At 35.6% G+C, this 72,089-nt stretch overlaps 1 protein-coding gene across 1 annotated transcript; it reads left to right on the top strand.

Annotated features, from left to right (window-relative positions):
• Positions 1–13,341: 13,341 nt before the first annotated feature.
• ABCA5 (ATP binding cassette subfamily A member 5) lies at positions 13,342–71,687 on the top strand (the record flags this gene model as incomplete). The annotated part of the gene is made up of 38 exons (XM_080714254.1): positions 13,342–13,443; positions 14,480–14,684; positions 17,794–17,955; positions 18,845–18,933; positions 22,368–22,597; positions 24,080–24,221; positions 25,155–25,343; positions 26,703–26,850; positions 27,450–27,618; positions 28,864–28,922; positions 36,274–36,384; positions 37,803–37,978; positions 38,536–38,655; positions 40,098–40,236; positions 41,755–41,845; positions 41,980–42,119; positions 44,134–44,253; positions 46,069–46,270; positions 48,578–48,747; positions 51,688–51,815; positions 52,214–52,351; positions 54,301–54,414; positions 56,929–57,099; positions 58,023–58,136; positions 58,527–58,661; positions 60,257–60,331; positions 60,816–60,907; positions 64,325–64,451; positions 64,897–65,014; positions 65,119–65,210; positions 66,022–66,197; positions 66,583–66,658; positions 66,778–66,872; positions 67,614–67,733; positions 68,846–68,995; positions 69,435–69,514; positions 70,948–71,003; positions 71,580–71,687. 38 exons carry the CDS (start codon positions 13,342–13,344, stop codon positions 71,685–71,687), a joined length of 4,929 nt encoding a protein of 1,642 aa, XP_080570380.1.
• Between the last annotated feature and the right edge of the window lie 402 nt (positions 71,688–72,089).

The raw sequence follows: 72,089 nt of genomic DNA, 5'->3' as shown, positions 1-72,089 counted from the left end.
AAAAACAACAGCAATAATAATATAGCAATAAGTGTCAAACTAAAATTACTACCAGAAGTCATTCCTGAATTATTATTATTATTTTTGATGGTACTGGGGTTCCTGGAAGCCCTTCTACCTCTGGGCTACACTCCCAGCCCTATTTTTTTAAATATATTTTTATTTGGAAACAGGGTCTCTTAAGCCGCTGGCTTCGAACCTGCGCGATCCTCCTGTCTCCGCCTCCCAAGTGCAGGGATTACAAGCTTGTGCCACCACGTCTGGTATTCCTGAATTCTTGATGGACAAGAAACTCAGAAAGTATGTCTGGATTAATGGTAGAAATAACGGGTAGAATTTGGGAGTTTGAGCAGGGTAAGGCTACTAGTGAGAAGCACCACTGGAGAGCTGGGAGAGTTCAGTACCATTTCTACCAAGTTTAGCTTCGACCTACATTCATTTACTTGCTCAAATACCCTATGCCAAGGAGAATGCATTTTCTTTCCTGAATCTGTTTTAGATAAACAAATGTTTACCCAATGTTTATAACGTTTGAGATATTTTAGAAAGAGACAACATATATCATTTAGAGTCTGCATTTCTTACCTTCTTTGGTTTTCTGGCATAGCTCCTTGGACACTTCAGTTCCCTTTCCTCTGTTCCCAAAGCCAGATCTTTTAATCACTATGTATTCGGATGAACATGTTGGGTAAGATAAATAAAATAATCGTGACTACATTTAAAACTTAGTGAAATAAATGTCGGTGCGACTTGGGTTATATTTGAGGCAGAAAAAAGGAGACATCATATATGTATGTGTATATATATGTGTATATATATATATATGAATGTATACATATGCATATATACATATGTATGTATGTACTGTACACGGACTCACAGAATTTTTTAAAGTTTTAAAAAATTGGGGTGCATTCATTTCGAGTCACCCCTCCATGCCACTCTGGAATGGGGCTGTATTTCTATTTTCTGTATTTCTATCTTTTTAATAAACTTCTGTAAATCTTCCAAAAAAAAAAAAAATGAACAGCTGTGCAAGGAAACACGGACAGGAATATCCATGATGCTCGTATTCTGAACTCCCTCCTTCCCACCCCGCAATAACTTTCGGCAAACACTTTAGGTCACTTTGAATAATGAGACTCAAAAACACCAAACTGTAGTTTCAGCAAATACGAATGTGCTGTGCAGCCTCCCAGGGATGCCCTGTCTCAGGCCGTTTAGAAACACTGAAAACCTGCCACATTCCTCGACTTGCACGAGGTCACTTCAGGTACTGAAAGCATCCTCACTAAGTGGACTGGGAGAAAGAAGAAGGCTGGCGCGGGGAGGCGGGAGTGATGCTGGAGGATGCTGCGGCTAGAGGGACCAGAGGATGGATGCCAGAGACTCCAGAACACAGTCCCGAAAGGATCCTCGAAAAGTCAAGGAGAAGGCAACAAAAGGTTGCTCCACCCAGAAGCGACCAGGGAGGCCGAGGAGGCGCGGGCGGAGGGCCAAGGTCACCGGTGAGGTGATGGCAGAAGCCACCGGATCCCTGGCCAAGCGCGCGTCTGCCAGAGAATGAGTCAGGAGGCACCGCTCGCCGCGCTCGCGCGCTCCCGTGCCCGCGGCGGCGCGCCCGCTCGCCCCGCCCCCAGGGACGTCCCCCTCCGGCGTGCGCCGGCCCCGCCCCTCGCGTCCCGGGAGCGCGCCCGTCGGCCCCGCCCCGCCCTCAGGTGCGTCGGTCCGCCGGCGGGGCGCCGTGCGTGCGCGCGCGCGCTGCTCGCTCCGGGCGCGCGGGGCCGAGCGGCGGGGGTGACGGGACGCGGGCGCGCGCGCTCTCCCTCCCTCTCTCAGTCCCTCGCACAGACGCTCGCATCTCGGAGCTCCGCCGCTCGGACCGTCCGCCCTGAGCGAGCGCCGGAGCTTGACAGCTCTGCGGTTGCGGCCGGGAGGTGAGGAGGCCGGGCGGGCGGGCGGGGAGCCCGGGGTCGCGGGCGCGGTGCAGCGGGCGGCCGGGGGCCGCGGGCCTCGCACCGCGGCGGGGGCGGCGCGGGCTGCGGCCTCGGGGACCCGGGGACCACCGCGTCCCCATCGCCCAGGAGCTCGGGCGCGGAGGGGATGATGCGCGGAGGGGATGATGCGCGGAGGGCGCGGGGCGAGGGGCGAGGGGCGGGCCGCCCACCCCGGGACCACCAGCGACCCGCGCCCGGCCGGCCCGCGTTTTGACCCCGCCGAGAGGTGGCTGGAGGCCGGAGGCTCGGCTGGAGGTCTCCGGAGGCGGGGTTTCTTCCCCGGCTGCCCCCGATGCTGGGATTTCCATTTTAAAATAAACAAGCCTGGGAAAGAAAAAATAATAAATAAATAAATAAATAAATAAATAAATAAATAAATAAATGAAACACGACCACGTTTACTTTCTGCTGAGGACGTTCGTTCCAGGAGGAGAAAAGGAGTATTTTGTTGGTCTTCAGCTGTGAATCAGGCTCACGGTTACCTCTTTGAATTCTTTTTCAGAGACGGTCTGCCTCTGAACTATACCTCCAACCTGTATTTTATTTATTTTATGAAAGGATCTTAGGGGCTTTGCCCGGTTGTGGTGGCTGGCCTCGAACCTGTGATCCTCCTGTCTCAGCCTCTGAAGTATACTCTAGTTTAATTTTGACAATAACTCTGTGAGATTGGAGGTGTTATTTTGGTTGGGCAAATGTGGGAGATGGGTCTCAGAGAGGTTAAGTGACTTATTAAGTTCTCACCTAGTCAATAAAATAGAGCTGAGATTCCAACTTGGGGATGCCTGGTGCTTTATCCAGTAATTTATTTGCCCAGCGAGCAATAATAATGTATTTTTAAGAACAACTCCATAGGAGAGATTATTACAAGGACATATATAGTTATGGGGGTATTTGTGTTAAAATCAGATCAAAGGGGCATTAATCTTTGAATGTGTGATGTTTACATGCAGTTACAGGTGTAAAACTTCAAAGGGGCTTTAGTGTAGGGGAATCTCATATTCAGGATTAGACCAAATTTATTAATAAATTGTGTGTTTATTTATATTTCCTGGATACAATTCTTTGTGCCAAGATCAATAAAATTTATAATCTCTGTCCTTGAGTTTGAGAGAGTCATTATATAAAAGAACTTTGTAATATTCTAAAGCATAATCTTTAGTGGGTGAATTAATTGGATTAAAAATAGTTTTAAGCACAAGCTTTTAGGAACCTACCATCTGTAAGAAAAGTTATTAGATAACTTGTCATATGGGAGTCATTGCATTGTTACTTTCTCCTCGAGTGAGAATCACTAATAAAATTTTATGTTGAGCAGTACTGACCCATTGTACCACCTTCAGTAAAATTTAAAACATTAGGGAAGTAATTACAGTTTATCTCCCGTTGAAAGACTTATTTTTGTAATTTGAGAAGCCAGTAATGTGGTTAGTTAGGTAGGAATTTCTTTCAAGTCATATGCCAGATAGGTTCTTAACTTCTTAAAATAAAAAAAATTAAAAATATACCAAATCGCATTTAAGCGTTTGTGGTTCAGAGTTCTAAGGAAAAGCCTTCAGTTTAAGCTGAAATGGTACGTTATTGAAATGTACAGCATTCCTGCAGGCACAGAAGTAGTTAGGTGGATGGAAGCCGTAGTGAGATTTTGAAAATGGCTTTTGCTTGCTTGGGTGTTTTTAATGAAGTAGGAATCAAGGTCAGGATCGGAGGATGATGCCGTGAAGAGATATTTAAGAGGTTTGAGGTGAGCCCGGCAAATGGACTAGTGAAATGTGATTCTTAGATTAAACAATTATCCTGAGATGTAAAAGTGCAATCGAGCAAATAGAGGGTGTTATTAGCGGTGCACAAGTTAATAGTGTCTGTTTCTGTATCCTTCATATTTTACAATCCATTTCCAGCGTCTGTCTTTCCAGTATCATCTGGGGCATACACCCGTACCCTCTCCGATTTCATTTCTTCTTATGACTCTGCCATATTGCAGGTATCTCTCTTCTTTACATAAGTCCTCCTGGGAGTCTAGTTTTTTCCATGGCTATCTCTCTGCTTGGCGGTTTTGTTTTCTTCTTTTTGAAACTCTTTCTCCCAGCTGCAGTTATAAAATCATACCTGATTTTATCTATTGTGAAGTCAGTGATAATGTCATACTTCTTTGCCCCATAATGTTTGGTGCATGAATCTTTCAGTAGATGAACATGTTTTTTCCCTTTTTCCTTCTGCCTCTTTTACCTTATAACAATAATTAACTTTTTCTGTAAAGAGTAGGATAGTAAATGCTTTAGCTCTTGCAAACCATATGGTGTTTGTCCCAACAACATAGCTCTGTATGTAACAAAGAAACAGTAAATAAAAGAATGAGCAGTCAAGAAAAAATAAGTAAAAGAAGAAAGAAAAGAAAAAGCAGTAAATAAAAGAATGAGCATAGCTGTATACCAATAATGCTCTATTTATAGACACTGAAATTCCAATTTCTTATGATGTTTACCTGTCACAGGTGCTATTCTTTGACACCCCCCACCCCCGCCCCAGCCATTTCAAAACACTGTTAACTGAAGGGCAGTGAGTTAGCCCCTACCTCTTCTTCCATCTTGGTTTGCAGACCCTGGATCTGTAAGAACTGCAAGGAAACCTTGACACAGCATTTGCAGTGAGATAATACTGGTTATAATATTTCCATTGGTGACAGAGAAGCAGATATACATAAGGTAGTCTTTTTAATGAAGGATTTCACGGACAAGTTCAAGATTAAAACATAGAAACAAATAATGGTGACAAGATATGGTTACTGAAATTATAGTTATATGTATTGTGTATAGAGGTAGAACAAAGGAGTGGTAATCATCTTGCCGGGTGGACCAGTAGTGACCACAGATAATCATCTTTTACAGGTAGGGAACATGTTCTGAGCTAAGAGCCTTTCCGATAATCTTTCAAGGATGCTAAGAAGGTGACTGACCACATCTGTTACAAGGATGGCTCTGAACATCAGGATGATGCAATTTCTTTCTTTTATAGGATATAATCTTAATTTATTTCTCCCAGAAGTAAACATGTTGTAAATTAGGTCTGTATATGCAAGAATAAAATTCCAGAGTTATTTTACCTGCTATACAACAAAATTATTTATTCTGTAGATATTTAGTGCCTTTTCTGGGCTGTGTTGTGAATTGTTTTACCCACTGAAAGTATTTTATATAATGGTAACATTAGGTAAGTGATGGATTTTTCTTTTTAATGGACTTTTTTTTTCTTTCAGAAAAGTACTGCTCTTAACCAAAGCAATGATATAAATGTCTTCTTAGATTAAAAAACATAAACTGTGTTTTATAGTTAATCAAGTTTCTTGTTATTTCATTTTCAATTTCCCTAATTTCTTTTTAATTGCTTTGTTCTTTTTCCATGAATACATTTTTTCTACTTTTTCTTTGCAGATATTAGTTATAATAATCTTTTTTTTTTTTTTTTTTTTTTTTTTGCGGGTCTGGAGATGGGCCCAGGGGCATTTGACCTCCGAGCTACACTCCCTGCCCTATTTTTTTATTTTTATTTTTGGTGGTACTGGGGTTCCTGGAAACCCTTCTACCTCTGGGTTACACTCCCAGACCTATTTTTATACTTTTTATTTGGAAACAGGGTCTCTTAAGCCAGTGCGGCTGGCTTCGAACCTGTGTGATCCTCCTTTCTCTGCCTCCCAAGCCCGGGGATTACAGGCATGCGCCACCATGCCCGGCTATACTAATCTTATATACACTAGTGATCAAAAAATATAATTCCTTGCCATTCACCAGGCACTATTTTCAGTTTTATGTCTGTTTATTCTTCTTGTCATTTTCACAACCCAGAGAAATGGGTACTGTTATTATATTTTACAGATGACAGAACTTATGCACAAAAGTGTTAAGTGATTTGCCCAAGATTTCACAGCTGTTAAGTGGCAGATACAGGATTCATGGTTAGTCAGTTTGGCTCCATAAGCCACATCTGTTAACTACTGCAGTATCATTAGTTCCTCGGTTTGTTATTTTGGTACCTCTGCTGTATTGGTTGCCTCTATTGCTTTTGATGGTAAGAAGTAGAATCTGATTCTAGCCCGCTTGGTGAAAATGAAAATACAAGGGGAAGAAAATAAGGCATTTTACATACCCCAAGGAAGAACAATCCAGTTTTGAGCACAATAACTGTTCTCCAGTAGGAGAACGTTTAGTAGCAGGACATATGTATTTTCTAAATTATTGTCATCATCTAACTCATTTTCCATACTTCCAGTCTCTTGAGTTTCTTGGTTAAAAATCCCAAGCTGGGTGTGATGGTGCAGACTTGTAATTCTGGTGTTTGGGAGGCTGAGGCAAGAGATCTCAGGTTTGAGACTACCTTTAGCAACTTAATGAGCCCCTCTTAGTGGGACCCTGTTTAAAATAAAAAAGCATAGGGTGTATCTCAGAGGTAAAATGCCTCTGGGTTCAATTCCCAGTAATATATATATATATATATATATATATATATATATATATATATATTTCATACTTCTTGGAAAGAATTTAACCAGTCTAGTTCAAGAGTAGTGGAGAAGATTGCATTGGTGGTGATGGTTTGTGTGTGTGTGTCAGGGTGGTGGCTAGGAATGGAATGGGGCTCTCTTAAAAAGCTCTGAGTAGGGTTGGAGTGAGTGGGTAGGTTTACAAACATCAGATAAGGTCATTAAAGACTCAACCTTGAGTTCTGAAAGCAATTCCCAAGAAAGTAAAAGTAATAAGAATCCATTAGCTATTCTATGAAGGATCTGTTATCTAAAAATGAACAATTAAACTTTCAATACTCAATTTGAATTAATAATTTATTAGTATCTATTAGATCAATGTCTTTTGGCAGGCAACTTGAGAATGTTTGTGCTACAGTGGTTAGTGTTTTTGTGTGTGTTTTGTAGCATATCATCTTCGAATGAGTGTGGTTTTTTAATTTTTTTTTCTGCCTAGAGATAACTATCAGTTGACTCTTGACTGCTTTGTTTTTTAATTTCTTCATGTAATTTTTTTTTTTTTTGGTGGTACTGGGGTTCCTGGAAGCCCTTCTACCTCCGCGCTACGCTCCCAGACCTACTTTTACATTTTTATTTGGAAACAGGGTCTCTCCTAAGCCAACGCATGTGGCTGGCTTCAAACCTGCACGATCCTCCTGTCTCTGCCTCCCAAGCATGGGGATTACAAGTGTGCGCCAGCACACCCAACCTTCATGTAATTGTTTATGATATATCTAATTGTTTATTTTTTTCATTACTACATACGTAATACATATTAATGAGAAAAGAGAATAAAGCATAAAGAGCTGGGGCAGTGGCAAATGCCTGTAATCCCATTTACTTGTGAGGCAGTGGCTGAAGAATCGCCAACTTCCAGACCTCCTTGGGCAAATTAGCAAGACCCTAATTCAAAAAGTCCCAGGGTGTAACTTAGTGGTAGAACAACCCTGGATTTGGTGCTCAGCACCACAAAAACAAACTAAAAGAAAAAGTGTGTGTGTAAAAGGGAGATAAAAATTGCAATCCAATTGCTAATAAAAACAACAACAACAACAACAACAAACACCAGCAGGGTGTGTTGGTGTATGCTTGTAATCCCAGTACTGGGGAGGCTGAGACAGGAGGAATGTGGGTTCACCGCCAGCCTCAGCTACTTAGTGAGGCCCTCTGCAACTTAGTGAGACCCTGTTTCAAAATAAAGAATAAAAACCAGGGCTGGGGGATGTAGCTCGGAGGTAGAATGCCCCTGGGTTCCATGCCCAGTACCGCAGCATTTCTAACTTTCTGGTCCATCTTCTATGTATATAAAAAAGATGCCCATTTAAACCAAACTTTAGCACCAGGCTCTGTACCAGCAGGACATGGGAGGCCATGATGACAAAAAAGAAAAAATGCTCTGGACTTGAAGAGGTGAGAGGGGAGAAGGCAGGAGAGCCAGACTCCCGGAGGGATACTCAGCTCTTCCTTTTGTTACAGGCTCACAGAGTTGAGATTGGGTCATTAAATCAGTAAGTGTCTGTGGATGAGGTGCAGACCATCGGGTTAGGAATGCGTTAGAAGGTAAGTCCCTAGCTGGCATTTGCAGGTATGGCAGAGGCTGCTGCCTTCAGCTCCCTCCACAAGGTGGTCTTCCATCCTTAAGCAAAGCAAGCAAAAGGTATACGGTGCAGTGAAGCAGGAGGAACGAGCTTAGGTAGCAGAGGGGCACCTGGGCACCATCTTCCTTCCCTCCAGAAAGGTAGTCTTCTGCCAAAGCAAACAAAAAGCTCTAAGTCCTTAAGATAGTATTTTTTAGACTTGGAACAGTTTCCCACGTTCAGTTCTATATTTTCTTTTTTTGGAGGGGGAATAAAACTGCCTATAAAAAGTTGCTTGCGTTTTTATTTTATTTAATCTAGGTGGAAACAGTCAGCAAGCTGGGAACAGATTGTCTGTGCTTAGGAGAGGAGTCATATGAGTGGCCTCATTAGATAGGTTTATACAAAACAAGGCAGTGACAATTGTTCTGAAAGATTTAACAGGACTTTTTGTTTTTTCTGAGTCTCAGGCTGCCCGTTTAGTATCTCTTGGTATGCTTGGCTACAAGCGTGAACACATTTCTTTTTTTTTTTTTTTTTTAAAGAACATTTTTGTTTATTTGTTTAAATACTGTAAAAAGTTGTGGGACCCTTAGGGAAGACTATCTAATAAAAAAATTTTTTTATAACAATTTTTTTATTGAACATAAATAGTATACATTTACACTATATTTGGTGCCCTCTCCCCCCCGCCCCCATTTTCCCTTCCCCCCTCCCACCAATGGTTGTCCAGGTTAACCATGTCTTATTCATAATTTTATACATGTTCAGGTGTAGACCCTCATTAATTAGTTTGGATGGTAAGATAGGAGAGGAGGAAGGCCGGTCTTGATTAACACATTTCAATAGGTACCATGGAGATTGTACTTGCTTCTCTTTTGAGTGAACCTGATGAAACCTCTTTGAAAAATTGGAATATTGCAGCAGAGGTCTATGAGAAGAAAGAGTTTCAAGGGCCTTTTTTTTTTTTTTAAATGTGGCACAAGGGATTGAGCCAAGGGGCATTCTACTTCTGAGTTCTATCCTCAGCCTAATTTTCTATTCTTTAATTTAAAACAGGTCTCACTAAGTTGCAAATGGCCTCACTAAGTAGCTGAGGCTGGCCGTGCACCTGAGATTCTCCTGTCTCAGCCTCCCAAGTACTGGGATTACAAGTGTGTGCTACCATGCCTGGCTTTCCAAGGGCCTTTCAGAGAGAGTGAACATACCTTAGAAGAGGGATACTACTGAGAACTATGATAGGTACAGTGATTTAGAGCATAAAGTTTTTATTTTTAAAAAATCCATTGTCCTTACCCATTCAGCAGTTTTTCCCTGTGTTCTTGTCTCACCTAGCTTCTAGCTTTTGGCAGCCACCAACTTGCATTCTGTGTCTCTGGATTTATCTATTCTGGAAATTTCATATAAATGAAATCATAATATTTGACCTTTTACATCAGGCCTCTTTCACTTAGCATAAAAAATATTTTGGAAGTTCATCTATATTGTATCATCTGTAAGTAATTTATTCCTTTTAATGGCCAAACAATATTTAATCATGTACATATGCCACAATTTGTTTTTATTTATCTGTTGATAGTACATGTTCACGCGTGGTCATAGTAGCACCGTACATATTAGCCAAAGCTAGACACAACCCAAATACTAATTTTCAGTTCATTTGGGTATATTCCTAGGAGTAAAATTGTGGGGTCACATGATTATTCTGTGTTTAATTTTTTGAGGAATAGTCAAGCTTTTTTTCCCCCTCAGTGTATGAGTATCCCAGTTTCCTTACAGAATTTCTTAAGGGACATGTACTCTCATTCCGATCATTATATTCTCCTGTAGGAAAGCATCACCATTTTTTACTACTTTCAAGATTTTTCATTGTCTTTAATTTTGAGCAGTTTGATTATGATGTGTATTTATACAGATTTCCTTCAATTTATCCTTTTTGGGATTCACCAAGCTTATTGAAACCTATAGATTAGATATTTCTTGCCAAATTTGAGAATATTCCAGCCATTTACTCTTTATTTACTCTCTCTCTGTGTGTGTGTGTGTGTGTGTGTGTGTGTGTGTGTGTGTGTGTGTGTGGTACTGGGGATGGAACCCAGGGACATTCTACTTCTGAATGACACCTCCTGCCCTATTTTTTATTCTTTCTCTTGAAACAGGGTCTCCCTGAGTTGCAGAGGGCCTCACTAAGTAGCTGAGGCTGGCCACGAATCCTGATCCTCCTGTCTCAGCCTCCCAAATGCTGGGATTACAAGCGAGTACCACCATGCCTGGCTTACTTTTTTTTTTTTTTTTTCCAGAATTAGCACTATTCTTTCCATTGGTAACTCTGATAATACTAAAGCTAGACCTTCTGTTGTCACATAGTTCTCTGAAGGCTTGTTCATTTTCAAAATAGTTTTTTCTCCCTGATGTTTTGATTGGATGCTTTTTGTTGTGGTTCTGGAGATTCAGCCTAGGCCGAGGCGAGCACTCTACCACTGAGCTATATCCCTAATCCTTCTTTTTGTTTAATTTTACTCTGAGACAAGTCTGCCTATGCTGGCCTCCAATCTAATTTTTTTCCTTTCTTTTCTTTCTTTCTTTCTTTCTTTCTTTCTTTCTTTCTTTCTTTCTTTCTTTCTTTCTTTCTTTCTTTTTTTCTTTCTTTCTTTCTTCTTTTGTGTTACTAGGAATTGAGCCCAGAATATTCTGCCTCTGAGATATAACCCAGTCCTATTTATTTATTTATTTTATCTGGTACTGGGAATTGAACACAGGGGCATTCTGCCTCCAGACTATACGCCCAATTATTTTTTATTTTGAAATAGGGTCTTGCTAAGTTACTGAGCGTACCACTAAGTTGCTGAAGCTAGCCTCACACCTGTGATCTTCCTGTTTAAGCCTCCCAAGTACTGGAATTACAGGTAAGTGCCACTAGGCGGCCCGGCTCTATTTTTCATTTTGAAATGGGGTTTCTTTAAGATAACCTTGCTCTAGCCATGAACCTGTCTGTGATCCTCCTGTCTCAGCCTCCCAAGTAGCTGGGATTACAAGTGTGTACCACTGAGTCCCACTGGCTTCCATCTTTTGATCATTCTGCCTCAGTTTCTTGAGTAGCTGGGACAATGGGTATTTGCCATTGTGCCTGGCTTTAGATTTGATATTTTCTATTGATCAGTTTTCAGGTTCACTGACTCTTAATCTTTTATTGTCTCCATTCTGCTTTTGAGCCTGTTTCTTGAGGTTTTTTTTTTCTTTTCTAGAATTTTCATTTGGTTCTATTTTGTTTTCTTTCTTTCCTGAGATTTTCTATTTTTCATTATTTTTCAAGAGTGCCTGCCATTGTTTGGTGAAGCACTTTTTATACATAGCTGCCTTAAAGTTTTTATCAGATGGTTCTTAAATCTGTTATTTTGACATTGGCATCTGTTGACTTTTTTTTTTTTTTTCAGTGAGTAGCTATTTTCTACATGCGTCATTTGCCAAGTAATTTTGATTAGTTTGAGGCTTTGGGCTTTGCTTTAACCCTGTTGTCACATGCAGGGTGGGTTCTTATGCTGTCTATCAGAAGAATAAGATGCAGGCACACCTGGGCTGGGAACAGGGTTCGGGAGCACCGGGGAGATAGCATGTGGGAGACAGAAACCCCAAGACTCACTCACACAAAGGGCAAAGGCAGACTGCCTTGCTGCCAACTCTGGTGCAGGGTCCTGGTCTCTTGTCATCTCATGTACAGGAGACGTCATAGTTGTGCCTGTGCTCTTTATCATGCTTCTTCATATGTGACGCGTGTCTCATTACCATCTTATATCTCAGGGTGTGCTTTTTACTGTGCTAATGAAAGTAAAGGTTACTGTGTGTTATTTAAGCGAGGATTCTGTGCAAGCATTTGTCCCTTACCACTTGGCGGTGTTCCTGCTCACCTGGAAGAGCCTCTTAATATGATTTCAGAACAGAGCAGACTATTGGTCTGTCTCAGCAGGTTTGGTTTTACTGACCTTGTCTGGCTGCGGCTTTTTAGTATTCCTGCTGACCGCATAATCTCTAAAGTCTGAGCTGACTCCCCAACCTCCTGTCTCCTGGTGTATTATCCTAATTTTGTGGCCTCAGAGACTGCTCTACTTTATTTAATTCCGAATATTCTGGTAGGTCTTTTTATTGCTTAAGACTGACAGCTAGCTTGCCTGTCTTATCTCCCCTGAGAGATTTGCCTTCCTTAATCTGAAGGGAGCCCTGTTTTGCACAGGGAAGGAGGAGTTTGCTAGACTGTCACACTATGGAGAATGTGGGTAATTTATTTTGGTAGCTGTCAACCTGGTTAAGTTTAGGTCACAAGCTTCTGCCCACATATATTGAGCTGTGGTGGTTATGCTAGTTTGGTTTTCGAAAGCTTTTGCAGTGTGGTTTGGATCTGTCCTGTGTGTGCCTCCCAGTGACCGGCTTGGGCAGTGGCCTGCTCTCCTTCCAGTCTTCCTTAACATGGATGGGACGAGATCCATGTATGCCCAGCTTGGGAGCTAATCTAGGAGGTGCTAAACAGCTTTCTCAGGCACTTTCCTCAGCCCCTCCTTTTATTTGACTTGCCCACTACTTCCTGTATTTCTCCAGTCACACCTGCCACGTCCTGGGCCTCGTGGCAGGTGGTAGAGAAGAAAAGAATGGAAATTGATCCAATCGTCTTGGAATCCCAGTTCGAATGAATGGAGAAGAAAGTTTCCCTGCCTCAGAATTTGGCCATGTTAGACCTTCATTACTGGAGTCTGCTATTGCCACCATGAGATTTCTTGGGGAATGGGGACACAGGAGAAGGCAGAAAAAAAGACCCTAGTGTTTGCACCTCCACCTTGAGCATTAAGACTGACGGTCCTTTCCTCAGCTAGAGGTTGTCTTCTGTAGCTCTCTTCTCTCTCTCTCCTTTCTGTGGCTGACATCATACTTCTCATATGTTCAATGTAAGGAATGGCTGACATACTTCTCATATGTTCAGTTTAGGGACTACTGCAGGAGAAAGGGGTAGTAAGCTCACGGCCAGTTTGATGGTATTGCAATTTCTGGTCTCCCCCCATTTCACATAATTTTCTTTAAGTCCTCCAGTTGCTGCTCCTGCATCCTTTCCAGGTAGGAGAGTTTTTGTAATTTCATCTTACCTGGGACTGAAACATCTGTCTGTTTTGGCCATTTAAAGTGACAGGTGCTTTCCGTGTGCTTTACTTGCGATTCAAGGTGTTCTTGTTTCTTTTTCTTTTTCCATTAATAGACTGATTCAGAAAACATGGCCACTGCAATTAGGGAAGTGGGAGTTTGGAGACAGACCAGAACACTCCTGCTGAAGAATTACCTAATTAAGTGCAGGACTAAAAAGAGTAGTGTTCAGGTATGTTCAGATATCCTCTCAAATGCCTTGTTGTAGTTTATTTTCTTTGATATGTTCTGTATTTAAGAGATCATTTTGTTAAATACATTTGAAAATAATTATAATGTTTTATCTATAAAATTGTTTTAATAATTTTTTCTTTGCTCTCTTTAATTAGCTTAAAAAGTAAAAGCGTGTGTTTGTCATGTTAGCCATAAAACAACTGAATTACCCAATGCTCCTAAATGTTAAAAATTTTAATGATGATTACTGTATTTGGTGAATTTCTAACATCAGTACTTAAATTTGAACCTTAGGCATGCATTTCTCAACATTCATGAACGACATTTCCACAGATTACTTTGTAGAATATTATTCTACAATTTCATTCCCCATACTCTTCCATTTTATAAACTATGGACTGAATTGCCTAAAAATACAGAAATGGTCACAGATTTGCACCCCAGCACGTAAAACTCTTTTGCTAAAAGAAAGTAAGAACTCTAATCATTTACTAATAATTTCAAAGGACGGAAGTATATTATCTTCTCCTGAAACTAGCAGAACATTTAAACAGCAAGATGAAATAATAGTTTATTCCTAATTAAAACTGACCATAGAATTTGAGTATAATTATAGTACTAAAACTTATATGTAATTAAAGTGTGATTTATAATTCAGAATTGAATAAATTCATTTTTAGGGTGATGTATACAGGGATGTTTGACAAGTTACTTGAAATAAAATTATATAAGTAAGTATATATTATGGCAGTGATCTGAAATGTTTAAATAGTGCCTTTTATGTCGCTTTATTATGTGACTTGAATCTTCAAATATTTTAGCAACACTGAATGTAAAAGAAAAATCATCTACTGTGCTAACTGGATTTGCTGAGATGCTCAAGACAATAATTTTTGGGGGATAAAATTGCTTTTCCTTTCTGTTCAGAAGAAAGGACAACCAAAATTTTAAATTTTTTAGTATTATTTGCATAGTCTTGATGAATTATGCTACCATGGTTATAGTTTGTAATTGCTTTTTTTCTTTTATTGTAGGAAATTCTCTTTCCACTGTTTTTTTTGTTCTGGCTAATACTAATTAGCATGATGCATCCAAATAAGAGATATGAAGAAGTGCCTGATGTAGAACTCAATCCTATGGACGCATCTGTCCTCTCTAACCTAATTATAGGATACACTCCAGTGACTAATACCACCAGCAACATCATGCAGAGAGTGTCTGCTGATCTCCTTCCTGATGGTATCGTGGTCTTATATATGTATTCTGTCTCTAACATAAAGCTTCTGCAATACTTACTGGCTCGATTTACTGAGTAATTAACATTCTTTACTCTTGGAGATGTGTTCTATTTTTACAAAAATATTAAAATAATCTAATTCCGCTGCCTTATGTTTCCTGTGAAACATTGCTTTACATTATCGGTGGTGCATACTTTACATATTTTTATATTTTATATTTCATTCTTAAACCATTTACAAAAGGATTTAAAAATGCTCTTATAGCATAAGAGACTTGAAGGAATATTTCACTTGGATTCTGACAGGAATTTTAAGAAGCTAGAAATATATAGAGAACAGTAATAAGCAGTTATCTTCACCTCTCCATATCTGCTTGTGGAGGCGTGTGTTTAAACTGAAGAAGTACTTAGTTTTGGAGGCCATGGCTATGGCTGAGTACTTTGGTTAGAGAATAGTGTAAGCGGTGACGTTCTCGTGCGTTCTAGGAGGCTTTGAGATGGCCTAAAGCAAGAACTTGGGAAGTGACGGGAATGTTTAAACTATAGCGATTAAACAGCAAAATACTGAATTGTAGAAAGTAACAGACTAGCGTGTTGTTTTATGCTATATAGCATAGTTGCAGCCAACTTTTAGTATATTACCATCACATATTATGGGTAGTGTACCACTGACTGGATGACATTAGCCAGATACCAAATGACATTTCTCCCACTGGCTTCTTTCTCAGCTTGCTGCTATTTAATGTTTTTATCAAACACATGTCTTCTTGGTATATTATACATTTGTTGGGCTGTCATACCAAGTACGGATAGCATGGGTAACTGCAAGAATTTAGTGAGCAAGCTCAAAAACTGATTAGAAAATTTGAGAATGACTGGCTGCTGTGTTGCAAGCTCGTAATCCTAGTACGTGGGAGGTTGAAATAGGAGGATCTGAGGTTCGAAGCCAGCCTCAGCAACTTGCTAAGACTCTCCACAACTTAATGAGACCCTGTTTTAGAAGAAAAATAAAATATGACTGGGGTAGGAGGCTGAGATAGATAGGAAGATTATAGGTTTGAAGCCAGCCTCAGCAATTTAGTAAGACCTCCGCAACTTAGTAAGACCCTGTTTCAAAGTAAAGAAGAAAATAAGTATAGGAGTGTAGCTCAGAGTCCCCCGACTTCAGTGCACATTTGAGAATGAAATTTATTGGTAATTCTGAATAGGAGGGAAAACTATAAACCAAAGAAATGCAAATTAGTGAATATTAACTTTGATGCCAAATTAGTAGTAACATAGAATTCTTTTACAGTTCTATTTTTTAAACAATAGAGCCATCTGAAAATTGGCTGTGCATACATGATAACAAAGCTGGTAAACTGTTGAACTGAAACACTATTTAAGTCAATCCTGAAGTTCCATAGCTACCTTAAAGGTCTAGAAACATGATACTTAACATTTAACAAATACTTTATAATACACAAAGCATTTACATGTGTGTTACTTGACTTGGTCTTCACAATAACAACCCAGTGTAATCAACTTGATATTGTGGATGAGAACATTAAAATTTGGAAAATTTGCTGGCATGGTGGCTCATGCTTATTATAATCCCAGCACATGGGAGGCTGAGACAGGAAGATCGCAGGTTCAAGGCCAGCCTCAGCAACTGGGGAGGCCCTCCACAACTTAGTGAGACCCCGTTTCAAAATAAAGAATAAAAGCCGAGCGTGGTGGCATACGCTTGTAATCCCCGCGCTTGGGAGGCAGAGACAGGAGGATCGCACAGGTTCGAAGCCAGCCTTGCTGGCTTAAGAGACCCTGGTTTCCAAATAAAAATATAAAAAAAATAGGTGTCTGGGAGTGTAGCCCGGAGGTAGAAGGGTTTCCAGGAACCCCAGTACCACATACATACACAAAAAAAGATTTATAAAGTAGGGCTGGGGTGGGAGGGTAGCTCAGAGATTGAATGGCCCGGGTTCAGTCCCCATTACTACAAAACATACATACATACATACATACATACATACATACATACATACATACATACATTGGAGAATTTAGTCAGTTATCTGTGTTCGCACAGCTAATGAGTGATGAAGTTAAGTACCAATGCTATGTTTCTTTCCACTCCACATGTTTTTGAGCTTCTGAAGTGAAAATTATTTGCTTTGAAAGAAATTATTTTAGCCAGGCGTGGTGGCATATGCTTGTAATCCCCATGCTTGGGAGGCTGAGACAGGAGGATCGCACAGGTTCGAAGCCAGCCTCAGCTACTAAGTGAGGCTCTCAGCAACTTAGTGAGACCCTTTTTCCAAATAAAAAGTATAAAATAGGTCTAGGAGTATAGCCTGAAGGCAGAAAAGCCCCTGGGTTCCACCCCTAGTACCACCAAAAAAAAAGTTTTTTTTAATTAAAAAAAATAAATTATTTTAAAATTTGTCTCACCTGATGGGAAAGAATGATTACAATATTGTCTCCATATAACTTCTAACCAATACTGAGTTCAAGCAACAATTTTTATTTAAAGAAGATTTGCATCATAGTTACTAAAGTATATCCTTAGTTTCTGAGAAAAATTAAAAATTCTTCTTAAGAAATATGTAAAAATAAAATCTTTAAATAATAGAAATCATATGTTACTTTTACTAGGTATACTAGTGAAGTCAATTACTTTCAATTACTTTTATAGTTTTATTACTCCTGAAGTCTTAGATTTAAGTGTGTCTGAAAGTAAGTATGTTGATCAGGAGTCATTAAAAAGAGAGGAGGCAATAAAATTGACTCATTATTAAAGTTTAGTATAATCCACTGAGGATTTGAGAAGTCATCTTTTGATGAAATATGATTCTGCATAGTTTTATACTATGCTTTATCATATTTATAACATATTACACTGACCATAATTTATGTAATAATAGGACAGGTTAGTGTCTATAAAATTTTACTAATTGTTTATTATTTGCTGTTTAGTATCTTTTAGAACTATTTTCGGTTTCTAAGAAGTTAGAGACTAGAACAGAAGTGCTTATAAAATATTCTGTTCATCAAATATAATTATAAACTTGAGTTGCTGTAATACTAGTGGACTATTTTGTGAGTTAACTCTATTGCTATAATATTTTACAGTCATAACTACTGAGGAATATAGAAATGAAAAAGAATTGTTGGCTTCTAGCCTTTCTAAATCCAGCAGCTTCGTGGGTGTGGTTTTCAAAGATCTAATGTCCTATGAACTTCGTTTTCTTCCTGATATGATTCCGGTATCTTCTGTATATATGGATTCAAGAGGTAAATAGCCTAAATAATCATGGAAATATAGTAAATTTATGTCTTTGTTGCACACAATATACATTCGCAGTTTGGTGGGGTCCAACATTGGCATTTTCAAGTGTACTTTTTTGTTCAGCTAGGAAAACTGTCAAGTATAGAGTAAAATATTTATATCCACAAATATTTATGCTATATAATATAAGGTATACGTATATAACATTCATTTAATAAATTTACATCATTTAGAATAGCATAAAGCAAAGTTTTATCTTAAAATATATGATTTTATAAATCTATATTTGTTTCTCCATTTAATTTATTTTTACTTATGATATGGGACAAATCTTTACAATCTCATGGTCTCCCATTAGTGAACTTTATTAGTTTTATATATGAAACAGAAAACAATCTTCAGTCATTTAAACCTATGAAGAGATTTTATTAACCATAATATTTAATAATGTTTATTGAGCAGTAATGTTTAAGTATAATAACAATATTGAGTATAACTTTTATTGAACAGTATTAGAGTACTGTGCTGACTACTGTTACTGGATTCCAAAAAACCTATATAGAAAATTCTTATTTCTGTTTTCTTTCGTCTGGACTTGATTATGCATTTGAAGTACTTTGAAATAGTCACTATAGAATGATTTGTTTTTAAATAGGAAAGTAACTTAAATAACTATGTCTATAATTCCTTCTTACATTTCTGTTCATTTACTATTCAGTATCCTAACACATGTAATTATTTTATTTCAACATTTTTTTAAGCAGTCAGGAATCTTACAGATATTGTCTTTAAGGGAAGTAGCATGTTACCTGGTTATATAGAAACTGACTATGTTACTTTAGTAACACTCCATGTGTAGTAAAATTTTCTATCTAACCTTTTTTTCTCCTCCAGCTGGCTGTTCAAAGTCCTGTGAGGCTGCTCAGTACTGGACCTCGGGCTTCACGGTTTTACAGGCATCTATAGATGCAGCCATTATACAGGTAAATATGATAGAGAAAGAAAATCAAATCACAGTTTAATAATTACTTCCTAAGTCTTTACAATTGGATATGGTTGGATTGTCAAATGTATGTAATATGTAACTTATTATAATTTCTTTAAGAAAAAAGATGCTAGAAGTTTCTGATTCAATACTTTTTTTGTTGTTGTTGATATTAAGGATTGAACCTAGGGGCACTTTACCACTGAGCTATATCCTTAGCCCTTTTTTATTTTATTTATATATTTGTTTATTTTTTGTGATCCCGGGGATTGAACTCAGGGGAGTTGTACCTCTGAGCTATACCCCAGCCCCCTTTATTTATTTATTTATTTATTTATTTATTTATTTATTGAGTGTGTGTGTGTGTGTGTGTGTGTGTGTGTGTGTGTGTGTGTGTGGTACTGGGGTTCCTGGAAGCCCTTCTACCTCTGGGCTACACTCCCAGACCTATCTTATATTTTTTTTATTTGGAAACAGGGTCTCTTAAGCCAGCGAGGCTGGCTTTGAACCAGCACGATCCTCCTGTCTCCGCCTCCCAAGCGCGGGGATTACAAGCGTGGGCCACCATGCCCAGCAAGCCCTATCTTTATTTTGAGACAGCGATGCAACTAAGTTGCAGTGGTTAGCCTTGAACTTGCAGTCCTCTTGCTTCAGGCTCTCTAGGCGCTGGTTTTATAAGCATGCATCACCTTGCCTTGCTGATTTAATAATTTTTGAAGTCACTTTTATTTGATAGTTTTAAGGATGGGACTCTGCATACTATATATTCATATTGTATCTTTATTGATTATAAATAATATTTATGAAAGATCTATACTTCAGACTCTCCTCCTTGAATACAAACTTAAATGAATGACTTTCTGTATCTTAATCATAATGGTAGATTTTATTTTTTATTTAAGAAACATCTCTTATTTACCAAACACTGTTTCTAAGTTATGTTCTATTATTATCTCTTCAATGTATTGGTGCTCTTATTAGCTCTATTTTAATATAAAAATGTTGCCGACTAATCTCAGTTGGGTCGTTATTGTCAGCTCCCGGTCAAATCCTCAGAAAGATGGGGCAAAAGGCAGGTGGAGTTCTGCAGAAACTTATCTGCAGCGATTCCTTCCCCTCTATGGCTTCTTGAGCCAATGACAATTTATTACAGGAACCCAGAGAAAATTTATACCCTTCACCAGTGAGATTAATAATAGGAGAAAAAAAAAAAAAGAAAGGGAAGGGGGGCAATCACAGCAAAACAATAGTGGATTACATATAAACAAAGTAAATGACTAGTCCAGCATTTAGGAGATAAGTTCGGATCTTTCTTCCGATATTGCAGCAGGGCAGGTCCAAAGGTAAATTCCAAAGGCAATACAGGCACGCCCAAGGCCCAGGGCTTGGAGAATACGCCTTCTCATGGAATCTTCTTTTGCTTTCTTTTTTGAAGTTTCCATCTATATCCATATGACAAGCATGGGGAGATGTGGCGTCCAGGGAGATGCGATGGGAGTCTCTCAGATCTCATCCGCTTTGCCTTCTGAAGTCTGAAAGCTTACAAAAACTCACAACACAGCTTGGCAAATAAGACACCACAAACAACACCATGAAGTTCTTGGATTTAGTTGTCAGATGTATTTCCTTAACTGCCCCTCTCACAAACCCTCTGCAACCTGCTTCTAACTTTCTAATTCCTTTCTTTCCCAGTCGGGACATTCTTATGATAAGCTCTTCTTCATGAAAAAGTGCTTTCTTACTCTTACGGTATTTCCTTTCCTTCATACATATATATTTAGAATATCTGTCCTTTGTTTTGTCATTTTCATTTCTAGCCATGCGGCATTCTCCCTGTCTCGGGAACGCTCACACTGGGCGTAAAGGTCAACAATCTTTCTCCTTGGCTCTATTGTATTTTGGCAACTAAGTTGTTCATCAACATAAATTGCTTCGAAGTCACACACAAAATTTTATCTTCTCTGTCTCTAAGCAGGATCTCAAGGGTAAACAAAGTTTCCTTAAACTGAGCTATGGGTTACCGGCTACCGGAGTTAATAGCTTAACCTAGTGATAGGAGTGAGGGTCAGGAGTGAGGGTCGGAGACCCTTTGTGATTGCTGCAGCTGGAATGCTTATCACAGCATCTGAGTTCTGGCCAGTTTTTTCCTTACTATTGAGCAAAGCCAAGGACGTTTAGACAAATTATTAGAGAGTTTATTTCCACGGACTCAATTTCATAGTCCTAATTTCACATCACCGGAGCAATTCGTGTAGAAAGTTAAAAGGAATCATTAATAGTCATGAAGGGTAAAAGTGGGGGATATTTTGGCCAGAGACGATACCTCTTTCTCGGGGCTTTTTGCCGATTAACTATGTGGAGTGGGGGTCTCAACACATAGATGCCGAGGCAGCAGGATGTCTTGGCATAAAAATATTGGAATATTAAGTAACTTCAAAACTCAGTTAATTATTGAAGCAAAGGAGAGATTGAGAATATGGCTTCTTGACTCTTAATTTTATGTGTAATACTGTACTTTGATGCCACTAGGATTCTGTTTTATAAATGTTTAAATTATGTTCTAAACACATACTTGGACCTAATAAATGAATACATTTTAGCAGACAACTAGCCATGAAATTTATTTAAAAAAATCTTATATTTTGTGTCTAGACTAGATAGATATGATGAGAGTCTTTTAGTTAGAATTTCAACTATTAAATAGGCTGGGAATGTAACTCAGTGTTAGAGTGTTTACCTAGCAAGTCCAAGGCTCTGGGCTCAATCTTCAGCACCACAGTTGAGCATGGTGGTGCCTGCCTATAATTCCAGTGCTTGGGAGGCTGAGAAAGGAGGATCACAGGTTCTAGACCAGCCTCTGCAATGCAGTGAGACTTCTCAGCAACCTAGTGAGATCCCGTTTCAAATAACAACAACAAAAGGCTGGGGATATAGTTCAGAGGTAAATGCCTTTGGGTGATGCTTCGACCCCTGCCCTGCACACATAGTATCATATAGCATAAATATTCTATTTATATGTACTTTATGTATAGATTTTAAAGCAACAAAAAGGGCATTCTGTCTTAAGTAACCTTTTAAAAATAATCATATAAACGAGATTAATAATCATTCCTAACTCCTCAGTCTTGAAGATACATATTTTGTTAAGATGCATTTAATTGACTAAGATGATAATTGTACATTTTTGTTTTCTTTAACAAATTATTTAGCAAAATACATATTCATGAATTTCAAACTTTAAACTTCATTGTGTACCTGTAGAATGAATTAAAAGCAGTTCTCTATCATCATACTGTGGTCATTCATTATATTTCAGTTGTGTAGCTTTTGGAGCACTTTATTTGTAGGAGATCATTGACTGAATTTGGGGACATACTTGTCACATCTTATTAGACTGTCAAAACTTAAACTTTGTGCCTTTTGTAATTATAGATGAAGACCAATGTTTCTCTTTGGAAGGAGCTAGAGTCAACAAAAGCTGTTATTATGGGAGAAACTGCTGTTGTAGAAATAGATACATTTCCCCGAGGAGTAATTTTAATATATCTAGTTATAGCATTTTCACCTTTTGGATACTTTTTGGCAATTCATATCGTAGCAGAAAAAGAAAAAAAGTTAAAGGAATTTTTAAAGATAATGGGACTTCATGACACTGCTTTTTGGTATGTAATCAAAAGCTTATTACTTAGTATAACTAACAATTGTGTCAAACATATAGAAATTAATTTTTTGTTTTAGTTCTCCTCTAGTATCATAGTTTATAGATGTTACTGAAATTTTAGTTAAAATGATTAAACTCTAAATATGTAATATATGGATTTTTTTATTCCCTAAAAGGTTTTAGTTGCTTGGGAAAATCAAAATGAGGAATATACAAATAGTTTATAGAAAAAACAAATAGTTTTTACAAGTTAACTTTAATGTATTAGTATTTTTATGCAGTTATGTTTTAGAGAGGCATACATATTTATGAGCAAATCTAAGTGTATTTTTCTTTCTGTTCCTACTAAGTAATAAAAAAACTTTTAAACTCATTTTGGGAGAAGGTTAGTTAATACTATGTGTAAGTTGTTGTTATATAGCCTATTTTACAAAATTGTATTTCACTTGGCCCAACATAACAAGTAATTGTACCACTTCCCATAACGAAATAATTGTGAATAACATTTTTTCTAGTATTTTTATGTTATTTTTAGATGTTTGGTTTTTAAGATGCATTGGTTATTAAAGTATTTTGTGGGAAAATTGCTGGATGAATTTACCCAAATCAGCCTCTTGATCAAGGACCTACCTCGATTTTATCTCTGTAAAATGATGGATTCAATTCTGTTAATTTAACTGTCATTTAGCCCTAATTCAATGATTTTTATGATATTCTATATAAATTATAATCTGCTAACTGGGAAAATTAAAAATGAGATGAAGTTAAATACTATATAGCAACTCAATTGATCTCTAATTTGAAGAGAAGTATTTAGTATAAATAATAATCTCACATTGTGTGAACATAATAATTCTGCCATTAATTGGTGAATAGCTCTTATTACTTACAGTAACAAGAACATCAGAGGTTTACTTATAGTACATTTCACAAAGTCATTACAGTGACTCTTAAACTCTTCATTTTAAGAAAATCAGAAGTGTTACACATTGTTGAACTTTTGAGAATGTTAGATTTATTTTATTTATTTATTTTTTGGTGGTACTGCGGTTCCTGGAAGCCCTTCTACCTCCGGGCTACACTCCCAGACCTATTTTTACATTTTTATTTGGAAACAGGGTCTCCTAAGCCAGTGCGCGTGGCTGGCTTCGAACCTGCGCAATCCTCCTGTCTTCGCCTCACAAGTGCAGGGATTACAAGCGTGCGCCACCACGCCCGGCAAGAGATTTAAATCAATCATGAATTGCTGTTAATTTTTAGAATTTTTAAAAAATTATTTAAAAGATGCTCAGCATTTTTCTCTGTATCATATTATACTTTCACCTTTAACTAATACTTAATTACTTGAGTTTTAATTTTTAATATATGAAAATATATAGAAGTAAATTAATTTAAAGAATAAAATGGCTGATTAATCTGAAGTTTTAAAATGATATTTTAACTGTCACAGCCTTTAACTAAGTGTATCTGTACTCTCCTTTAGGCTCTCCTGGGTTCTTCTGTATGCAAGTTTGATTTTTCTTATGTCTCTTCTTATGGCAGTCATTGCAACAGCTTCTTCATTATTCCCTCAAAGTAGCAGTGTCGTGATATTTCTACTTTTTTTCCTATATGGATTGTCATCTGTAAGTGTTTTAACTTGTAATGAACATAAGAACTCTCAAAATGTTTGGCAATAGAGCAAAGTCTTTTTCTTTGGTTTACTTATAGTTAATTTGCCATGGAAGATATATTGTTACTAAGTTACTAATCAGTGACTTACTAGATTATAAAAGATACAGGATCATGCTACTTCTTTATTTTTAAGAAGTTACAAAATAGTCTCAAGTTTAACTATTTTTTATATGTTATATTTCACATATATTTGATCTGTTGTTATATAAGCATGTGCATAATTAAGATTGTCTAGTATTGGACTTTTCTTTTCCTTGTCTTCATGAAAATGCTATTTCAGGTTTGGTTCTGCTATAGGCTGGTTATTTTAACGATGTTTTTGTAAATATAACTCTTTAGGAGTGTAGACATTTATTGGGTATGTTACCTGAATGCTGGGTGTAAGGATCAGCCTTTGTTTCTAGTGCTTCCAGTTTTTATACTAATGCTTCTGTTTATAAACTAGTCAGTATCAGTTGTTAAATATTTTGACTATCACCTCTGCTCTTTAAAATGTTAAATTACAAATAACTCATATACTTCCATATATAAGTGCCTAGTTTTATATCAACACATTAAGTTTAAAAGATGACTCCTATACTTAAGAATTTGTTGATTTGTTTTATTCACATATTTTACACATGTAACTATGATTTCTCTAGTGATACAAATTGCCTGTGATGCAAATAAAATTTGTTTCACAAATGATACCTTTGTCAGTTAAAAAATTTAAATGTGTGTCACTATGTGTGCTAAAATATCCTATAGCACTAAGAAACTATACCAATATTTTAATAAATATGGTTTTCCAATGAAAATAAGACTTCTTTCATAAGCAAATTTATTTTTGTTTTCACATCAATTTACAAGAACAATGTATTAACCTTAATATTTATATCTTACAGGTATTTTTTGCTTTAACGCTGACACCTCTTTTTAAAAAATCCAAACACGTGGGAATAGTTGAATTTTTTGTCACTGTGGCTTTTGGATTTGTTGGCCTGTTGATAGTCCTTGCAGAAAGTTTCCCCAAGTCTTTAGTGTGGCTTTTAAGTCCTTTTTGTCAGTGTACTTTTTTAATTGGTATTGCACAGGTAAGTAAGAATCTTGTATTTACCAAAGACTTTCCTTTCTGTCCAGTTCTGTGTAGCACTTTTCACTATCATGAATATTACATAGATTCAAAATAATTACTTTCAAATCATAAGATGAAAAATAAATGATACTTGAGTACTAGAGTACATTTGACATCTAGAGACATTTATGTTTTCCCCCATTTTTAAACTTTCAGTTAAATGTTCTGTTTATCAGTTCTTCAGTAATCAGTTTCACTTTATTAGAAGTCACTGGTTTATGTACAACTAATCAGAGTTACTACTATTACCATTTATGAATTTATCTCAGAGGAATTCTTGGCAGAAAACTGTGCAGGGGGAGAAAAATTTTTCATGAGTTATAATAGTGAAATAAACAGGCCTGGTGGATTTTATTAGTCTAGGTTTCATGAAATTGTCATTCATCTAAATAATATTTTGATTTATAAATATTTGATTGCTAAAAATCAAATATTCTGATTTGTATTTGTCCTTAAAAGGTGTAGTCAGGTTCTAAGTAAAAAGTCTTGTAAAGAAACTGATTTATATAATAGAACACAATTGTAGTTAATGTACAAAAATCTGTAACTTCTTAATGTAAGAGATTACTCGTACCTTTCATTTCTACTGACATCACACTTTATTTTACTTTATTTATTTTGGTGGTGCTGGGGATGGAGCCCAGGGCCTCATCCATGCTAGGCTAGGCAGCCACTCTACCACTGAGATCACCTCTATATTTTCTAAAACTGTCATACTGGTCAAAGAGCAAAAGAAATTATAAGGAGTTATCAGAGGAATGTACCACTGAGGTATATCCCCATCCCCACACTTTACTTTTGCTTCATATTTGTGTGTGTGTGTGTGGGGGGCACTGGAAATGGAACCCAGGGACAGCCTACCTCTTAGCTACATTCCCAGCCCTATTTTCATTCTTTATATGGAAACGGTCTCACTAAGTTGCAGAGGGCTTCACTAAGTAGCTGAGGATAGCCGAGAACCTGTGATCTTCCTGTCCTAGCTTCCCAAATGCTGGGACTACAAGTGTTTACCACCAGCCCGGCTACTTTTGCTTCATTTGATAGTTATTGCATTAGATCTTAATGCCCCAGGAGTCAATGTTTCCCAGTTTAAGGAGCACAGCAGTTAAAGCATGATTGAAAGGAATTGTTGTAATAAGCTTATATTTTTGTGACGTCTTTATAGCTTTCTTTATAAATTCATCTTACTAATTTAGTCTATAAAAAGGCCCAATTTGTTTATTGATACTTTATATAATAGGTAATGTCAAGTAGTGTTAGTTTTTGCTTGTTTTTAAAAATTTTATTATGTAATAAAGTTGATGTTTCTATTTTTCAGGTCATGCATTTAGAAGATTTTAGTGAAGGTGCTCTATTTTCTAATTTGACTGAAGGCCCGTATCCTCTGATTATTACACTCACTATGCTAGCACTTAACAGTATATTCTATGTCCTCCTGGCTATGTATCTTGATCAAGTCATTCCGGGTATGTGGTTGGTTGTTGGATTTTACTTAAAAGATTTTTAGTTTCTTTTGCCCACATAGGTTCAACATAAATTTTTTCCTAGCTAGAGTATCCTGAGTTGTACTAACTGTTAAAAATGTCAGAGTTGATTTCAAATAATTATGCCTTACAATTTAGGTCTTAGCCACTAGTGAACAAGAGCGTAGTTTGTTCTGAAAGCCTCAGGTCCCAAGCTATACTGCTTATTAACCAGCGCTTTCCTATGTCAGTCTTTTTAAGTAGCTAAAATATTTTATTATTTTGCCCTTTAAGTTCCAGAATTATGAAGTAGTCTTGTAACTCCTACCACTTCCCACCCTTTCCTATCACGTGTGTATCGTCTGTTCTTAAAAGTAATATTAAATATCTAGCACCTCCTTTCTGCTTAACCTTGATTTCTGCATTGCTTTTGTCTGAGTTCTAAACCTGTCTTACATGGGAATTACTACCCCATGTAGCTTTTAAACTTAAAATTAACAAAAATCATATGAATTAGCAGTTTATTTCCTGACTTTATGATTTAAACACTTTTTCAGAAATAATTTGTTATAATTCAGTTTTTTAAAATTTTTATTTCGCAGGGGAATTTGGCTTACGGAGATCATCTTTATATTTTCTAAAACCATCATACTGGTCAAAGAACAAAAGAAATTATAAGGAGTTATCAGAGGGCAATGTGAATGGGAATATTACTTTTAGTGAAATTGTTGAGCCTGTTTCCTCAGAATTTACAGGCAAAGAAGCCATAAGGTATGATGCCATCCTTGGCGGCCCTGGGTATATATAAAATAACTTTGGATGCAAACTCCCACCACATTTAAATTTTAAATTTTGTCTTTTAAATATGTTTGTGTGAATGGTATTTAGGTTTGGTAGACATTTCATGATTTTAAAGCAGTGTTAATATAGGCAATTACTTTTTTAGTTCTTTTTTTTTGTAACCATTCAGAATAAGGTTGCAGCAAGGTTTGACATTTTATTTCTCGGTGGAAAATTTGAAAAGTAATAGAGCCCAGTGTTTATATAATTAAGCTGTTTACAGCTTTTCCCATAATGTAAACTATTATAAAAACAAAATGTTGTGGAAACAGAGTAAATATTCTATAATTTAATGCATGGCACATTGACTAATATAATACATTTAAGTAATTTCTGTTGATATATTGTTTTCAAAGGTGAAATTTAAACTGACTAAAAAAGCATTAATTCTTTTAAAAAATCATACATTAAAAGCTTCAAATGGAGTGAGACAGTCATTCAACCATTATAGACAGTTTGATAAATGCGCTAAAATGAGACAGCATTGGTTTACCGTCTTCTTTACTCATGTTATAAATACTTAATCTTATATTAAAAAACAGTAAATTACTTGAAACAAATGCTTCAGTTATTTTTAGAAGTTGGTGCATGAAAAATGACAAATGAATGTTTTTTAAAGTAAAGAGGAGTACTGGAGGTTGAGACAGGAGGATCCAGGTTCATGGCCAACCTCAGCTACTTAGTGAGGCCCTCCCTGCAACTTAGTGAGATCCTGTTTCAAAATAAAGAATAAATAATAGGGTGGGGAGTGTATCTTGGAGGTAGAATGCCCCTGGGTTCAATCCCCAGTAACACACACACACACACACACACACACACACACACACACACTTTTTTTTATAGTTGTCAGCTTTCTTTGGTTTACTGTTTTAGTAGGAAGGTACTTTGTTATTATTCCTATAAAATATGAAAACTTTCATTGTTTTTCAACTTTTGGCATAAGAATGCCAATTTTTCTTTTCTTAACATATGAACACAAAATATTCCTGCAAGTGTAAGAAGAAAACTTAAATTATTATACCAATGTGGTATACAGTGTATTGCTAGAGACATAAATCCATTTCATTTTTATAAAATGAATTTTAAGACAAAGAAGATAACATTGATAGAAATATTATACATGAAAACACACATAATTTTCTTTATGTACTTTTAACAGAAAACTGTGTTTTTCAGAATAAATGGTATTCAGAAGACCTACAGAAAGAAAAATGAAAATGTGGAGGCTTTGAGAAGTAAGTAACTTTCCTGTTTAGTCCATAGTACTAAATTACAAAAGGAAAAACAATATCTTTACCATAATTTTCTGTATTGCTTTTAGAGGTCTTTTATTTATATGGCTAAACTATATAATAAAACTAATAACATTGAAGATGTAAAACCAAAAATACCTATTAATATAAAAAATCCACCTATTCGAGCACAGTTATGTTCTTTTTCATTTTATTATATGTAGATATAATTCATTTTCTTATACGTATTATTCATTTTATTATTATATATACATAAAATACTTTTTTCTTTAAAATTTACTTTTGTCCTAATAGAAGGGTTTCTCAACTTCAGCACTACTAAGAGTTTGGGCCTGATAACTTTGTCAAGAGTAATTGTCCTGAGAATTTTGTTTAGCAGTATGTCAGTATTTTAGTTAGGATCTTCCAAAACCAATAAAACTCTCCCCACATACACATATAAATATTTTTAATATTATTTTGAGAAGTATGTTATTTTTATGGTTGTAATTTGTATTTGGATAGGAATTAATTGTATTGGTCATTTTCTGATAGGATTATTGCCATTTGGGTAGTCTTTTTCTGAAGTATCTATTCAAGTGTTTACTACATTTTGCATCCAGAAGCTTTGTTTGATAAAGGCTTTGAGCATGCTGTCCCAGCTTGAAGCTTGCCTTTTCATTCCCTAATCTTGTCTTTTGATGAGCACAGGCTCTTAGTTTGGGTAAAGTCTATTTCATGAGTCTATTCTTTCATGATTACAATGCTTTTTGAGTCTTGTTTTATTTATTCAGCTGGAGTTTACTGCCAAAGCAGAGGCAAGAGGAAGAAATAAAAGAAATTCAGACTGGAAAGGAAACAGGAAAACTATTTATTTGCAGTTGACATGATCACCATTTAAAACCTCTCAGATCTCTCTGGTAAAGATAGTCAGCTGGTATAAGTGGTTAGGACTAGGGATGGAGCTGATAGAGCACTTACCTTGTATGCACGAGGCCCTGGGTTTGCCCAGAACTGTGAAAACTAAGGTAGTAAAAAGGTCAGTAAGGTGAAAGGATAGCAGATGAATATAGAAAAATAATTTGTATTTCATATACTGCCATTAAGTATTTGGAAATTAAAATTAAAATAGCATTTATTATAGTATTAGAGATATGTTCTCAAAGATAAATCAGAAAAGAGATGTAAAATCTCATATCTTAAAAAGTATAAACCTTTTTAGGGGAAATGTAAAGAATGCAAGACAGGAGGAACTAAGATAAGGTGAACATAAACATGACTCTCTTGGTTCCTATTTTAAATGTTAAGTATGTGCATATACTTAAATCTGGGATGTTAGGTGAATTAAAGAGCTTTAAAATTCAAATCATTTTCTGTAACTATTACAAGAATCTCTCTGGCCTGTGAGAGTTCTTGAATAATTGGCTTTTAGTAAATCTGAGAAAAATATTTGCAGAAATGTTCATTTATATTTACTTATTTGCCCTCTCTAGTAGTCAAAGAATAACAATTGTTTTATTCTCTTTTCTACCCCTATGCTTGTTCTGGTGCCTGAGACAAATAGTCACTTAAAAAATATTTATGGAATAAAAAAAGCACAAACCTTGCTGAGAGAAATTAAAGAATATAATAAATGTTCATGAGTTAAAGGATTCAATATTTAGATGTAAGTTCTACCCAAATATCAAAATGCAGAATCAGTCAAAATTGCATTATGCTTTTTCTGATTATTTCAATAAACTGATTCTAACATTTTATATGTAAATGCAGGCAACTTAGAATCACCAAAGCAACTTTGAAAAAGAACAGACTTGGAGGAATAGCATTATTTTGCTTCAATACTTCGTATAACTTCTACAGTGGTATAGTTTGGCATAAAGGCAACAGAAAAAAGATGATGAAGTAATACAGAAATAGAACCCATATCTTTATGGGGAGTGGGTTTTAACAAAGGTGCAAAGAATTTAATAAAGGAAAACTGACAGATGTCATTGAAACGTCATATATACATAAATAAATAAAATGTAAGCCAGAAAAAAAGTGAACTTTGGTCCATACCGGGCACCACATATAAAAAAGTAACAGAAAATAAATCATATACTTAAATTTAAAACCTAACCTGAGAGGTTGAAACAGGAGGATTGCAGGTTTGTGGCCAACCTTAGCAACTTAGTTAGGCTCCTCCCAACTTAGACCCTGTTTCAATATTGGATTTAGTCCCTTCCCACCCCCAAAAAAGTAGAAACCAAAAACAATAGAATTTAAAGAACAAAAAGTAGAGGAGCAATCCTTTGAGACTTTGGTGGTAGACAAAAGCTTAGATATAACTCCAAATCATAAACCATAGAATAACTCATTGGCACCTTGATATATAAAAGTTAAAATTTTTTCTCCTTGTAAAACACATTAAGGGAATAAAGAGTGTGAAATCACAGATCTGGAGGAAAGAATGTGTAAATGATGTATCCAAAATAGTTAGAGAGTCCCCAAACTCAGTAATAAGAATGCAGGTAACCCAATTAATAGGTGGATAAAATATATGAACAGGTTTTTTGCTAGTGAAGAAAGAGGATAGCAAATAACCATATGAAATATATCTAACATTACTACTCAGTGAAGTACAAATTAAAATAATGAGATACTATCTGTAACTATTTGGATGATTACATTTTTTTTTTTTTTTCGGGTCTGGGGATGGAACCCAGTGGCATTCGACCTCATATAGTATTTAGTATGTGGAAGTAATGGAACTCTCAAACATGGCTGGAGGGAATATAAAATTGTATAACAGCTTTGAAAATACCTGCTGTGTGATCCAGTTCTTCTGGTTTTAGCCAGTTTATCCTTAAGAAATGAACACATATGTCCATAAAAACACTTACACATGAATGGTCACTGTTCATTTACGTACAGTAACCAAAAGCTAGATACAGCCCAGAGGCCTATCAGCAGATGAGTGGATGAACCATATCAATGTATACACCAGTTCATACAATGAGTTGCTGTTTAGCAATAAGAAAAACTAAAAGGATGGGCTGTGAAGATAGATGCTGCAACATGGGTACCTTCCAAAATAATTATATTAAGTGAAAGAAGCGAGACATAGAAAGCACATACTATATAATGCCATTTATATAAACTAACACCAGTGATAGTGAAAGGAAGCAGACCAGAGCTTCCTGGAGATGGGCGCAATTGGCTGGGAAGAGGCAGGAGGAAGAAATCTTATTCCATGTCTTGATAGTGATGGAAGTTTTATGGTTATGCATACATCTCAAAACTTACTAAATTATTTATATATGTAGGGCTTATCATATATCTACCATACCTCAGTAATGCCATTAAAAACACTAAATCAAATGATTAAGTATATTTTTGCTTTTAAACATTTTTCCTTCCACTGATCTGTTCATTCCTGTCCCACACTATTTTAATGTTGTAGCTTTATGGCTGGTCTGATAACTTTCAGTATTGCATATTGAGTGCTTCACATTTCTGGGCACATTTTAGAATTAGTTTCCACCAACCTGTTTTAGTGAGTTTATTTTCAGGGAATTCAACCTTTTTATTTAAGGTTGTCAAAGGCTGTGTTTAGTAATCTTTAAAAATACCATTTTAATCTGTAGGATCCATAACTTAGGCCCTTTTCATTGTATATTTAGTAATTAACATTTTTCATAGATCTTAGAGTATGCTTATTAATTTTAAAAAATCTTTTCTAGGAGTCAGATTTTGGCTTTGTTAATTTTTCTCTATCCGAATTTACTTTGTATTTTACTGAGTTATATTATTCTCTTTGGTAGTTCTATATTACTGCTTTCTTTATGTTTATTATGCCTTTTCTAGCTTCTTTATATGCAGTCAACCAATTATCTATTTATGCTTTACAAACTACCCCAACCTTATGGCTTAAAGCAACCACTGCCTCCTGTGCCCTAAGGAGTCTCTGGCTTGATCCTGAGGAGTTTGTCAGGCATCGTGTGGCCCGTTTTGTACAGCCTGGCTGTTAAGAGGCTGCTTCTGCTGATGATGTGTTGTTGGCCTCTGCTCCACTTAATCCCAGCAGGTTTACTTGTACTAGAAGCACTTGAGTATTTTTTACTCTGATGATTCTGAGTCTCTGTTTGCTTCTCAGTTATACTTACCCTTTTTTGTGATTAATTTACTTGTGGACTTAAATGTGACTTGACTTATAAATAATTGCTTTACTATTTTCCAGATAAGGAAGGCCAGGGCCTTACTTTTATCTTTGTTCCAATTTAATATTGTTTTTACATATTTTAATCGGCACCTGTATTTTAAATAAAAATAATACTGTTTTTAAAAGATAGCTCATTTAGATTTACTTACATATTTACCACATCATTTATCTTTATACCTCATTACTTTCTGCATTTGATCTCCCATCTAGGATAATTTTCCTTCTGCATGAAGACATTTTTAGTATTCCCTATAATGCAAGTCTGCCTGCATGACATTATTTCAAATTTTGTTTGAAAATTCCTCTTATTAATCTTCAGTTTTGAAGGGTGTTTCTGTGAATGTGTAATTTTAAGCTTGGCAGTTTTTTATAGTGCTTTAAAATGTAATTCTGCTGCCTTATTTTTATTATTTAGGTTGCAAAAAGCTATCCATTTTATTATTACTTTGTTTTTGGTATGAACCTTTTCCCTGGCTTTGTTTTTTCTTTTTTGTGATACTAGAGATTGAGCCCAGCAGCTTTCTATTTCTGAACTACACCCCCAGCCCTATTTTTTTTTTTTTTCTTTATTTTGAAACAGGGTCCCACTAAGTTGCAGAGGGCCTAAGTAGCTGATGCTGGCCTCGAACCTCCTGTCCCAGCCTCCCAAGTACTGGGATTATAAGCATGCCCAGTCACACCCAGCTTCCTTAGCTGTTTATTAAGACCTTTCTGTTTTTAGTTTTCAGAATTTTTACTACAACATGCTTCCTATTTTTTGATTGTCTGTTTTTACATTTATTCTGCTTTGGTTGTATAATGCCTCTAGAATCTGTTGTTTGAAATCTTAATTTCACTTATCTTTTCTGGTTTTTGGCTTTCTGCTTTTTTTTTTTTAGGTTTCTAGTTATTTTCTATTTTTTTGTGAATATAAATAGCATGGTTATCTTAAAATCTTTGCTCTATTGTGCCAATATCTGCATCTCCTGAAGGTCTGTTTCTGTTGCCTGTTTATTTACTCTTTGATTGACTTTTGGTCTCATCTTGTCTTCACCTGCCTGATTATTTTTGACTAATGCTCCACAAAGAATGTGAATAATTAGTTTAAACCACCCATTCGGTCATTACCAGAAACAATACTCAGCATAGATAGCTTTATTATTCAGGTAATTTTGAATAGAAATATGAACTGTGGTAATAAGAGATTATATTGAATTCTCAAGTAATCAAGAACATTGAAGAGGCCCAAAGTAGGGATCTTTGTTACATCTTGACTCAGGAATAATGAGAGACTTGGCCGTATGGTTAAGCCTGATTATTCTAGTCTTTTTAGCTATGTAAGGCGTGACGTATGGTTCTCAGCCATTGTTCTCTGATCCGAGATCGAAGGGAATGTGTGATGTGTGTCCTCTAAAACGTTGCTACACTAATAGGTACATGACTCCAGCTCTCGCCCTCCTGCTTAGGGACTGAGCAATGATAAGAGTACTTTACTACTCCACAGCCTATGAGTTGACACCTTAGTTTTGTTAACAATAAATCTATCATCTCTCTTTTGGAAGATGAATTTCATTCCTTGTGATCAAAGGATTGTGGTATTATACATGTTAATTAAAGAGGAAGCTTATAGCATTTGTCCCATAAACCGTCCAGCATCACTAATCTCTCTTTGTCAGCATTCCATGGAAAGCCTTGGTCTGATTTCTGGTGTATAAGACACAGATAAGAAATGTACATTCACATGGTGCTGCTTACCTTCTGAGCTGATTTTTCAACTGTTAGTTCCTGGCAGTATTGACTCTAAACAACTTTTCTGTGCACATTAGTATATAAGGAAAAACAGCCTCTGGACATTTACAGGAAGGTGAAACCCAGCATATGATGATTGAATGTATCATTTTTGATAGCAAAGGGAGGAGTTGACCAATTTATCTAAAATGCTAGACTGAAATTCTAGAATGGCTGCTGTCATCCCTAATTAATAGTCATAGAGAGGAATGGAAGCAAAGTGGGAGTTTATTTGAAATTCAAAGCCCAAGACTGTCTTGGAAGAAAGCCTCCCAGATCATTACCTTTAAGCTGAGACACCTTTCCCTAATCTCTTTAGAAGGAGAACCAGTGTTCTTTTCTGACTTACACAGTCACAGTTATTAGGGCAAAGGGAGTGGTTGGCGTGCTGTCTTCTGTTCTCAGAATGACAGATTCTAAACGTGTGGAGGGGTATTGTGGGGCAGGACGAGTAACTGAATCCTCTAAACTGACCAAGAGAAAGAGGATGGGATCTTCCCAAATAGAGGTACTTAATCCCATGAATATGGTAGTTACATCTCTATGCATAGCACATGGGCCATTTTCTTCCTAACGTAATGTGTACCATGATATTCCCAGGATTTATAATCAATATCGTGATTAAGTGATTCATTCCTTTTTTTTCTATACAAAGATGATGTCAGAAATCAGACCTTATGTTTGCCTGGATTTTAGAACTTATCTGAGTTTATTTGCATGTAAACATAATAACAGTCTGACTTTGCTTTTAATTTTCTGTGAAAAACAATTATGCCTCAAAAGGATACTTTACAAAAGAACTTTGAGCGTGTGTGTGTGTGTGTGTGTGTGTGTGTGTGTGTGTGTGTGTGTGTGGTTTATCGGTGTGTTTCTTTCCACTGAGGTAATCATATGCACGGTCTTGAGTTTCTTCCTGCACTCAGTTCTTACTGTACCTCTAAGGTGTATGCATTTGCTCGCCACTCCCCTGCTTGATTTGGGACGTGAGACTTTTACCTCTTTGTTTTGTATTCAGCCATACCCGGGTTTCCTCGTTCATTTTTGCTGCATTATTGTAGATCCTCATCTTCTCTTCCTTTAGTCACTTATATACTTATTTAGTGAGATGTGTTCATCAAATTTAACCTTTCTAATATTTACTTAGCTATTCCTGTATTGTTGGTTTCTCTCTCCCTCTTTCTCCTTCTGCCTCTTTCCCTCTGTCTGTCTGTCTCTCTCTCTTCATACATTGACTATAACAAAGAAGCTGTCTCACCTGCTATAAAATATACTGATAATATGTCTTTAAATTTATTGCTTTCACAATTTCTCAAGTATTATGAATTATCTTGCATAGCTGAACAGAAATAAAAATGAGATTTGAGTCTACTTTTATTCCTGTTGTAGATTTGTCATTTGACATATATGAGGGTCAGATTACTGCATTACTTGGCCACAGTGGAACAGGAAAGAGTACACTGATGAATATTCTCTGTGGATTATGCCCGCCTTCTGAAGGTGAGAGTTTCCTGTTTAAAAAATTCTCATGCTTTGTTTTATTAGTGTTGTTAACCAAGGTTTTCTACAGTGTACAGTAATTATCCTTCAGATGTGTACTGAATGATTTTCACTAGTGATTCGGGATCAACTTTTGTATTTGTAAAGGTAGTTTTCTCTTTTTCTTTATAATATATGTTTGACTATTTTGCAAACAAAAATAAAAATGAATTAATCATGTTAATAAAGTCAAAATAACCTAATTTTGTACCTATTTTTTAATCACATATGTGTGTACACATACAATTCTGAATTTTCAAGGAAGGATAAATAAGTAGATAATTGGAAATTAATTCAGATCTATAGACTCAAATTACAAAAATAAATACAAATTTCAAAATATACGATGGTAGTTCAAAAGGAAAGAATGATAAATACCAACACTATTTCCTAAAATAAAAAATTTAAGAGTAGTACTGCAGTGCCTAATTTTTATTTGTGATTGTTCTATAGTTGAGAATTCAATATAGAAGCTCCTCATTTCCACAATAAACAGATTAATGTGGTAGCAAAACAAATATTTTACTTTATACAAGGCCAAATTATATTGAATCTGAATTTCAACCTTTTAAATGTAGTTGACATTTTAAAATTAGTTTGATTTTGTTCTTTTTCCTACTTGTGACACTGATATTGGTCATAATGTCTTACATTTATTTAATGATACTCGATGTCTGTTTTAGTTGTGATAATCTATAGATTATCACATTGATTTAATAGTTCTTAAGTAGGGTGTATTAGTATTCAGTTTATAGAAAGAAAGTTGAAATTCAGAGACGTTGCATAATTTGATCAAGACTACCCAGGTAGGTAAGATAAATTTTTGGTTCTTTAATCTTTCCATTATGAAGGAAAATCGTTACTGGAATAGAAGTGTAAACTTCATCGATAGATATTTATGTTTTGTGTTAAACTTGTAGCCCCTTGCTCTTTTTACTCTGTGATAGGGCCTGGCAGTGAAGGAAAATGAGATTAAAATATAAGTAGAAGTCAGGTTTGGTGGTGCACACCTGTAATCCCAATACTTGGGAGGCCAAGACAGGAGAATCGCAGGTTCTGGACCAGCCTCAGCAACATAGTGAGACTCACAGCAATCTAGTGAGACCCTGTTTAAAATAAAAAGTTTAAAAAAAAAAAAGGGCTGAGGGTGTGACTTGGAGGTAGAAGGCCCCTGGGTTTCACCCCCAGTAAAACACACACACACACACACACACACACACACACACACGCATATCACCAATAATAGGGAAATGAGTATATGTTGTATCTTTCAAGTTTTTTGTCATTTTTACCTTATATATCGATTGCAACCAATACCTAAGTTATTAGGATAAATGAAAGCATATACATTTTAATTTAAATGTATATTTTGCTTTTAGGGTGTGCATCTATATATGGACACAGTGTCTCAGAAATAGATGAAATGTTTGAAGCAAGAAAAATGATTGGCATTTGTCCACAGTTGGATATACACTTTGATGTTTTGACAGTAGAAGAAAACTTATCAATTTTGGCTTCGATCAAAGGAATACCAGCAAACAATATAATACAAGAAGTATGATATTTGTATAGAAATTTTCACTATGATAAATTACTACTCTCTTACAGTTACTTGTACAATAAAGAAATGCTTAAAAATCTAAACATAAAACTTGTTCCGAGCTGCTAGACAGAAAGTCATTACAAATAATTAGGATTTGGTGTAAATGTTTAGCGTGCATGAGGCAGTCTTTGTTTCATCTGGGAGCCAGGTACTTTGACTTCACGTTCCTTCCCCTTCTGTCTTCCCTTCCTGTTCACTTCACCCCCCCCTCGCCCTACCCACAGCCTCGTCTCTTCTTCCTACCCAGGAGGACACAGAAGTAAAGCCAGGCCTTTTAAGAATCTTGATACTCATTTTCAAAATTGCAAATGAATTATTTGTTGGCATTAAGTTCCACACGAAATGAATACTTTTAAAGTAAATGTTGATACTACTTCAAAACTTATTACTTACTTACTGATACTTAAAAGTTAATACTTCAAAACTTAAAATACTTAAAAACTAATATGAATAATTATGTAAGTGGTGTGACGTTTAAAAATAACAGTATCCACACTTTGCTTTTATAGGTACAAAAGGTTTTACTAGATTTAGACATGCAAGCTATCAAAGACAACCAAGCTAAAAAATTAAGTGGTGGTCAGAAAAGAAAGCTGTCTTTAGGTATTGCTGTTCTTGGGAATCCAAAAGTAAGTAAACACTACTTTCACTGATGAGATAATTTTCAATTACGTTAGATAAAAGCAGGTTATGGAAAGAAATGTAATGCATTATGTAAAGTTTAAGGATGTGTAAATTACTATATTTTATCATGGATGTATCACACGGATATTCAGTATAATTATAATGCTGGGGCAATGGAAGGGATGGCCTTCAGTCACATCGGTAGTGTTTCATTTCTTTAAACAAAGATCAAGCCCAGCACAGTGACACTTGCCTGTAGTCCTAGTTACTTGGTAGGCTGAGGTGGGAGGATTGCTTGGACCCACAAGTTCAAGACCAGTCCAGACAATACAGTGAGATCCTGTTTAAAAAAAAAAAATTTTTTTTAAATACAGCCAAAAAATAGTATTTGTTAAATTTGAATGGTGACTATAACTTTATTGTTCCTATAGGTGTTATGTATTTCTGAGTTCATAATAAAAGTTAAAGCAGGACACAGTGACAGTCAAAGGCGCAGTTGAGTTCGTCACTGCCCTGCTGCTTTGGCCTTGCGTGTGTTCGTCTTGCGCTGGTCTCTGTCCTATAGAAACAGAGAAGCAGCTGCTGCTCTTTGCTCAGAGCTGGGAGCTGCTCAGTGTGTGCTTGCTGCTCAGAGCCGCACTGGCCCCCCATGTTCCTGCTCCAGCGTGGGGCGGCACTGGATTCTGACTTAATGCTAATCTTTCTCTTAGCCCCACATGTTTTGGAGATGAAAAATAGTCTTGAAACAAATTGCTGTCCTGGATTTAATATAGAACATGCTCCTCTCAAAAGCAGTTGTTGCATCTACAAATTTAATTGTGAAGGATAATAATAATATACTTAATCTTTTTGGTTTCCGGGGTTTATCTGATCATTATGGTAGCTTCTTACATATTCTAGATGTTTAGACTTTTAAAATTATATTAAGGAAAATATTCAATCATAAATTTTAAAATTTATGCAAACTCAAAGATAAGTGAAAAACTCTGAAATTTATGATTGAGAATAATAACATGAGCTATGAATGGCGGTACACACCTAAAATCCCAGTACTTGGCAGGCTTAGGCAGGAGGATCACAGGTTAGAGACTAGCCTCATTAACTTAGTGATACCCTCAACAACACAGTGAGACCTTATTTCAAAATAATAATAATTATAATAAAAGAAACTGGGCGTGGTGGTACACATCTGTAATCCCAGTACTTGGGAGGCTGAGACAGGAGGATTGTTGGTTTGCTGCCAGCCCCAGTGACTTAGTGAGCCCCCACCCCAGCACTTTAATGAAACTCTGTTTCAAAATAAAATAGAGCTGAGGATGTAGCCCAGAGGTAGAATGCTAGGTTCAATACCACCAAAAAAAAAAGAAAAACAATTTGAAGGTTTTCTTTGTCTACCTAAATTTTAAATATTTCTATTTTCTTGCTGTTATCTACCTGTTTCACACAGATACTACTACTAGATGAACCAACAGCTGGAATGGACCCCTGTTCTCGTCATATTGTTTGGAATCTTTTAAAATACAGAAAAGCCAATCGGGTGATAGTGTTTAGTACTCATTTCATGGATGAAGCTGATATTCTTGCTGGTGAGAATTTGCTTTGCTTTTGGATCCAGATACCTCATAGATCACATGACTTAAATACATTTTATTGTTTTGTTTTGTTTTTAAAGCATAAGGGCATGGGCCAAAAGGGAAATAGTCGCAGAAATGCTAAATCCTAAGAAATAGAGAAACTGTTATTCTGTGGTGAACATTCTACACAAAAAAGTTTTTAAACATTAAAAATAAGCTGAGTATGGCGGGACACACTTGTAATCCCAGTACTTGAGAGGCTGAGACAAGAGGAGTGCAGGATTGTGGCTAGCCTCGGCAACTTAATGAGGTCCTCAGCAACTTAGTGACATCTTGTTTCAAAATAAAAAATAAAACAGAGGTGGAGTATAGCACAGAGGTAGAATGCCCCTGGGCTCAATCCCCAGCACCACCACCACACAGTGTACTTTTTGTTGGATGTTTCCCAGATCACTCCCTGTTCAGTGACTTCCTAGGAGAACTCTTACAGTTCTTCGTATAGTCATACTTCTGGCTATAATTTGTTAGAGTGAAATTTTTTAAAGAAAAATTAGCAGAGGGAAAAGTTACCTAGTGCAAAGTCTGGAGGAGACTGGGCACAAGCTTCTCAGAGTCACTTCTCTTCCAGTGGTGTCACCTGGGATGCACCGAGGCTCTCTAGCATTGAGTTGGAACCCTGTGTGTTAGAAATTGTCTGCCAGGGAGGCTTGCCAGTGTCCTGGTCACTTAAGTCCCCCTCTGCTTAGCACATGCCAGCCAGACTCCTGGGTGGGAAGCAGGTGTTCAGTATAAATGGCATCGTTTGTATAGTTTCGGTATACTGAGACACCCTTGCCTGTTTTGAGAATAGTTTGAACCTACCCAAAATTCAAGTTCTCACATTCCAGCCAAGGGCCAACCCGACAAGCAGCTTGTTCTAACAATAGCAGTTTCAGGCCTGCTATGTTAGTGGTTTTCTGCACAATTTAATGCACATACACATATAAAGAATCCAGGCTAAAAATAACACAGGACTTTTAATACCTGTGACGAGATCCAAAAGTTTGAAATCGTAGAGGAACCTCTTTCAGATTGCAGTATTAGCTAATAAACTGGATAAGTCATAATCTCTTCAGCAGTATTTTTTTTTTTTTTTGCTTAAAAGAAGTCTACCTGGTTGACATTTTGTTTCTATTATTTTTGTTTTTATTTTGTATGTTTGATGATAAAGGAAACCATGAACATTCCTGTAATAGCCTTTTAGGAAGAGTCTGAACTATTTGGGAAAAGTGTGCTCTAGGGTCACACTGCCTGGACACAGCTCCTGGCTTTGTTGTGTAATAGTTACTTGAAACACATGTAAGCATGTGTTTTCGTATTGCCTCAATGTTTTCATCTGAAAAGTAGGTGACAATAATTTATCCTACTCACTAGGTGATTATCATGATTAGTGAGATAACATTTGGATGTCTCTCATGGTAATCCGTAAAGTATAAATGCCAATTATTAACCCTGTTATTAGAAATTGAAATGTAAATTGCTTATTTGCAGATAGGAAAGCTGTCATATCACAAGGAATGTTGAAATGTGTCGGTTCTTCAATTTTCCTCAAAAGTAAATGGGGGATTGGCTACCGCCTAAGGTACCATTTATTTTTTATTGACTAGTCTTTATGTTTACTCTTGGTCTACTTTTATTATGTTAACTTTAAAGTATTGAGTATTTTCTTTTGAGTGAACAGTCGTAAAAAAAAATATGATTTTTGCTTTTCTCTAGCATGTACATAGACAAATATTGTGCCACGGAATCTCTTTCTTCCCTGGTTAGACAACACGTACCCGGAGCCACTGTACTACAGCAGAATGACCAACAGCTTGTGTATAGTTTGCCTTTCAAAGACATGGACAAGTTTTCAGGTATTACTTTCAGATTCTTGGTTGTTGGAAAGAACTTTTGCATTGGGAATAGGTTTTCTTGATTTCCTTTTTCTGTCTATTTCTCTGTAATATTTCCATGTCCTCAGGTATCCAGAGTTAATTTGTTTTTGAAAATATGAAATACTGTACACTTATTGATGTTACTTATTTTTAAAAATAGTTTGCCCTAAACCATACTAATATGTTAACGTAAGCACTTAATGTAAGAAAAATGTAAAGATAATTGTGTTTGCTTTGTTGTCAGGAAAAAAAGATACCGCTCCACATTTGCTTGTAGGCTTCCTAGGAAAAAGACACGTGCATGTGCGCGCGCACACACGTATACTTTTTGTATGTGCTCTCCAATTATTTTCTAGCTTCAATATTTCATAATGAATTATTTGATAGTTAATTCAGAGTTATTAATAATAATTTAGACATTATTTTTCAACTTTATAATCAGAAACTCCAACTTATTCTCCTTACTCATTTTAAGAGTGATTTTAATAACCAGTGATGTAAGCTATGTTCTGAAGAATCCCCAGAACATTTATCTCATAATTACAAAAATATTTTCTGTATTAGTTTAATTGGTTTCTTCAAAAATCACCATCTGATTGACATCTATATTCCAGTTTAATGCACCTTTCCTATCATTTTGTGTACTTAATCCTACCTATCTCCTTTTCTCTGTGTGTGTGTGTGTGTGTGTGTGTGTGTGTGTGTGTGTGTGTGTTTCTGGATATTTTTATTTCTTATTTTGAAACAGGGTCTCTAAGTTATTGCATACTAGCCTGGAAAATATAATCTTTCTGTTTCAGCCTCTCTAGTTCTGGAATTAAAGGCATGCACCACCACACCTGGCTCTATCTTTAACATTTATATAATGCTTATTTTGTGCCAGATGCCTGTGCTTTTTACCCTAATTCTTTGTTTACTCATTCCAATATTTCAGCAAGTACGAGAGATAAATACTGTTGCTTTCATTTTACAAATGAGGCAACTAAAGCCCAGAAAGATGTAGGGCACTTGCCCAGAGAGCACAGTGGGAAGTGACACAGCTTAGTTGTGGAACCAGACTCCAGGACTCATGTTCTCTTTGTTGCTGCTCGTGTTTCGTTCACGATAAGTTGGCACAGTATTTCCCTGTCTGTTCTGGGGACTCCTAGGGGGTGGACCCTAACACCTTCTGAAGTTCACGAGGTCAGTGATTTTTTCAGTAAAGCAAGTTGGTATTTGCTTTTCTGACCATCAGCTTCTCTCTACGATTTTTTCCAGAGAAGGCACGAGGTATACTATCGTGGTAGGTTGGATGTAGGAACAAATATGAGCACCCATCTGTCCTCTATTAAGACAGACATTAAAGGGACAAATCTACCTCTTCTCATTGCTTCCCTTTTGTTCTGAAAAATACAGTTCTTAAAAATATACATTGCAGTACTAGGGAAAGAACCCAGGGGCATTCTACCTTCAAGCTACACCCGCCCTATTTTTTATTTTTTATTTTTTATTTTGAAACAGGGTCTCACTGAGTTGCAAAGGTCCTCATTAAGTAGTAGCTAAGGCTGGCTGTACACCATGATCCCCCTGTCCCAGCTTCCCAAATGCTGGGATTACAAGCGTGCGCCACCATGCCTGGCTTTATCAGTTTATTTTTGCTATTTTACAAAGAATGAGTAAGCATTTAAATGATTCTCCACGTTTCCTAGGATATATTCTCTTTTGATTTCAAGTGCTACAAAATAATTCTATTTAAGTTTATAATATGATAAATATCTAATGAATATATCCCCATAAACAAAATTTTCTTAGGGTCCTTAAAGGTTTACAATAATGTACTTTAATGTACAATGTACATTTAATGTACAATAATGTACTTTAAGACCAAAAAGCTTGAGAACTGTTGTTGTATAGCTGAGAAAATTTAGTCATATTCTATTTTTAGATGACATTTTGGAATAATTAAGATTCGTATGCTCTTAATTGTATACCATTTTATCATTTGTTCTTTCAGGTTTGTTTTCTGCTCTAGACATTCATTCAAATTTGGGTGTTATTTCTTATGGTGTTTCCATGACAACTTTGGAAGACGTATTTTTAAAACTAGAAGTTGAAGCAGAAATTGATCAAGCAGGTAAAAACAACTAATGGACATTTTAGGCAGATGGTTAATAAAATATGAGATGTGAAATTTGTATTATTTTAGGAAAGCAGGGACTGAAAAATAAGTAAATGAGCAATTTAGGTATTTACTGATAGTGTTAGGCATCATGAGTCAAGTAACGAGAGAAGGCAGGGGATGGAGACTGTATTGTCAGGGAGGACTTGGTTGAGAAGGCATTGAACTGAGACCTGGATGAAGACAATGGCTACTGCCGAGGTTTCAACTGAACGTCTAAGAGATTTATAAAAAAGGCCACGTTACCCATCGAGAGGGTACAGTGAAGCCAGGGCCCATTCATATTTTGCTTTTGAAAAACTAGAATTTTAGTTTTTTCTTGGTACAGTGTGAAGCTGTCAAGAGAGTTTCTTAACAAAGGAGGAACTTGATCTGATACGCATTAAAAAAAAATTCCAGGCCAGGGTAGTGGCACATCTGTAATCTCAGTACTTAGGCGGCTGAGACAGGAAGATCACAGATTTGAGGCCAGCCTCAGCAATGTAGTGAAACCCTGTTTCAAAATAAGAAATAAAAGGAGCTGGTGCTGTAACATGGAGTTAGAATGTCCCTGGGTTCAACTCCCAGTACTAAAACAAAACAGAACATTCCAGCTGTATAATGATAATGATGAGTGTATTATGGTAGAAGAATGGAAGCAGGAAGACCAAATAGAAAACTAATGTAGTTACTTTTAGTTTGATGTAGGGTCAACATAAAATAAATAAATCTGAATGGCGTACCTTATTCATATCACTGAGTTTTTTTTGTTTTGTTTTTTTTTTTTTTTGCGGGTCTGGGGATAGAACCCAGGAGTTTTTGACCTCTGAGCCACATCATCCCCTGCCCTATTTTTATTCTTTATTTTGAAACGGGGTCTCACTGAGTTACGGAGGGCCTCACTAAGTAGCTGAGGCTGACTGTGAACCGTGATTCTCCGGTTTCAGCCTCCCGAATGCTGGAATTACAGGCGTGCACCACCACGCCCGGCTTGTTATATCTTTTAAGTGTTATGGATATAAATGATCTGATCATATTGTCATTGATCATGCACAGCTTCTGGAATGCCAGGGAGTGATTTTGAAGTAGACAGTTGGCTCCTCTCTCTTCCAAAGACTAAAGAGGAAGTTGAAGGGCAGATTTTGGCTGACAACTGAGTGTGAAGCTAAGTTTAATAGAGAAGCGAAGTAAAGCCAAGAGAGGAGAAAGAGAGAAGCCAAGAGTTTGATGAGGACATGCTATCAGGCCATAGCCAGAAAGGGAAAGTTCACATAATAGTTAAAAGCTACAAGCTCTTGAAAAAAGAAGCATACCACCAGTTTGATGTTGAACTAATGAAATCACACAGTATGTCTCTTTTGTCACTGATTTCTTTTACTCGAGATTATATTTGTGAGGTTCAGTCGTGCTCTGTGTAGGTGTACAGTCACTTGTTCATGGTTGTTTATCATTCTGTTATAGGTATAATTCTCAAGTCTTCATTCACCTGTTGCTAGATATTTGGTTTCTTTTCGTTTCTGAGTATTCTGGATAGGGCTTTCAACCTCAGCATGTATTTTGGTGAACTTGTCTACCCATATCTCTTGTTGGTTTACACCTGCTTGGGGATTTCCTGGGTCATAATCATGCATATGTTCAGCTTACATAGATAATGTCAAAATAGATGAGTCTTCCATTTGCTCCGTGTCACAGCCCGACGTGTTCACCTTGAAAACTGATGCACTTTAGGAAGGTTTTTGTAATTTTAAAGGAATATAACAGACTTTTGTTTTGTTTTGTTTTGGCAAATAGATTATAGTGTATTTACCCAGAAGCCACCAGAGGAAGAAATGGATTCAAAATCCTTTGATGAAATGGAGCAGAGCTTACTTATTCTTTCTGAAACCAAAGCTTCTCTGGTGAGCACCATGAGCCTTTGGAAACAGCAGGTGTCTACAATAGCAAAGTTTCATTTACTGACTTTAAAACGTGAAAGTAAATCCTTGAGATCAGTGTAAGTATAATTATCATTCTTTTGAGAAGTTGTGTTTAATAGATACAATTTGGACTTACCATCTTATTTTTAAATGTTGACATATATAAGTAATATACATATTTTTGAAAGATTAACATGATAATTTCTGCTTCAGAGAAGAAAATTTACTTATAGTAATTCCTTTAAATATTCTTAGAGCTTATTTTAAGGAAAAACTAGCATTTATTGCTTCCTCTAAAATGAGATGACACGACTGATTGCATGATTTTTAATTAAAGCCATTATATCTTCAATTTTATTTTACATTTATATTTTCTCACTATTTTTTGCATTCATTAGTTAATTTGGAGGTCTTGCTGTATTGCCAGGTTGGTTTCCAACTCTTGGGCTCAAATAATCTACCACCTCCGCCTCCTGATTGTTGGGACTACAGACATATCCCACTGAGCCTGGTGTGAAAAGTAAATTTTAGCCCAGTTTATCAGATTGAAGAAACTGAAAGCTAAATAGAGAAGATCTGGTATTAAAACGTGATATTCTTCATTTAGTTTTAACCTCTCTTCTCTAGGGTGGTAGGAATTGACTTGGAATAATATTAAGTACTTTCATATACTATACTTGTATCTTGTTAGATCCAAAATGGTAATAGGAATAAAACTTAATTAAGAATGTGCATTGTTATATGTTTGAAATATGCTGAACTTACTGGCCTTTTTGTCTAAATTTATATATCAAACAAATGTCAATTGAGTATTTGATTTAGTCCTGTGTCAGTGTTACTGAAAGAAAAAGATTTTTTTTAATTAGCAGGTTCATGCTGGGCGTGGTGGCGCACGCTTGTAATCCCCGCACTTGGGAGGCACAGACAGGAGGATCGCGCTGGTTCGGAGCCAGCCTTGCTGGCTTAAGAGACCCTGTTTCCAAATAAAAAATATAAATAGGTCTGGGAGTGTAGCCCGGAGGTAGAAGGGCTTCCAGGAACCCCAGTACCTCCAAAATAAACAAATAAATAAATTAGCAGGTTCAGGTTTCAGTTTATTTAGTTGAACACCACTCTCATAAAATGCTTTCTAGGAAACAAAAGTATGTGAGCTCAAACTGCTATAATGAAAGACCATAGATTGGGAGGCTTAAGAAACAGAAGCCTGCTTTTTTTCACAGTTCTGGAGACTGGAGTCTGGGCTCCAGTGGCAGTGTGAGTGAGCACTAGCAGCCACCTGCTGGTGTCTGTTGGGTAAGGGCACTAATTCCATCATCAATTCCATCATCGGGGCAGCCTTCACCTAACCTCAGTTACCTCCCAGAGCTCCTGTCTTCAAATTCCATCAGGTTCAGGGTTAGAGCTTCAAAACATAAATTTGAGGAGCCACAAACATTCAGTTCAAAACCCAACAGTGTTCTAGGATCAAACACATTTAGGAACTGTTACATCTGTTATTCTCTAAGGAGTTGTTCATTAGCATGTAAAAATATGTGAGAAGGTATGTGGTTAAAAAAAATATTTAATTTTTTTAACCTAGAATTTTCAAATACTATTCAATCATCATTTTTCTTAAATAAACCATTTATTAATTTATTACAGAGTTGGATTTAATACAGTATGCTTTGGGAAATGAAGATTTTACTTAAAACAATTTAAGAATGTTTAAACATAATTATGGTGTGTCTACATAGAAATTTATAAATTTCTAAGTAAAGTGTGATGATCTAAACTCTAGCCACTGAGGAAACTTCGTGTTGTAGAGCCGTTTTACAGTTGAGTAGCTATCTTCCAGATAAAAGGGCATTTAGTATATTGTGCCTTTTCCATCCTAAGAGGCGCACAGCAGTTCATGTGGTTAAATTGTGAGTAGGAAGAAATTTCAAATATATGAAAGTTTCCCTTTCTTCCCTCAATATCTAAAGTATGTTGGTCAGTATATGGAGAGTTAGTGGTGAGTAAGAATAGAGCCAGGGCAAGAACAGAGACAAATACCTGTGGACCGTGCAGTTCTTTAGCAGTTGTTTCTACATGTGTGCATGTTCTGTAATAATGTAAGATAAATTTGATGGAAAACATACTGTCATAACTTCTTTTTTCCTCTTCTTGCTCACTTTCATAGCTTTCAATTTTGTCATTCAATATTGATTTACTACAATATTGTTATAAGGTCATTTTTGGTAGTATAAAATTTAAGCATTTTTCTTTGTCTTTTTTGGTTTTGATTTTTCCAGTAATTACTTTTTTACTGTCTGGGGTTCAAATCTATACCATTATGAAGGAAGATTCTTAATATATTTACCTATAAATGTATCTTAAACTATTCTTTTTTTTCTTCCTTGCAGATTGCTTCTGCTTTTAATTTTCTTTGCAGTTCAGATTTTTATGTTTGTGGTCCATCGCTCTTTTAAAAATGCTGTCGTTCCTGTCAAACTTGTTCCAGACTTATATTTCCTAGAACCTGGAGACAAACCTCATAAATACAAAACAAGCCTGCTTCTTCAGAATTCTACTGGTGAGAGTGTGTGAAGGTCTGTGAATGCGTGTTGGTCAGGGCGTGGGATGGAAGGGTTGATAAAGTTCAGACATTTGGATTTTAGGAAATATATTTGAGGTAAAGGCATGGTCTCTTGGTGCAAAATCTCAATGAAAAAAAAAACATGTACCTTAGTGATGCTGAATGATATATGACAGAAATGAAACTTTGGTTTAAGTGCTATGGTAGTTTCAAAAACATTCTGCCTTATGTTGCCTATAATCATTAAATTTATTTTTAATTAATTAATTAATTTTGGCAGTACTAGGGATGGAATCCAGGGGCATTCTACCTCTGAGCTACACCCCCAGTCCTATTTTTTATTCTTTCTTTTGAAACAGATTGTCACTAAGTTGCAGAGGGCCTCTCTAAATTAAATTTCTTTTTAAATATAAGCTACATTGTTCTTTGAAGTATGTTTTGCCTCAAAGTTCATGGTGAGCAAAATGAACTTGAGAAATTATAAAGTTGTTCTTTAGGAAGAGTTACAGTATGTAATATTTACTCATACATCTATCAAGAAATGTTTAATCAATCCTTCAAGGACTGGAGAATTAGTTAAAATTAAGAAAAATAAGCCATATATATATATATATATATATGTATGTATGTATGTATGTATGTATATGTATATATATATATAGTACTGGGGATGGAGCCCAGGGGCTTTCTACCTCTGGGCTATACTTCCAGACCTATGTTATAGTTTATTTGGAAACAGGGTCTCACTAAGTTGCTGAGAGCCTCACTAAGTAGCTGAGGCTGGCTTCGAACCTGTGCGATCCTCCTGTCTCAGCCTCCCAAGTACTGGGATCACAAGCGTGCACCACCATGCCCAGCTTGAATATATCAAGTTTGTAGATTTTTCTGATTTGCTATTGCCATTCTTACTATATAATACATAATTGTCAAATATGAAAAAACATTTTATTTATCCATTTATGTATTTATTTATTTATTTATTTTTGTAGTACTTGGGATTGAACCCAAAGACATTCTACCTCCAAGCTTTTTAAATGTTTTGTTTTGAAACTGGTAGGTGCTGAGAGCCTTGCTAAGTTGCTGAGACTGGTCTTGATCCATGATCCTCCTATTTCAGCCTCCCAAGTACTGGGGTTACAAGCATATACCACCATGCCTGGCTGAAAAAAATTTTTAAAACATCTATGAGCTTGAGCAAAGCTCAAATAAATAAGAAATCAATATAGTATTCTGATTTTCAAAATAATAAACCTAATATAAAATTTTATTCACACATGATTAATTTCTTCTGCATCTCTCATCTACACAGATTCCTTGTAGTTCTGAAATGCTTGAAAAGACTATAAACTTCTTTTAAAATCATTACTATTAAAATCTGGTGCTAAATATATTACATAACCATTCTTTCTGGGGAAGATGCATTCACAATAGAAAATTACTCTTAAGTAGAAAATGTGCTTTCCAATTTCTTAAACTTAGAATCCTCATTTTCAGCTCTTGTAGCTAAAGTTTATTTTTTTAATTTTTCTAATTTTTTGCAGTACTGGGGATGGAACCCAGGGGCATTCTACGTACACCCCCGACCCTATTTTTTATTCTTTAATTTTGAAACAGGGTCTCACTGAGTTGCAGAGGGCCTCTCTAAGCATCTGAGTTTGGCTGCAAACCGCGAACCCCTGTCTCAGCCTCTTGAATGCTGGGATTTACTAGCGTGAGCCACCACGCATGGCTCTGAAGTTTATTATTACACAGCACCCCATACCTTGATAATTTTAAAGCTTTGGAAATTGTACATGTGGATCTTTCTCCTTTGAGTTCATTCTCTCTGATCTATAGAAATTACAGCTTTTCAGGTTTTGTCTCTTTTATTATATAAGCCTTAGTATTCTTAAAGTTTCATATCCCATACTTTCCTAGGCTCTATTGTAGGACCAAAATAAAACTACTTTTCCTTTCTGAATCACTGGCCTGTGTTTATGCACACTGAATGTTTTTACCCTCCTTGCAGAGATACTGTAGCTCTTTTCAGAGTACACAGTCATGCTGACAGGCATTGAGGTCAGTTACTATGCTAGGTAGGAGTAAACGTAATGTCACTTTGTACCTAAAAGCACTGCTCCTTATGTTCTTTGTGACACTTAGATTCAGTGCTGAGTATGATCCAGCCTCTCTATTCAGCTACTGATAGTGTTTTGCTTTGTATGGTTTGGGTTTCTTTAAAGTTGCATTGGCCCTTCCTTGGATCCCAGTTTTTGTAATGACAGAGGGAGTACTGCCTGCATTCATCAGACATATTGGCATCAGTTTTAACCCAAGGCAAATAGAAATTGTTTCCCTTGGCTTCAGGCCACTTAGGGAATATAAATAGAGAATGTGTGTTTGCATATTTTGACATAGTTAAGTCAGTTTTTGTCTGCCCAGAGTATACAATGACCTTCTAGGGAGTGATGTTACCATACCAGAGACTCTACCTTTCTGACCCCAGGAGGTTGTTACCTAAATTGCCAAGTAAATTTTGATTTTCATTATTTAAGACCAAATATTACATATTGTACATATCTTTATTGTTACTAACAATTGTAGCAGCAGCAGGTAAAATTTGCACAGTTACTATGTGCCAGATGCTAAGCCCTGCACATATATACTCAGTAATTTGATTTTATGACCCGTACAGATAAGACAGATGTATTATTATCTTTACAAAAGAGGAAAACAAGGTCCAGAGCATCTCTGTCAATTGCTCAAAGGACAAATAGTATAAGTGGTATAATGTGGATTTGAATTCAGACTAACTGCAGACTCAATGTTCTTAATCGTGTCTTAGCTGAAGATAAAATATTTATATAAAAAAGAGGGCTCTTTCCAATGTTACTAAATGTTTCTGGCTGTTTCTTATTTAAACTGATTCTTTATTGTTTGCTTATTTTCTAATGCCAGACTCAGATGTCAGTGATCTTATTAACTTTTTCACATACCAGAACATAATGGTTTCGATGTTTAATGACAGTGACTATGTGTCTGCTGCTCCCCATAGTGCGGCTCTAAATGTGGTGCGTTCAGAAAAGGTAAGCTTAATGCCTATCAGTCAATAAATAAATACCCATTTAAGAGTTAGGAGTTACGAAAGATTAAAATTTTTAATCTAAAACTTTGCTGAATTTACCTCATTCATTGGAAATTAAAATTTACTTTTAGAAATAGTGAGCTGTGTTTTTTATGATATACTTTTGCCCTGAGACCAATATATAAAGCTGTAGGGAATTTTATTTTTATATTATGTAATATCTTCCCATCTCCTGCCAGGTTTATTTAACTATCATTGAGTAGTTACTGTGTGATTTGTTGAACCTGATTTTGAGTACAGTTATTGAGAACTAGGTTAGTTGGTGAGAAAAGCTTGATATATAGAAAATAGTATATCCATGTATGTATAACTTGCAATAACTCTTCTTTTTTATTATAGGAATATGTTTTTACAGCTGTTTTCAACAGTACTATGGTTTATTCCTTACCTGTATTGATGAATATTATTAGTAACTACTATCTTTATAATTTAAATGTGACTGAAACCATCCAGATCTGGAACACCCCATTCATTCAAGTAAGGAAACACACACATGTAGATAAAAGTTCATAAGTGCATCATATAAAAAAGTTCAAAAGGCATAACTAGGTCATTGTTGCATATGTGAAGTAAATAGAAAGAGTGTCTCATATTTCTGAACAGTTTTAGGTTATGTAGTATATGGTAGTGGTCTTCACCAGCTTTGAAAATACAGGGAGTGAGACAGTTTTCATATTGTTGTTGTTGTATTGCTTTGGAATGGGAAAACTTGTTTCAGTTCTAACCTACAAGATTGGTGATCTTTGAGGTATTTTCCTGGTAGACTTTTAGTAAGCATTTGGCTGTATGAATCTAGAGAGAATTCTGGACAGGAAATAAATATTTGTGAGCACATAGATAGTATTGAAATAATCAAATGTTACTATCTGGACATGCTTGTTTGTAATTAATATAATTTTAAATCCAGAACTAAAATCTTGTTAACATTTCTCAATCTTTTCCTTTTCTCCTCCATAGAATTAACTACAGTTCCAAATTTATAAGTCCCATACATGTTTTTATGATGTTACTACACATGTATGTATCCATAATATTACAAAAGGCCTTACAACTTTTCCATCAGACCTGGACATATAACTATATCATTTTATGAAACTAGAGGGGAAGAAATGAGACATTTTAAAGCTTTCTAGTCATTATATATATTATATATCATAAATATATATCATAAATTATATATATATATATATATATATATATATATGTCATCTTACTAGTGTTCCAGGTTTTTTTTCTTCCTTCATTAGAGTCTATGTGATTGAATTCAGCTACAGTGTCATTAATTTCCACTTCTTGTCCTACTTAGTTTTCTTCTGGTACTACTTAGGTTGTGGGTTCTGTCTGGGCCTTCCACTGTCATGGACCACAGTTTGGGACAAATTCAATGTTACATGGCATGAATTAAGAAATTGGCTTTATTTCTAAATAGCTAGAGTCAGGTGGTCAGGAACAACCAGATGGTGATGTGCTGTTTGCACATCATCCAATTGGTGCCGGAGCCAAGCTGTCCTTTAGGCACAGCTTGGGTTCTGTGCCAGTGCACTGCGCCTCCCCTGCCCCCTGAGTGTCTGTGCTTACACAGTGAGGGTAGGAAACGGCCTTCTTGGAGTGGGGCATAACTCACCATCTTAGGTCCCAGGTAATCCACACTTGGGATATCAGGTTGGTAAGTTTAGCTGACTGTACTTGTATCCCTAGGGCAGTTACAGACATCGGGGTTCTAGGTTTTAAAATCTTTTCCCTGGGAGAAGTTCCAGTTCCATCCAGAGATTGGATATGTCTTTTCCCAAGAGGGAAAAGAAACACTTAGGATGCCAGTTAGCATATAGTCAACCAATCAACAAAGAGCAATAAAGATCATCTTTATATTTCTTACCATTGCATAAGATCACTGGTAGACATGCTAATTGCTTTTCACGTTTTTTTAGTCATGAAGCCTAGTTTATATGCCAGATTGTTTTGTGGTGTTGGAAAGAAAAGACGACCATCATGATTCATTCATGAGCACAGAGCTTTTTAATTGATTAGTAGCTGAATTGGTACTAGTGCACTACCACCTGTTAATAAGCCTGCCACCTAGCCGGGCGTGGTGGCGCACCCTTGTAATCCCAGCATTTGGGAGGCTGAGACAGGAAGATCACAGTTCAAGGCCAGCCTCAGCTGCTACTTAGTGAGGTCCTCTGCAACTCAGTGAGACCCTGTTTCAAAATAAAGAATGAAAAATGGGGCTGGGGGTGTCGCTCGGAGGTAGAATGCCGATGGGTTCCATCACCAGTACTGCAAAAAACAAACAAATGAATAAATAAAATCAACCTGCTAAGACTGTGCTTAGCATAGATGTCTTAATGTGTTCCTAAGAGGTTTCAGTATTCTTCTCAGATGTACTAAGTTGATATAAAGTGATTCTCAGTTTCATTTCATTTCAGGAAATTACTGACATAGTTTTTAAAATTGAGCTGTATTTTCAAGCCGCTTTGCTTGGAATCATTGTTACTGCAATGCCACCTTATTTTGCTATGGAAAATGCAGAAAATCATAAGGTAATGACCCAGTTTTAAAAAATTACAGATATGGTTGCTAATAAGTGTCATAAAAATAACCTTTTGGCATGATCACAAATCTTATGTATTATTTCAGGAGTAAATAAATGGAGAAAGAATACATTTATTATTATTAGAATTTTGATAGTTAATATTTGTTACTTGAGTGCTTGATATGTGCTTTAGAAATTGCATCCTCTGTTCTTCACAACATTATGAGGTAAGTTTTATTTTACCTACTTTATGGATCAGTAAGTCAAGAATGGGAGCGTTCATGTAACTTGCTCAGGTTGACCCAGCCTGTGTAAATGGTGAATCTGGGAACTGCCAACGATGTTTATGTTCTTAACTGGCACTCCAACCTGCCTGACCCCTTTAGCCTTTAGTGGACTATACTGAATGCACAGGGCATTCATTTCTTAAGTGGGAAAAAAGATGGAAAATGATTGTCATTCATTCTAGCCTAGGAAAAATTGATAAGTAGATTTCTTTGGCCTTCTTTTCCTTTCCTTTCTGGACCTTCCTCTCTTGTCCCCCAGACAGTAGCGATCTTGTACAGCCTTTGGCTGTTCAGTGCTCAGTCCTCTGCTGAGCTCAGTGCATCTTACTCCTCTAGTCACAATTCTTACCTCTTTGTGAATGATCTTAATACAGAAGCAAGTTTACCTAAATGAGTAAACACATGAAAGGACCAGTGAGCCTAAGCTCCGTTTAAATTTTTTAGTGAATTTTGATAAATACTAATACATTTTAATTAAAATTTTATTGAGATAAATAATGAAAATTTAGCTAGGTGTATGGCATGAGCTTGTAATTCTAGTACTTGGGAGGCTGAGGCAGTAGGATTATAGGTTTGAGGCTAGCCTCAGCAAATTAGTGAGGACCTGTTTCAAAATAAAAAATAAAATAGGACTGGGAAGATAGCTCAGTAGTAGAACCTCCCTGGGTTCAATAATCAGCAAAAATAAAATAAAATAAAATAAATAAATATATATATATATAATTTATTATGCTTGCTTTGGCAGCACATATACTAAAATTGGAAAGATACAGAGAAGATTAGCGTGGCCCCTGCACAAAGATGACACGCAAATTTGTGAAGTGTTTTATGTTTTTTAAAAAAGAAAATAAATTTGTTTAGTATAGAAGTAATACATGAGTCTTAGAATACACGAGTCTCTAAAAGCTCCCTTTGAGCTTTTAGAAATTCATTAAATTTGTATATATGAATCACCTGTTCTTTTTATTGCTGAGTAATATTCCACAGTGTAGATATACCACAATTTGTTTCATCACTACCTATTGAAAAATATCTGGAATGCTTATAGTTTTCACTATTATAAATAAAGTTGCAGCTGGGCATGGTGGCGCACACTTGTAATCCCAGTGCTTGGGAGGCTGAGACAGGAGGATCGCACAGGTTCAAAGCCAGCCTCAGCTACTTAGGGAGGCCCTGTTTCCAAATAAAGTATAAACTAGGTTTGGGAGTGTAACCCAGAGGTAGAAAGCCCCTGGGTTCCTCAGCACTGCAAAAATAAATAAATAAATAAATAAATAAATAAATAAATAAATAAAGTTTCTATGTACATTTGCATATAAGTTTTTATTTCTCTAGGTTAAATGCCTACAAGGTTGTATGATTGCATATTTAGTATTATAAAAAATGACCAAATTACTTTCTAGAGCACACATATGGCATTTTTACATTCTTTCCAGAAATGTATGAGTGATAAAAATTTGAGTTATCCCAAAGAATTGTATTTAATTGGTTCATGTTTTATACTTACATTGTAATTAACATATGTCTGATGTTTGTATAATTTATTGAACTTATAAAACTTAACTCACTTTTTTCTTTTTTGTCTTTTCAACACATCTTTGTATATCTTGGTTTCTTTGTTTCACTTTCTAGCCTTTTGTATAAGACCTTTAATTATTAGCAGATATTTTTATAGATGGCGGAAATCAACTAAATGAGAGTGTTAGGCACTTGAATTTGTGAAAAATTTAAAACTTTTGAATTAAAATGAGAGCTTGAGAGAAAAACAGATTAAGTTTAGTGTCAGCATTTATGTGTGATGCCAACAGCACCTTACGTTTATGTTCTACACCATCTTATATAAAAGGCTTTCAGATACCTTACCTGTGTACAAGAGCTTTACACTTACCTGAAGCTTTAGCAGGCCTGGAGGATATTTGGCAATTAATTATTAGTGTTTTATTAAAGTTAATTCTCACAGCCATAACTTCCCATGACATCTTTTGCTTTGTTTTGTTGTATTCTGATTCTTAAATTAAAAAAAAAAATTGTTACGTCTCAGAAACACTGAGCCAAATTACAGGCTAAATGGTGTCGGTTTAATAGCAGGCGGGATATACTTATAGGCCTGGAATGTGATTTTTTTTTTTGTCTTGTTTATATAAAATTAAGAGTTCTATAATGCGAGTTTTTTGTAAAGTGTTTAAAATTACAAAAACAATGTTTTTTTTTTTTTTTCTTTTCCTCTTTTTTAGATCAAAGCTTATACTCAGCTTAAACTTTCAGGTCTTTTGCCATCTGCCTATTGGATCGGACAAGCAATTGTTGATATCCCCTTATTTTTTGTTGTTCTTATTTTGATGCTAGGAAGTTTATTTGCATTTCATTATGGGTTATATTTTTATCCTATAAAGTTCCTTGCTGTGGTAAGTTAACATCAGTTTTTTTTCCATGCTACTTATAGGTACAATGTTATTTAAAATTTAATTATTTGTGCATATAACAACTATTTGCTTTAGGAATATAGATACTAGTTTTTTTTAAAAAATAGAGCCAATATTTAGCTATTGTATATGATACAGTTAATTTAATTTATACTAATAAGATGATTTTATTTAAAAAATCATCACCATTTAGAAATAATCCTTAGAACTGAGGTGGCCTTTCAAGTAGACACCTGCTATGTGTAATGAAACATGCTTACAGGTACCACTTACAAAATGCCTTCCTTCACTGTTCTTTGCCAGAGCTTAATCACAAGGAAGATACTCTTTTATTTTATAATTTATAATATGACTTAAAATACAAAGGAACAATTCACATTCGTGTTCACATATAAATGACATAGTAGACCCTTCCATTAAATGATTTTTATTAAGAAAAAGAGAAAACAGCTACGTGAGGTTGTTGCTGAACATAAACTTACTAGTTTTTCCAGAGATCAAACTAACCTTATATGTTAATTTCTGCCATATGGAATAATATTTTCTTAAGATATTTAACATATTAAGTATGTTAAATAGTCAAAGTTGATAAGAGAGATAAAGTTCTAACCAGCTCTGCTTGCTTTTCATAATAATGAGATAGTGTTTTATTTGTTATAAAAACTAGGTAATGTTCAGTTTAGATGACATACTCAAGTTGTGTTAATTAAAAGCATGATCTTTACTGATTTTGTGGAAATGTGAATAACAGATTTAAAGCAATGAAAGTTTCATTTTCTGGAATGATTTATTGAGTACAATTTTAAGAGCAATTATTACTTGTTTTAGTATGATTACAGTATTTTATGTCATATGTATTACTGACTTGATATTCTGATAGAAACGTACACATTTCTGATTCACAGGTTTTTTGCCTTATTGGTTATGTTCCGTCAGTTATTCTGTTCACTTATATTGCTTCTTTCACCTTTAAGAAAATTTTAAATACCAAAGAATTTTGGTCCCTTATCTATTCTGTGGTGAGTCACATTTTATATTATTTTCATTTTTTATAGCAACATATTTAAAAGTCACAAACTCTTTCATGATTATACTAAAAAATATCCTGGGTCTTGCAAGTGCAGAATTTAGCAGAGAACTAGCAGCATCTCTTTGTGTGTAGGTTTATCTTTCACATCACGCGGTCTGTGAAGGGCTGGCGTGGAAAGCATCTTAGATTGCCGCAGAGACGCGGGCTACAGACAGCTGGTATTAGCATAGTGCTGCTCCTTGGCTGCGGGTCATCCGTGACCCCACGTTTCATTAGAGTATTGAAAACAATAATTACTAAGGCACCATTTGACAATAAACTTGTATGAAAATTTTAAATACATTGTCAGTTGTTTTTTTCTCTCTCTCTTTTTCTCCAGGTAGCATTGGCTTGTATTGCAATCACTGAAATAACTTTCTTTATGGGCTACACAGCTACAGTTATTTTACATTATACCTTTTGCATAGCCATTCCGATCTACCCACTCCTTGGTTGCCTCATTTCTTTCATAAAGGTAAATCTCTAAGATATCTTAATAATTTAAAAACATAAATACATATTACCTAATCTTTGAAATTTTAGTCCTTGTACTAAAATAATAAAACGTATCAGGCTGCTACTACTTGATTAAATATTATTATTGCAACAATTTGAAATAAATATTGAATCATTTTTTCTCTTCAGAGTTCTGTCTTTTATTACGGAATTTTTATACGTTGATTGTGCATTATCCCAACCTGCCCTCCTGCCACTCCCTCCCCATACATGCTAACAAGGCTGTTAGCGAAGCCTTATGTATTCCTTCATGTGTGCAGAACGTTACTTAGACTGTGTTTCTTCGCAGGCCTCCTTTTTCTTTCTCCACCTGCTCCCCAGCTCCCTTTCACTGCTCTACAGGTCTCTCTCCTTATTTAACTGAAGTCCCTTTTTTTCTTATTTTCTCTCCCTCTACCTTCCACATATAAGAGAAAACATACAACCCTTGACTTTCTCAGACTGACCTCATTTAGAATGATAGTCCGTAGTTTCATTCATTATCCGGTAAATGATACACTTTTCTTCTTCTTTATGGCTGAGTAAAGTTCTATTGTGTGCATATACCCCATTTTCTTTATCAGTTCATCTGCTGACAAGATGCCTAGGTTGGTTCCATAATTCAGCTGTTGTGAATTGTGCTGCTCATATAAACATGGTTATAAATGTATCACCATAGTTTTCTAACTTTGTTTTGGAAAGATATCAAGGAGTGGTAATAGCTGGGTCTTAAGTTGGTTCCATTTCTGTTCCCTTGAGGACCTTCCATAGTGATCTATATGGAATCTTTTCAAGCATGTCTGACTGTAAATTGCCCATCACATTTATTTCTAATGATTATTTCATATTTAAAATGATGTATGTAATTAGATGGATGACCTAGTTTCAGTTAATTTTGTTTTTAGAAGTTTTTCAATGATTAAACATTATATAAGGATGAGAATAAATAAAGCTTGAGGTTTTTGTTCCAATAAAAAAGTAAAGAAAAACAAATTTGTTTAAAAATTAAGTAAATAACTTAAAACCTTTTTTAATGCTTAGAAAAAATTAAGAATTTTTGATTTAGGATTGCTGATTAATTCTACTCACTACTCTTCCTTTTTTCCTATATTTTAATGTGTTTAATTTATACCTACTCTCAGGGCTATTTGGGGGCAAGGAAGATTTATTTTTAATTTTTTTATTGATGCATTATAGTCATACATCTTAATGGGATGAAAGACTTGTGTAGACATACATGCACTCATCACGCAATTAGCCCTTATCCAATCCCTATTTCATTCCCTCCCCATTCCTCCTTCCCATGCTTGGCTTAGTGATTGACTTTCATATGTTTAAGTACATCATGTGCTTTAGAGAGTTTCCCTCTTCCCCCTCCCATCCCCCCAGTTAGGTCGCCTTATTTGCTCTTCTATAGGATCTCCTTCTTCATTTGAAGTACAAGACATAGCTTATTAATATGAAGAACTAACTTATAGAGAATGCACATTTACTGAACAAAGTAAATTTTTAAAATTCTAGTTCACATATTTCTACATACGTAGTATATATGTCTTTAAATTTTTTTTTTCTTAGGTTTCTTGGAAGAATATGCAAAAAAGTGACAATCCATACAATACATGGGATGGACTTTTAGTGGCAGTTATAATGGTAAGAAATAACAAAAAACATTTTTTTGTGTGTTAGCACATTACTTTAAAAATAGTATGGTTATTTTTATTTTAAGTACCTGTTTCCACTTTAATATACTTAGTTTTTTCATGTTACTAATGATATTTAGTGGCAATTCTGGCTTCTTTAGAGGCAAAAAACAAAGTCTTGATGTTTGGTTATATTTTATGAAACAGAAAGTGAACATTACAGAGGTAGAAAATTATGCTTGTGTTAATATTTAGGGCTGAGGGTGAAGTTACTCAGTGGTAGGACACGCTAGCATATGCAGGTCCTGGGATCAGTGCCCAGCACTGGAAAACAACAGATAAAAATCCTTATATTTATTTTTTATCATGATAAGCATAATCAAGTTTTGATTAATCATTTTGGTAATGATAAGGAACCTGATGAATATAGGCTTGGTTGTGGAAAGGAAGAAAAAAGAAATGACTGATTCATAAGCTGTTACTTTTTTTTTTAGCCTTACCTGCAGTGTGTACTATGGATCTTCCTCATACAGTACTATGAGAAAAAGCATGGAGGCCGATCCATAAGAAAGGATCCTTTTTTCAGGTCAGTTAATTTTAGGCTTCAATGTCCTTAGAGTATTTCTGCATTTGTGCTACCATTACCATACATAATTTTAGCACAGTCGAACACTCCTAAAACAGCCTTTGTACCAATAAACAGTCACTTTAGCTATTTTCTCTCCCATGCTTCCAGCCCTAGGTCACCACTAGTACCCTTCCTGTCTACGAGGCTTGCTTATTTTGCACATTGTATATATAGGCTCTTTTTATCTGACTTCTTGATTTTATTCTTTTTTTCCTACTTTTTATATTTTGCAAAATTAACTTTAATGTATACAGAGCAAATTGATGTTTGAATCCTTCCCATTATGCTTACCGTATGCTCAGTATTGTAAATACTTATTTAGTTCATTTTAAAGCATTAATGTTATTGGTTTACTGTTAAAAAATCATCTTGTTCACCAGAAAGCACCGTTATAAAATTGTTAAGATTTGGACAATAAATTAGTATCCAGCACGTGACTCTATGCTCAGCATAACGTTTGGAAGGTTTATCATGTAGCTTTTCACACTGCTTCGCTGGCTCTTTTTTGCTGAGTGACATTGCATTGTGTTTCTGCTGCACTTTACATATGTCAGAGTCCTTTCTGTTCTTCTCCCTGATAAGTAATGTTGATGTAAGCATTTGTGTACATATATTTTCATTCCTTTTAGGTGAAATTGCTGAGTCACATGGTAACCCTGTGTTTGGCCTTTTTGAAGAGTTATAAAACTTAGTAGTTCTATTTTATGTTTCGCAGGTTGTTTTTCCCACATCATTGCCAATACTTGTAAATGTTTTTTCTTTTTTTTTGTCATCCTCCTCGGTTTGATGCCTTTTGTGTTTTTGATTTGCATTTCCCTTATAATTCTTCATGTTGAGAACCTTTTTGTGTATTTATTTTTCATTTTTAAGACTTCTGAGAAATGTCTAGTCAGATCCCTTGCACATTTTGAAAGTTGAATTGTTTATCTTTTATTATTTAATGTGTGTGTGTTATTGAGTGTGTGTGTAACTGCCAATGTCTATCTAATAGGTAGACATAGATATCTTTAGATTTTGGATACAAGTTTCTTATTCAGCTCTATGATATACAGATATTTTTTTCAAGTCTGTATATTTTTGGTGGTGGTGATGGTGGTGGTGGTGGTGGTGATGGTTCTGTGGATAGAACCTAGGGTATTCTGCTTCTGAGCTATACCCCACCCCTTTTTATTTTTTGTTTCTGAAACAGAGTCTCACTAAATTGTTGAGGGTCTTGCTAAATTTGCTGAGGCTGGCCTTGAACCTGTGATCCTGTCTTAGCCTCCCAAGTACTGGTTAACAGGCATGCACCACAACACTCTGCTTGTGCATTTTCCCCATGGGTTATTTAAAATTTTAAATGGAATTATTTATCAAAATGTAGTTATTGTTACCAAATTATTCCTGAATTTTTTTTTATAATTCTCATACATTTATTTTGCTTGCCGAATGCACTATAAAAACTGTATACTAAACTGGGCATGGTGGCACATGCTTGTAATCCCAGCATTCAGGAGGCTGAGACCGGAGGATCGCGCTTCGAGGACAGCCTCAGCTACTTAGTGAGGCCCTCCACAACTCAGTGAGACCCTGTTTTAAAATAGACAATAAAAAATAGGGTGGAGGGTGTACCTTGGAATTCACATGCCCCTGAGTTCCATCCCCAGACCGACAAAAACAAAACAAAACTGTATTCTAGATAAATGCATAAGGATTACTAACCACTGGATATTCCACCATTAATTGAGAACTTTAGTATTTGGTTCTTCCTTCTCCTTTCCTCCCTTTTCCCTCCTAAGTCTTGAAGAAGTCTTCAATATCTACATAGATAATGTGACACTAAGCCCTCAGTTTCTGATTTTCTCCAAACCAGTCACTATTGCTTGTATTCTACTTCAATCATGCATCTATATCAGGGTCATGCTATCACTGCTCTTAATTTCATCTATAAACTCTTAAACCTCATTGTCCAGCTCTACCAGTAACTTTCCATCTTCCCCCCACTCTCACGGTGTTAGTCCTTTTGGACTTGTATGGTCTCGTGTGCATACGTTTTTCCTTTTCTCCTCAGTGTATAAGCTAGTCTTTGTTCTGTTTTTTTCCCCTCTATCTTACGTGCTCCCGTGATTCATCACTTTGGTGTCCTTTCTGCATCCTTAGGTATTACATGTCTTGGATCTGTCTAGAAATCATATACTCAAGAGAAATAACAAAAGAACAATTTGATGGCACTATATATTTATCCCACATAAACTTTAGTTTGACACTGTTTGGTAACCTGTCACATTTTTCTAGTTACCATCTCACCTCTTTCATTTCAGTAGTTAGCCTGAGCTTTCTTTGCATTCCCCAAATCACCCTACCTTGCTTCCTACCTCCCAAGGAAAGGTCTTGTCATCTATTTCAAAATACAGAGCACTTAATTATAAATAAACACACTTACCCACACTTTCCACCATTTTTGCCTTCTCTCTGTATCAGAAGAAGAGATACTCCTTCTACTCTCCAAGCTTTCATTTATTCCATATATATCATTCAATTAGTTTTCTTTTCTCTTTCTTTGTCTTTTCTTTCTGAGTTTTAATTCGGAGAGGGGGTGACACCCTCCTTCCATATATAAGAGAATATGTAAACCTCATTTGGCTACAAGTCCATGTCTGCTCCTTCCTTTCATGGCCCCACCCTTCCATCTTCAGTCACTACTTCCCATTCACTCCTCAGCAGCCTGCAGTCTGACATTTCCTCTTCTCTATTTGAGTATTTTCATGAAGTTAAAAGATTTTATTTTATTTTTGCCTTACTTAGTAAACCCAATTTATTTAATCTGGTGCCTTTAACATGATCAACTCTGCTCCTTTACATGTTGCTGCTGTTCCTTTATTTTCTATATTGCACTCTACTATTGTTGGCCTCTTTTTTTTTTTTGTTTGTTTGTTTTTGCAGGTCTGGCTTGTAATCCTAGCATTTGGGGGGCTGAGACTGGAGGACTCTTGGCCTCTTTTTAACTCTTTTTATTCAAAAATTTCTTGCAAGCATTTCTTGTTCTTCCTAACTTAAAAATGGTATTCCTATGGCTTCTAACTTTAACCTCCTCTATTTCATCTTTCTGAACAATTATATTTGTATCTATGCTATAAATTCTTTGAGAGACAACCCATAGCTTTTCATCTCTTGGTGGAATATATGATATCTACTAGTCATAAATAGTAACATTGAATAAGTGGATTTAGATAATATCACTTAAATGCTACATCAGTGAAAAATATCACTTTTAATTCTATCTTTCACAAATAACTCTAAATCTCATGTTTGTATATTTTTAAAAAATCTTCTGTGTAATGCCTACATTTCTTAGAATTTTAATTGTTTGAAAATCTACTATATTTATATACTTAGAGCACTTTCAAAAAAGTCTAAAAATAAGAAGTTCCCAGAACCACCAATCAATGAGGATGAAGATGAAGATGTCAAAGGTGAAAGACTAAAGGTCAAAGAGCTGATGAGTTGCCAGTGTTGTGAGGAGGTAATTTTTTTTTTTTTTTTTTTGTGGGACTAGGGCTGGAACCCAGGGGCATTTGACCTGCGAGCCACACCCCTGCCCTACTTTTATTCTTTATTTTGAAACAAGGTCTCACTAAGTTGCAGAGGGCCTCACTAAGTAGCTGAGGCTGTCCGCGAACCATAATTCTCTGGTTTCAGCCTCCCAAATGCTGGGATTACAAGTGTGAGCCACCACGCCCAGCTTTGAAAAGTATCTTTGTATATGAATCAATCTGAAAAAAGTCTTTTATGAAAAAAATATTTTTGTCAGTTTACACTTGAATGAGCCATGATTTCAGTCATAAGTAGAAATTTATTTGTACACTACCCTTTTATTAGAAAATATAGTTCTTATGATATGGATGTAAGTATGTGCATGAAATGACACGTGTTTTATGACATCCTTTGAATCTTGTTTTCCTTACTAGAAACCAGCCATCATGGTCAGTAATTTGCATAAAGAATATGAAGACAAGAAAGATTTTCTTCATTCAAGAAAAGTAAAGAAAGTGGCAACTAAATATATCTCATTCTGTGTAAAAAAAGGTTGGTATTTAATTATTTTTTTCTTAAACAACTTTTCCAGATGAGTAATGCTATTTTTAGTTTGACTTGCATCTGAAGATTTTTTTTCCTTTCAATTTCTATAGGAGAGATCTTGGGACTGTTGGGTCCAAATGGTGCAGGCAAAAGCACACTTATTAATATTCTGGTTGGTGATATTGAGCCAACTTCAGGCCAGGTATGGGATATGCTGAATATGATCTTTATTTTAACTAAGATAAGTTAATTAATGAAAAATTAGGATCTTGAATATTAAATTTTATGTCTTTAATATTTTTAGTATGGCTTAATGAAATTATAATATCTTTGGTTATCTGAAAATAATATACATGGCAAAATGTTTATACACAGATGCAAACGTGGTCTACTATTTCGGTGTTCATAGTTATCACATGCATGGGTGATTTATCTACCCACTTACTGGAAGATAATTATATTAGTAATTTCAGGATATACGAGAGCTAGTCTTGACCCTGTCATTGATTAGTCTCCAATTGTAAGCATGTTATTCATCTCTTGGTAGAAACCTCACAAAACTCTTCTGGACCTGTTTCCTGTTTCTCTCCCCCTTGCTTACTTCCTATGTATTAGCTACACTGGTATGTTGCTTTCCTGGACAATACTAGGCATACTCTTCTCTCTGGGTTTTTGCCTGAACTGCTTCCAATGCTTGCTAACCTTATCCTCTAGAAATTAATGACTAAATTTACTTCCTTCCTTACCTCAGATATCTTCCAGTAGAGCCCCCTGATCATTCTAGTTAAAACTGTAGCCAGCTTTGTTACCTGGCTATACAGTAAAATACTTCTTTCTAGCCATGACATTGAACTTCATCTTGGCTGTGTGTGGTATTCCATCAGTAAAAAGTAGTAAAAAATGACCTGTTATTACTTTGGCTGCCAGAGTTTGAATTAATCTACTTTCTATTTCCTTTTTGATAGAAATTAAGCAAAAAAATATACACTAGAAATTTGTTTGTATTTCTCTAGGTATTTCTGGGAGGTTATACTTCAGACACAACTGAACATGATGACACCTTTAGGTGTATGGGTTACTGTCCTCAGATCAACCCGTTGTGGCCAGATATTACATTACAGGAACATTTTGAAATATATGGAGCTGTGAAGGGAATGAGTGCAAGTGACATGAAAGAAGTAATAAACCGGTAATTAGATCTCTTTGTTATTGGGGGAAAGGTTTACATTTCACACTTTAAAAATTTCCTACCAAGCATTCCTGTGGATCAGTTTTCATAGGAAATGACCACTAGGTGTTCATGTTTATTTGCACATTGTGATAGCTATGAAACGAAAAGGCAGTGTTCTAACTACAGAGTGACCCTATAAATGTCACGGAACAATTTAAAGTAAAGCATTTTATCAGGATATTACTTTGTTTAAAATGATGCATATTGGAGATTTTTGTTCTTACATAACAGTACAAAAGTTCGACTAACTATTCTAGAAAAAACAATGTCAGTGATCACACACAATTTACATATGTATTTTTTCATATCATGGTCCATTTATTTTGTATTGTCCATTTTGCAGAATAACAAATGCACTTGATTTAAAAGAACATCTTCAGAAAAGTACAAAAAAACTACCTGCAGGAATTAAGCGAAAGGTACTTTCACTAAACAATGGATATATCTATGTTGTTGATATGTCAGTGCCTGTTACTATCTTGATAACATTTTTTAATGTTTAACTTACATCCCACCTCCTCTTTCCCTTTCCATTCAGTTATGTTTTGCTCTAAGTATGCTGGGGAATCCTCAGATCACTCTACTTGATGAACCATCTACAGGTATGGATCCCAAAGCCAAACAGCATATGTGGTGAGTATGACACTAAAGACACATGACAGTATATTAATAGTGCCATTAATAATATCATTAATAGTATTTTAGAAAAAAGACATAGTGTATTTAACTAATGGGGTTGTAAATCTTGATTTAAAATCCTATGTAAATGAAAGTCAAGTATTTAGATTTCTAGAAATTTCCCTAATCTCTAAAAAATTTCATATTTTTCATGAGGTATTCATAATATTTTGTATATCTCAGAACAGAAATGAGTATATGGATGATTGTTAAAATAGTTCTGCTTTATGAATAGTTTTAGAAGTTTTTTTAGTCATTTAACATATAAGTTATTTTCTACTTGATAAAAGATTGTTGTAAATTTATGTGACAATGGTGTCTAGTAATTTAAAGTACTAATAGTTAAACAATTCTTTGAACCTTGATTTTCATGCTTATAAAATGTAAGGTTAGGTTTAGATATATGTTGCTACTTGCTTATAATTCTGTGGCTATTTTCTTTTAATATGAGAAGGCATCAGTTTTTATAATTAGTCAGTTATTATACTTTTAACCCCTATCAACACTTGAAATCAAAATTTCTCTTCATTTGATAAACTTTTGAAACTAAAGGAAAACAAATCAGAATAGATAAAAGTCATAGTTTGGCATGTTATAATACCTATAGCAATTGATACTTGGGAAGTTTTAATTAACCAAATAATTGGATTTTTAAAAAAACTCTTACTTACATTTTATTTGATTTATGTCTTATAGGCAAGCAATTCGAACTGCATTTAAAAACAAAAAGCGGGCTGCAATTCTGACCACTCATTACATGGAGGAGGCGGAAGCTGTCTGTGACCGAGTTGCTATTATGGTGTCCGGGCAGTTAAGGTAGATGTCTGAGCAGCACGCTTTTTAGGGAAGGAGAGCCAGGGGATGGATTTTGAATGTCATTGTTTCAGAAACTAACAGTAATAAGCATTAACTTAACTATTAAAACATGTTTTGTTTTTTCAATTTTTGAATCAATTAGTTTTCTTTGGAATTACTTGGAAATATGTGAATTTTTTTTTTTCAAGATACAGCTGGCTACTTGTGCTTGGAATTGGCTTAGTTATTTAGTAACTTGAAATGTTATTTCAGGCATAATAGTTGTTATTTTAGGAAACTCTTAGTCATTATATTGGATTATAACACACAATATAAAATAAAAATCTTATTTCATACTTACATATATGTGAGAGAGCAGGCAAATCTTCCTTACAGAATGATTCTAAATAATATATGTAGATATTATCCCATTGAAAAAAGGAGCTTACTCTCCCCACGCTCCAAGGTTAGGCTGAACTTAGCCAGTCTCTTCTAAAACATAAAATACAAGAAGGGGAAAATAGTAGCTTTACAGTTGCAGAGCCCGACATGTACCTCAACTAAACACTGTTGTTCAGATACCATGCACCCCTTGATAGGGTGTGATGGCATGAGAAGGGTACTTCTGCTGTGTGGCATTCTTTCCCAAACCCATAACCCCAGGCTAAGCATGAGAAAAATAACAGACAACCCCAATTGAAGACATTCCAACAAGACATGTGACTAAGGCTTTGCAAAACTGTCCAAGTCTTGAAGAAAGAGGAAAGAGTAAGAAATTGGCACTGCCCATTGGAGAGCCTAAAGAGATGTGCAGCTTGGTGTGGTGTGGAGAAGGATACTAGAACAAAGGACACTAGTGGGGACCAGTACAATCAGGTGGAGTCTGGAGTTCAGTTAATGCTGACGTCTTGATTTGTAAATGTACCGGGGGAGGGAGTGCAAGATGAAAAACTAAGGAAACCGGAACTGGATAAGACTGTATGGGGAGGTTGTGTCGTCCTTGCAACTTTTCTGTTAATTATTCCTGTGTGATTTTATCTAAGAAAAAAAATGGTAGAAATTTAAATGAGAAATCATCCTCTGAAACTGTCAGGCCATTTCATATCTGATCTTTCTTTTAACAATTACTGTAGATGTATTGGAACAGTACAACATCTAAAGAGCAAATATGGAAAAGGCTACTTTTTGGAAATTAAACTAAAGGACTGGATAGAAAACCTAGACATAGACCGCCTTCAAAGAGAAATTCAATATATTTTCCCAAATGCAAGCCGTCAGGAAAGGTAAACATTTTCAAAACAGGGTTATAATTCTTTATAGAGCAGGGATTTAAGCCATTATACTAAGGATTAAGAAAAAAATCTCATTTTAAGTCATAGGTTATGTCTGTATATCTTACATTAACATTCTATATTAGCACCAATACTGGATTAATTTATTATCCCCTTAGAAAAGTTTTGTGTTTACATTAGGGTTTTAGCTTTCAATATTTGATAGTGTTTAAGCTTTTAAAAGTTCTTATTTAGTAGTAATGATAGTTATTTTACTGTACATGATATTATTTTATGAATTCAGTTTTTTAATACAAATAAATATCAAAATGAATTATTAGAACTTAATTTTGAACTTAAAAATTTTAAACTTTAGCTTTAGAATGTAGCAGCAGCAGAAGCAGCAGCAGCTTTAGTAATTTTTGAATTTGTATTTTTTCTTTGTTTTCAGTTTTTCTTCTATTTTGGCTTATAAAATTCCTAAGGAAGATGTTCAGTCTCTTGCACAATCTTTTACCAAGTTGGAAGAAGGTAAGTAATATCTGAAAAACATTATAAGGTAGTTCTCGAATTCTTAAAGAGTTTTATTTTAAAAGTCTAGAATTAGGAAGTCAGTTTATTGTTGAAATTTAATAAGAAGAAAGTCTTTTTTCATATAATGTAAGATATAAAATAAATGCAATAGGGCTTTTGTGGAATAGTTGGGTTGTGGTATAAACCTCTTAGAATCTTCAGTGGGCGTTGCCACCATTTATCACATTGTGACAGTCTAAATGACTGGCTTATCTCGTAGCAGTTCAGTTCAGCAGCAGAATCATTGTATTTCTGGCATCCTTACTTCTTGCTGGCCCTGAGAAGTGAAATGCAGGAGACTAGCGCTCTAGTGGTAGCAGGAGGGAAGAGAGGATTTGAGAGTGCAGGAGGATGAGCATTCCCTAAAATTGTAAAGAAGCTTACTGAATTTGGGCATTTCTAAAATGAGTGGTAGGGATAATCTATATATGCTCGTGTTAGTAGAGATAAGTTCCTAGATTGGGCAAGTGTTCATATAAGGGCTAGTTTACGACATTCATGAACTCATATGTATGAATAAGGTTCATCATCACAGTATTGGGGGAAATGTGGCATTTTATGATGATTTTTTTATTGAATGCCAAATATAAAAGGTTTTCTTATTCACTATATATTCCCATGATATATGTTTTTTAGCCAGAGAGCATTATTTAAAGTATTTTTATGCCTGTAATATATGCATTCACATATGTAGTGGCAGCTTTGCTGGTGATTTCTTTATGACTAAAAAAATAACGCCTGTACCCCTTGGAATTAAAGGAATGACATTTGGTATTAGATTATATTGCAAAGTGATCTGAAATAAATACATTAAATGGTTGTGGAGAGAGGAAACATTTTTATATTCTAGTTTAAGAAGCGAGAACAAGCTACAGTGGGGTTGTGGAGTGGAGATAGAGTGCAAGGGTAAAAAGAAGACCTGAGAAGAAGAGTAAGGAAGAGATGGTTAGAAAAAGAGAACTAAGTTAATGTGAAAGGTCTTTGGGCTGCAGAAGACTTGTGGACATGGGAAAGAGAAGGAAAGATAAAGGAAAATAGCATGTTTTAGCAGCCGTGAGTTCAGTAAACAACTCATCTAAGCAGAGATTGTCAGCCATCTTGGCTTTATTGCCATTTTATTCTTTAAAAGTATCTACACTGGGCATGGTGGCACATTCTTGTAATCCCAGTACTAGGGAGGCTGAGGCAGGAGGACCACAGGTTCAACTTAGGCCCTCCACAACTTAGTGAGATCCTGTTTCAGAAATAAAAAATACAATAGGGCTAGGATGTAGCTCAGTGGTAGGGTGCCCCTGGATTCAATCCCTAGTAACACACACACACACACACACACACACGCATGCACACACACGCGGATCTATAATTAAAATACTGTTTTTATATTTTAATAGCTAAGCAAACTTTTGCCATCGAAGAATATAGCTTTTCTCAAGCAACGCTGGAACAGGTACTATGAAGTTGATTTTTTAAAAATTGTTTTATAGCAGATATAAGTATCAAGCAGCAACTATTTAGGTTTATATTGGAGAAAGAGTGTGACATTATAGAATTATTGTGGAATAATTTTAAACTACTTTTAAGCAACTAGGTTTTCCATTTGCTTATTTTTCAATCTTATTTTTTATATATTTTTACTTGACAAGTCTATTCGTGTACCTTTAGAGGGTATAATATGAGGTCATGTACAAAATATGGAATGGTTAAATCAAGCTAACTTCCATTTGCTAAGTTTGCATAGCTCAGTTTTTTTATTTGGTAAAGCTAGTCATGATGGCATTTTATGTTAGAATATTGTAAATTGTTTAAATTATGACACTGCTAGCTAATATATTAATCAACGATGTATTGATCTCTGAACATTCATCTTTACATGTAATTCATGGAGGTAACTTTTGTTTTAATATTAATATTAGGAAATCTCTGTAGATACTTGTTAATATAATTAGATATGGCTGAATATCGTCTCTCTTTAGTTCACAACTTTTAGATATAATACTTTGTTCATGTATTTCCTTCCCTCTAGGTCTTTGTAGAACTCACCAAAGAGCAAGAGGAGGAGGATAACAGCTGTGGAACTTTAAACAGCACACTCTGGTGGGAAAGAACACAGGAAGACAGAGTCGTGTTTTGAATTTGTATTGCTCAGTCAGCTCCTTGAACTTATTTTTGTCTTCACTTTAACTTCAGTTTGGAAAGTTCATGTTCTGAATGGTAACTGGAGAGACATAAGAATACTTGGGATTTTTCTGAGTTCCTTAACCTAAATGCCGTGGCTGGTTGTGTGTTCTGCTTTTCTTTAAATAAAATCGATGTATAATTAAGTCATCTTGCATTTTTGTATTTGAAGTAGATTGAACTGTAGTCCATATGTTATCTTTTTCACCTTTCAAGAAAGTTATTCTGAATTTATGGTCTAAAGGAATAGTAATAATATAACCTTATTTTGAATAGTTATTTTTGAGTTTTAAGTTTATACCATCCAGTTACATGAATATATAATGTCCCAATCTAAATTTTAAAAACCTAATGCATA

The sequence above is a fragment of the Muscardinus avellanarius genome (assembly GCF_963383645.1).
Source record: "Muscardinus avellanarius genome assembly, chromosome: 16".
Classification (NCBI taxonomy): domain Eukaryota; kingdom Metazoa; phylum Chordata; class Mammalia; order Rodentia; family Gliridae; genus Muscardinus; species Muscardinus avellanarius.
The sequence above is the reverse complement of the archived record's forward strand: the minus strand, read 5'-3'. Positions and strand labels throughout refer to the sequence as shown.